This window comes from Vanacampus margaritifer, chromosome 1 (assembly GCF_051991255.1).
Source record: "Vanacampus margaritifer isolate UIUO_Vmar chromosome 1, RoL_Vmar_1.0, whole genome shotgun sequence".
NCBI lineage: Eukaryota > Metazoa > Chordata > Actinopteri > Syngnathiformes > Syngnathidae > Vanacampus > Vanacampus margaritifer.
This window is the reverse complement of record NC_135432.1, coordinates 21418749-21489834: the sequence shown is the minus strand read 5'-3', so window position 1 is coordinate 21489834 and position 71086 is coordinate 21418749. Positions and strand designations below refer to the sequence as shown.

Genomic DNA, 71086 nt, shown 5'->3' with positions numbered 1-71086 from the left:
ATTGCAGCATAATGCTGCATTTTCTGTGACTTGCCTTTGATCGTGTCGTAAAACTGTATAATTCCAACCGCTGCCATGGGAGACCTGGAGGACAATATTAATGCATTGTGGAAAAATTGGAATGCATAAAGAGCTCACAGCGATGCCCACTAGAGCGAGTGCCGAAAGCACTGTGATTACAGCGCTTATCCCATCAGGAATAATTTAGCACAAAGCAAGGTTTTTGTGTAACATGCACTCAAGATGAATCTATTTATAACAAGCTTGTTTTGACATGATCCATCACGGCTCTTAGGAGAGAAGGACTGTGGACAGCGAATTATCAGGATGAATAATGAGTTGAAAGACAAGTTTGAGCTCATGAACGCTTTAGATTTATTCAGTTCACTTGAAGTGGCCAAAATCCCTATTCAGCAATAAAGAATAGGGATAATTACTTATCATGAATTGATCAGGGTGTATGGTGTCAAATCTAATTCAAAATCAAAAGGGGTCTTCCTTTGTCATTGAGCAAAGTTCCCAAAACTTGCAATTCCATCATTAGCGAAATTATGTTAGCCTCCACAATGCTAGGTGTTGATGATAACCCCTTCAGTTAATTCAGCTGTGGGAATTCTTGCTACTTCCTCATTTGTACTGGCTAAAATCTGAGTGTCAAAAGCATAACTTTAATTTTGTTAGCAATTACAAAATAGTTTTTTTTACACAAAGGAGAACTGTCTGTGTTATTTTGCTTATGGCGATGCTCTCAGGTGTATTAAAAATGTTCAATGCTTCTGAGGTATGACAATACTATACTTTAAGTACGAAGTCCTCCCGGACTGTTTGAAACCACCTCTGGCTGTGAGTCTTCACGCATCATTTAAAAATAATATTATTAATAATGAAAGCCGCATAGCAGAGGAACCAAATGATAAAAACATAAAATAAATAGGAATAAAAGATTATGCGCTAGGAAATTGCCTGTAACCCCAAGTTGCAACTGCTTAGTCTCAGGAGGAATTAAATTGTACTGTAAAAGTCATTGTCTAATAATAGTGAGTCACAACACATCAAAGCTATGTTTATTATTGTGGTAAACTACAATTGCAGTTTTACTCAGACTTGCAATGGACATGAAAAATAGAATCCGTAATGTCAGACAGTAGATTAGTTGGTCTCTGCATGTCAGTGTTGTGACTGACAGGTGATCAAGCCAGGATGGATGGCTAGATAGATGGATATGATGCCATGTCTTAGACTGAAGATATTTGTTGTATTCAAGCCAAAGTAGCACACCAGAACCAATGAGAGGCTCAACTTCTTACATGGAGATGTGCCAGTGAACCCAGAAGCAGGGCACAACCACATTTGCATGTTCAGTACTGTATTCATTCACCCTTGACCTCCGAATCCACTAAAAAGAACTTGGATACTAGTTTAAGCCGCACCTTTTCTTTTTACTTGGTCAGACATCTACAGAGGTGGCAAATGTACCCTATTTCCACTACTACTATTTTTTGATACAGGCATCGGTGTATTTTGTAATTTGTTAGGAGACTTAGAAGAGCATCTGTGATAGAATTTGGAAATGTGTGATTATAATAACTGTGTCTAAAAAAGACTGGGTAGTTTGTAGCAGCCAGTCTGATGTTTACCCTCCTCCCATCTTACAATATTAGCCAATATCAACACTGAGCATTTCTATTTAACTCATGAGGTCATCAAAACATTGCATGAACATTTAGCATTTACATTTGGCTTTCATAATTAAATAGCATGTAAAGAATTATAACAGTTTGTGCATCATGATTACCGGTAATTAATTCCGACTAATTCTGGTGTGCATGACTTTAAATGCAGTCATGCAGAAACCAAACAAAGACTTTGACAGCTTCTGTAAATGACTGAGTAATCTACAATACAGTAAAATTAGTCTTTTTTTCTTTTCTTTTTTTTTTCCAGATCTAACCCTACTAACAGTAAGATTTTCTATGACGGCTAAAATCGTCTGAAGTCAGGGTTCTCTAAGTCTAGGTTCTTTGGGCAGGTTGACTGTCACTAAATCCTATAGTCGAATACACCGCACATAAAGAACAGAACAACAATTGTTTGAATTTAGAATGTGTAAATATATTCAAAAGTTTCACTCGCAATCTGCAAATACAAAAAAAAAATACCAGTACCACTGAGATCTCAGGAAAATAAATATTAACACTCAGTCCAAAGTTCAAACTAAAAGTGTAACACCCCCTGAGTGCATTCAAAAACAAAAAAGTACCTACCTCCCCTTTAATACTCAGTGTTCATTCAAGTGAACGGTTGCAGCGTTGTGTAGAGATGAGATAAAGAGAATTGATGATCCAGGCACCAGGGTAAATGTAGAAGGGTTGACGGGATAGAAAGCCTGGGGTACATTTCACAAAACAGCTTTAGTGAGAACACTTAGTCAACAAACCCTGAAATGTGGAATCAGAAAGGGAGGTAACTGAAACTAGAGGAAAAGAGGTAACTCTAACCTGTTTTTGTTTTTGTTTTTTTGGTTTTATGGTTTATGATTTTATTGAACATATAAACATAAAGAAAACACCAAACACATTACAAGTTTAAAATATAAATTGAAGTAAAAAGAAAAAAAAATTAACAGCTCTTTTCTGATGTAAGTAATTTTTTAAAACTTTGCTTTAAAAAAAAAAAAAATTTAAATCAGCAAGTGACTGACATCTTTTCAGGTCAATTCCAAAATCATTCCACAAATTAACACCTTTTACAGAATTACACCGTTGCGTAATATTTGTTCTTGTTTTATTTTTTTGTAGACACTTGTACCCCTTATGTTATAAGGACTGTCTCTAATTTCAAACAGCTTCTGAGTAGTGAGGAGGAGTAGATTGTTGTGTACTTTATACATTATTTGTGCTATTTTAAATTTAACTAAGTCGTAAAATGTCATTGTATTTGATTTAATAAGTAGAGAATGAGTTGGTTCTGTATATTTTGATCGATTTATAATTCTTATGGCTCTTTTTTGACGTTTAAAAACAGGATGGGTATTTGTTTCATATGCCTTTCCCCAGATTTCCACACAATAGGTCAGATTTGGTAATAATAATGAACAATATAATGTGTATAATGATTTCTTATTTAGGACATCTTTAGTTTTAGAGAGTATCCCTATAATTTTTTTACATTTTCCTTTTGACATTATCTATGTGTGACTTCCAACATATTTTTTCATCAATAACTACTTCAATAAATTAATTTGAATACACTCTTTCTATTTCAGTTGAATTTACCATAATTTTGACCTGTTGTGTGGTTTGTCTAGTACCAAAAACTATAAACTTGGTTTTGTTTAAGTTTAATGATAAGTTGTTTAAGTCAAACCATTTTTTTAATGTGTTCAATTCATTCTCCACGGTAGTCAGAAGCTGCTTCAGGTTCTCTCCTGAACAGTAGAGAGTTGTGTCATCGGCAAATAAGACACTATTGAATATTTTTGAGACACAACAGATCTAATTTATATACTGTATAAATAATTCGGGGCCTAGCACAGACCCTTGGGGGACTCCATGAGTAATCTTCAAGTGTTTTGATTGTTAAACTGTAAGTACTGATATCTATTATCCAAATAACTTTTCATCCATTTACAGTATATGCCAAACCTCTTATGCCATATCTTTCTAATTTATTCATTAGTATAGAATGATCTATAGTATCAAACGCTTTTTTTAAATCTATAAAAATTCCAACAGTATTTTTTTTAATTATCTATGTTAGTAGATATTACTTCTACGAATTCCATGACTGCCATTGAGGTGGTCTGTTTATCTCTAAACCCATATTGGTTTTCACTTAAAAGCTTATGTTTTTCAATAGAGTTGTTCAGTCTATATGAAAATATTTTTTCTAGAATTTTTGAGAACTGTGTTTCATAAAAAGAGGTAATTTAAGCTCTTGGTTAGTTACCGTAGTTACAGAGTCCATGAACCTAACTTGGTCGGTAGCAGGTTTATCACAATGAACCTGAAGTTTTTCCCTATAGCCGCCTCCTTTCAGCCACATGGGCGAGTTTTTGCATAAATACGCCTATAATCTTAGTCTCTAGCGTAAAGTCCACTTTTGTCAAGAACATGGCATGTCTTTTTGACATATGAAATCAATTACTAATGTAAAAAAGTAGTAAAGGCTGATGAAGAAAATCGGCTGCTAGAGAAGTGTCAATGAACATGCTGTGAGATGCTGCGAGATTTTTGCCAACACCTACATATGGGAATGGATAGGATTCTCAAACCAATAACTATAAGGCTTAAATAGATCAGCTGAAAATTGTGCTCTTAAAACAGTTTCAGTAATAAGCCTTCAGTAATGGCTATGGAAGAGGGGGTGAACATTTAAAATGGGGTCTTGCCTCACTGCTGAAGTTTTAAAAGCTTCAGTGGACAACAAATAGGCTCTCTTGGCAGCGTTGATTTGTGCGCCTGAATTGATCGCACGCCAGAGTGTGTGCAAGCAGCACAAATGACTAAGATTCACACTTTATCACAGCAGTTCGCCCCAAACCCCACTTTTACCTTTACACTTTACACTACATGACAGCTCCTTTCTGCTAATGGAGACCTCTGAGAGTAAAACCCCCTCAAAAAGAAGGCTTGGCCTTGGAGGCAGCGTTATTACTTGCTGAGTCATGAATAATGGAGCAGGTTGCTGTATAATCCCCATGCAATGAGTAGCTCCATCATCTTGGAAGAAAAGGCTGAAAACAGAACACATTTGTGTTTTAGCATCATGTCTTCAAATAGGCAGTCCAAGCGTCGTAACAAAAAGCAAAGTTTGTACAAGCACTGCTCACAAGGATAAAAAGTAACATTAGCATGTTACCTTTTATCCCAGCCAAGATAATACATAAATAAATTTAAAAAATGTGTTCATTGTGCCAGGTAAAGGACATCTAGGTAAAAACATTTTTAGGGGAAAGTGTAAAGAGAGAGCAAGCAAGCAAGAGAGAGAGAGACTTGTTGACATGTCGGGCTCGCGGCCTGTTTAAAAGAGTTTGCGGACGAAGGGAGGAAATAAGTAGCGACCAATATTTATGGTTTAGGAACTTACTTGTCTTGCTGAAGGACCAATTTATCTTTAACAAAGATAAAAGTTTCACCTGAGAGTCGATCCTGCGGCATGCTACGCTGAACTTCTAGGTAGCTGCCGCTACAACATAATATGAGTTACATCTTCCGAACAAATATCCATCCCACCAATTCACCATACACAATATGGCTAAACTCGTGACTGATAAAAGTTCATTTTGCAGTTAATGTCATGCATGGTCATCCTCATAGGATTATTAGCATATGCGTGCGTGTGGGTGAAATGAGCTAAGTAGAGCTACCATGTGAAATGTTCTATCTATCTAGCTATCCATCTATGTATCTATCTATCTATCTATCTATCTATCTATTTATCTGTCTGTAAGATGCTTTTCAGTGACAGTTCGAAAACAGCATGTGCCCTTCAATCAATCAATCAATCAATCAGTCAATCAACCAATCAACCAATTAATCAATCATTCATTCGCTCAATTAATCAATCAACCAACCAAACAATCAACCTATCTATACTCTACATGCATTTAAATGGTTGCCAATTATACAAGGATTTTTGCTATTTTTAGGCTGCCCGGATCCCTATCACCTTCAAATAGAAGGGGAGCACTGTATAGAAATATAAATTGTAGTGATATTTATTTTTATTTTGACTTCATGAGCATATTTGGTATTGGAGTAATCCTAAAGTAATCCAAAGTAATCAAGTTACATTACTTTAATATCATAGTACTTGGATGACATTGCTAAGTACATTTTTTAGCAGGTAACTTGCAACTGTAACGGAATACATTTTAAAAGTAACCTCCCAACCCTGACTGTATGATAGCCCACTAAAGAAGGTTGTCGAGGATTGCTGTAACAATGGCAGAGAAGCAGTTATACATATTGATGCTTTACTTCCAACGTTAGTGCTGACACACCAAGAGAAATTTGGTCCACCAGTGCTATAAGCCAATAAGGTAGGTGAACCAGAGGTCGCCACAGAAATGCTTTTCTCCTCACAAGGAGAAGAGTCATCCGATGCGGCATCTTATTTTGAAGCTGTAATTTTAAGTAAAGCCGTTATTTATGCATTCTGTTGTTTTAGTGGGATGTAGTTTTACCAAGCAACCGTCTCGCCAAACTGTCACTCCCCCTCCCATCCTCAGCAGCCAGACAACTGCTCCTGCAACATCATCCATCATGACTCCTATGTTCAGGCAACGTGAGCACAAGTTGGGAAGATTGTTAAACAAACAGGGGTTCTTTAATGTGAAAAGGAAGAAAAAAATCATGTGAATACTGCAGATGGTTATCAGTAGCATCTCTTCAGGTAAGTGATTGTATTACACCGGTTGATGGGAATAAAGCACATCTATTATAGAGCAAGATTGTGTCGGAGTGCTTCTGAATATCAAGCAGGTGGATGCACAGCGGAAGGGGCCGAAGGGCAGACCAGCTGCGACTCTATTCGACGGCTAACGGTACTGCATCTCTCTCACCTCCCTTTGGAAAGCCTTTTGAGCAATGAGACATCCTTAAAGTCCATGCAGTAGTACGCTCTTTCCTCTCACGAGTGAAACAATTTAGTGTGTAACTATATATGTAGGATGACTTATAGTAGCTTTTACACTAGCTGTTCCCCGGTTATTCTGCTAGTGCGCTAGCAACTAGAAGGCCAAAGTTGGAACTAGTAGCAAAAAAAAGTTAATTCAATCGACGTTCTACGTGTCACAAAAGGTGTACTTCTTGAGCATTTGTAAAGCATTGGGAAATCACTTATAAAAAAATCGAAACAATCTGTCAGCTGAAATGTGTTGTCAGAATTTTGACTTGTCTACATGAAGCCTGTTTGAAGTTCCTGTAAAGTGAAAATAGACGTTATGAGTTTTAACAAATTGACAAATTTGAATTATTGGGAAAAAAAAGCCAAATACATGAAACGAGTCTTTAGAAATGAAAAATCAAGCAATTCTTTCTGCTCTCAACCACTGTGAACTGGCAACTGTCAAACAAACACCAATATTTCAACCTGGAAAATGTATGCTACTTCATGGAGCATCGTTCTTATATTTATACATAACTACATGTAGAAATGTATTATGCTTAAAGCCCAGTAGTTGGAATAAATCCCACCGGGTCATCATGGAGCTTTTCCATCCTGTGACAATGAGGCACTCTAAAATGACCATTGCAGGTCCACATGCTGGCTGTCACATAAGACTTTTTTTCTCCCACTCATTGCCTTTCTCTTTGTGATGTGCGCACATTCATGGGCCACAACAAGGCACTCTAATGCGGCAATCCCCAGTCTACATGCTCGCTGTCATGTCAGACTTTTTTTTTTTTCATTGATCTTCCATCTTTCCCTTCATGACATGCGCACCCCCTTTGACCGTAAATTTCAAATCTTAGTGAGGGGTGGAGCAAGAGTCTGATTTCCTGTTGAGTTACCCTTTAAATAGTGGAGAAGCGGCAACTCATGCCAGTTTTAGTATATTTTTACTGTGTGTCCTTGTTAACAAGTTAGTCATGGACACAAGATTGTTTTTCAGCACACACGCACACACACATGCACACACACGTACACACGCATATGCAAAATAAAAATAAAAAAAAAAAGAGAGAGAGAGAGAGCAATGATGATGACATGTCGAATCGGTAAAATTACCGAATGAACAATACTGAGCTCTCTCAAAAGAAAGATTGTTTTTCAGCAAACAAAACCTCCATTTTGAAGTGTATTTTTTTATTTATATTTTTTTTTATTAAAGACAAGATGTAAAAGGGCAGAGACAAACAGTGCTAAAGTCAATTTGTTTTGTTAAAATGTTTTATATTGCGTCTGCACTTCACCCTTACACAGACTTGTACATGCAATATTATTATTTCAAGCGCATTTCTTTTTTTAATGTGTATGTTAATGTATATATTCTTTTTATAACAAAGTACAAACAAGCAATATATAGTCAGAAAACAAAGTCGAAGGTCCATTTGTGTTCTCACTGTAAACCAGGGGAGGTCAAACATATGGCCCGTAATAATAATTTGGTATGTATGTGTTTAATGTGTGTCTTTTTTGTTTGCATAGGTTGTGGAGTTACTTAGATATTCATTTTTCAAATGATGTAGACATTTTTGGAACACCCTGTATTGTGTGCTAATCATTTCTGCATAGTGTGCATGCTGTTGTTCAACTATTTATCTGAAAACTATTTGTTTTTTGTTTCATGATGGAAATGAGGGCTGTGAAGAAGGTCATTAAAACAACAAATTGATGCTGTCGTAAGAGCTTTGCAGTGTATTAACTGTACAATGTTGCACAATGTCTTCCAAAAAAGAATGTGTTGTGATGTTTTAGCATCTATTATTATGCTTTCAATAAATTGAATGAAATTGATGTGACATGCTTCAGTAAATTACCTTGAACAGATTACCCAGAGGCATCTGAGAAAACAAGCATACATAAACGGTGAGCGTGCCAGTGCTAAGTGATGTGTTCACTGCACAGCATCAACATCTCAATGAGCTCTCGAAGCTTTATGATGTGATACTGTATAGTATATGCACTTTGGCTTCAAGACCACTCTTAATGAATGCTGCAGCTAATTATTCATGCCTCCAAGCTCAGCATTTCCGGGTCGGCTGTGATCAATGGAATTAGCAGGAGAACATCTTACTCTGACCAGGGGCCCAAACAAGACGCTGGAGCGGTTCAAATGCCCACGGATGTGTCTTGTGCTATTGATCGTTCTTTACATGCCGCACACTGCAGGACTGGCTACGTGCTCCCACACTGTGATTGAACACTAGAATTGAAAACAGAGAGTGCCTAGGGATGTCTGTTTATAACCGTGGCGCATGTTGTTCAAATTAGTAAAGGACATGACGTTTGTCTCTTTAGGGACTTTCCCTGTAGCATGCGGCCATGAAATGTTGTATTGTGCAGTACACTGGAAACAGTACATCTGGCCCCCTTATTGTAAATAGAAGAATTGTAGTATTCATTAGGAAAATACTTTTGTATGTTTTTTTCCCCTAAGATCAACTGAAACCTTGAGTTCTTGTAGGTAAAAAAATCTCCTCCAGAATTTTATTATAGAAGGTTTTGCTGGAAAATAATGCATGCTATGTAGTGATTCAGGAGTTTGTGCAGTTAGTGATTACTGTCATTTGAAATATCAGACCAGGATGTTGTGAGCTTTTTGCAAAATCAGCTGGGATGGACTCACAACTTCCAGCGACCCTGAACGGGATCAGCAGTAGGCTATAGAAAATTATGTGGTGACGTGCGAATAAATGGATGGGTGGTTTGATTGTATGCAAATCCCAAATTTCCCATCTTGATCTGATAAAAATAAATAATCCTTTCACATTTAACTAAAATTGTGACCTACTCAATGCAAAACAGATCATGCCCTCTGCTCTGACCTGAGGTTTTATCCAGCTCAGCCATTATTGCTGTGATATCCTTAATAATCTACATGATTCTTGCTTTGGTATAATTTGAACATGATGGCCTCTATTTTCGTGCCCAGAACAAGTCTAGCACGAGCGCAGTCTAAATCTGCGCGGAGGCAGGCTGGGCTGGGTTTTGGTATTTTTGCAGATGCAGGCATTTTGTGCCACTGTGTGTCTGAACACGGCTAACTTGATTTGCCACCAATCAAAGAGGCTCATCTCATTCCCTTTAAAATCGGTACGTGAGAGCCAGTCTTTGACATGGTGGAGAACCGGACGGATTTGCTCGAGACCACGCAGGAGCTCAAAGCATGTAAAAAAAAAAAAAAATGTTTAGAAGGAACTGCAAGCAGACGTCCATGGTGGATAATGTAAAGTTGGCCAGGGCAAGCACAGATTTTGTGCTGTAAAGTGGATGCAGCCCCAATTGTTTGCGTCAGCGTGCAACCCCCACATTCACCCCACACACCGCGTATAACAATAATGCACTCCATGAAAAGATTTACACAATGATTTATTCACTGCATGCCGTTGTCATATTCTTGAAGGAAATACAATGCCGTCCACCACAATTGTGGCAGCGTAGCTCAGTGGTAGAGTGGTTGTCTAGCAACCCTTAGGTTGTGGGTTTGAGCTCATGCCACTGTGACCATTTCAAGTACTACTTACTTGTCCGCCTATGTCCTGTCCTATGTCCTGTCCTATGTCCTGTCCTATGTCCTGTCCTATGTCCTGTCCTATGTCCTGTCCTATGTCCTGTCCTATGTCCGCCTATATTCTCCATTATTTTATATGTACCAATAGATAGACGGTGGTTCTAACAGACGCAAAGTTGAGATGACTTTCAGGCTCCAAATTGTCAGGTACACCAGGCACATGGCAAACGAAAGTCATATTCCCAGAGGAGAAAATCAAGACAGGCCAGTTTTTACGTTTTTAGCGCAGCTATGCCGTCTATGAATATAGAGCCCCTATGAGAGAAATCAAGACTGATTTTACCACCATACTTAGGCTAGCCTACCTTGTGCCAGTAATTGCTCAATGAGGTTATTGTTTTGACATTATTTTTCTTGGGTTTGCAGGAAGAGCCTTTCGGGTGTACTTTAGTAGAACTAAGTCAAGACGAAAAGATAATACAGGGCTACTGAGATAAAAACAAATCAAGCAGTCTTTTTTTCCTCCAGTTCAAAGAATGATTTTTGACTTATTATTAGAACAAAATATGAATATTTAATCAACATAAAAACCCACAAAGTCCACCAGTTCCAGCGTTTGATAACAAGCAATTATTCTTGACTCCTTTGTTTTTTTTATGTTGAAGAGGAATCCATCCCAAATGAATGCAAAGCTTCTAGTTCAACCGCTTCAAGAATGATCTTTTGAATGTTTAAAAACAACAAAGCACATTAAAAATGATTAAATTTTAACCTTCTAAATCATTTGAATTATACACTGGAGTGAGAAGGATAATTGCATTTCTAGCATTGCCATGGTGACCACAAATCTGCTTTTCCCTCAAACAGATTATAAAGAAACATTGACATTGACTCAATATGAGTGATCTGTGAGTGAATGAAGCTCCCTAAGGCTGGATTTAAAATGCATGGTTCAACTGACGCAATTCAATATTTTTGCTCTCAAGTGCAAGATTTGGATATGCGCTACAGCAGTGTAAAGAAAAAAAGCTGCATTGCTACATCAGTGTACAGTATATCCTCATGTCAGAATCATGTCATTTTCAAATTTGGATAAAAATCTATTCTATGTTGGATATCTGTATATACTGGTCGATATACAGTACACCCGCATCTGCTCAGACAACACAAATAAGCATATTAAAAAACTGAAACTCCACTAAGTAGTACAAACCAGGAAAAGGGTATGTGTTAAACACTCTATACGGTAAATACAGCGGTGCCTTAAAACTGGGTGATGATTAATATTATGGTTTCCTTATATTCATTTTTATGTCTGCTCATCTTTGGACTTGTGAACGCAACAATATTTCAGTGATTTTATATTTTCACTCTGTAGGCTATGACCTTGTGATGACTTTCAAAGCTTTGTGCTTGTGTGAACGGATGCAACGTTTCCACACAAACGGAACTCCTAAGCAGCATATGTGGTTAAATTATGTCCCCTATACTGTATTACTTTTTGTCATCCCAAACTTAATTAGAAGCCTGCTTTGGATAATTGTTCAGATATCTGAAATTGGACTTCTTCATTTCTTTTATCCATGAATTTCATGGATGTCTCCAGCGCGGGTGTCACCCCCGCTCTCTCGCCTTTTCTTCCAGTGAATAACCATCCACTTTATCTCGGGAGTAATTAAATCAGTGTGGCACCACAGCAGCAGTTTGACCTCCGTTAAACTGTTTAGATGACTTCAGAAGCTCCTATATTTATCATTATGCAAAGATTAAAATAATAATAATAATAATAATCCATTTCTTTGTGATATAGAGTAGCTGATTAGGACAATCACACTGAAGTTTTTCATGAGTTTAGCCTTAGAAACTTTAATGAGTTGAAATATGTAGTAATGTATAAGGTTGCTGTTAATTTAAAAATGAACAATTATGTGTGCTGTTATTATCTGGTCTAACGAAGCAGGACAGGATTATATTGCAATGAGCTAGTAGACAGTAGTTAGTTATTATTTTCTGTTAAGATATTTACACTTTTACCCAAATATCGCTTTTAGGTATTGCACTTAAAAGAAGAAAGGCCGTCATTGACCTAACCATAATCCGCAGATTTATTTTTTTGTAATACAGTACAGTATAATTATTTTTGCCATGAGTAATTAAAAGTTTATTTTGAAAAAAATACCCGGAATTACAATTGTTTCCGGTGTCATTGTTGCGCTGAACGATGCCGACATGACAGTCTCTCGTACGTATGCGTTATTTGATTATATTGAATTTTAACTAGTCGTCAGTTAAAGAAACGAGTTTACTAATGGCGCCCGTTGTTGAAAAGTAACTAACCTCTTGTGGGTTTAACTAAACGTTTCGCTTCCTTGCGTACATAATTGTGTAACTAATATGTATTCGTTTAGGAATGACTACGGTGAATCTCTCCTTCGCTGCTTGTGGTTTTTTGGGCATCTACCACCTGGGAGCTGTGGGGGCTTTTCTACGTCATGGGGACAAGCTGCTTGCCTCGCTCAAGTCCTGTGCAGGGTCCTCAGCTGGGGCTCTTGTTGCTGCCGTCATGCTTACTGCTCCGGATAAGGTCAAGGTAGACAGTTATCTTTGTATACAGTGGGCGCCAGGGTACTTCCGGGTGGCGAAGAATTAAGTGTCTGTCATTGGCCTCAATTGAAAACGATGATAACAAGTTGAAAGTTGTTGTGTTTGGGGTTGTGCTGTCAGATATAACCGTAAAGGTTTATGGGTTTTTTATTTTAGATCCTGCAGAACCTGCGGCTATAGAAAAAATGTCTAGAGGAATTGAGTGGCATTGGAATCATAATTACCATGTACGTCCTCATTCTTGTCAAATGACATACTGTGTGATGGCACTTAAGGGTAGTAGTTAGTTAGCCAGAACTGCCCCTGACCAAATTGTGTCCCGAAGCAAGATTTCATTTTGGGGCCTCCCAATGGCTGTATTTCATGCCATGAAAAAAAAAATGCTGTTGACAGACTAACGATGTGTTCATTATTTAATATTTTGTTAACATATTGATGCTCTGTTCTTCATCTTTCAGGACTGCAAAGAATTTACTTACAATTTTGCTGAGAATGTAAGGCAACAGAGATTTGGAGCAGTCACACCTGGATATAATCTCATGTCCAAACTGCGGTAACTTCACAACAGACATTGCGTAGAAGCAACTGAAGCAGGGAAAATAAAAATCGCATTTGACTCAAGCATCTGCCACTTTGCAGAGAAGGAATTGAGGAGATGCTGCCTGTTGATGCACACATTTTGGCATCTGACCACCTCCATGTCTCGTTGACACACTCCAGAAGTGGCAAGAACCTCATCGTGTCCCGGTTTAACTCTAGAGAGGAGCTCATACAGGTGCGCACACATGAACACACACCCATGAACAATGTGCATTTTAGTTTAAAGCCGTGAGATATTTTTTTCTGTCCAATTTGGACACAAATATTTACTTCCAGGGCCAATGTTAACACTAACACCCCGAAAAGAACAAATGTTAATGACTATGCTCAACACCATGCTTTCTCTCAGGTACCCACAGATAATTCTGTATTCTCTGAGAGTTCCAATTGCCACTTTTAAGCATGACTAATCAATTATGAGTACTCAAAAGGCTCAACAGGTGGAGAACGGCGCAATGACAACAAGCATTTTTAATAATAACATTCAGACATGTTTTTAATCATTTTAAACCGACGATATACTACAAACTATCATTTCTTTAATTGAGAATAGTTCGATTTCTGAATAGTGAAGCACAAATATGTGGGAGATTACTCTATCATCATTGTTGGAACTTCATGATATACTGGTATCAAACCCGAGCACAGACATAGCTTTTTTTGTTGTTACCCATTTGTCACTGCTAGTTGTTAGACTCCTACCAGCATTACTGTGGGCATTACAATAGCACAAATGGGGGGGACATAAAGCAAAGCACAAATATGAAGAGGATCAAAGTGATGGCAGCGAACTTTGTATGCACAAATTGTACACCGTGGGCCATCAGAATTTTTAATTAACTAATTATCTTCATTTCAGTCCAAAATATAACCATTACCAGCACCTTCAATCCAATTAAAACACACAAATAAGTACACACAAGAACAATAAAACAAATTACAGCTATGTAGATTTTGAATATTATCCAAAACAAGATGACCCAGTTAATTGAAACTTGCACACAGTATTACTGAAACTCTTTGAAGCAGTTATGTACAAATATTCATGATTATTTGCCCTTGACCATGACCTATACACATGGATCTTTTTTTAATTTATTATAACATTTTTGTTGCTCCCCCAACTAGGCACTCCTGGCCAGCAGCTTTGTGCCAGTCTATGCTGGGCTTCAACCGGTGAAATTCCGAGGGGAGGTACTTGGCCTTGTCACAATTATTTATTTTTTATTTTTTTATGTTCACTGTAGCTGCATGTGTACCATTCATGTTTTTCAGTAGAAATGGATTGATGGAGGCTTCACTGACAGCCTGCCAATCATGCCTGTTGGTCGAACCATCACAGTGTCGCCATTCGCAGGCCAGCAGGATGTGAGTCCGTTGCACAAAAGTCATGCGGTCAAGACCCAACTCAGGCTGGCCAATATGAACATAACGGTATGTATGATCATTTTTGTTCTGTAAATATGTACTATATCTAAGTGTTTTACCAGCATGCATATATGGAAGTATTTAGATGACCCTGGTTAAGTCAGGACACTGTATTAAATGCTGCCAAAACAAAGCTACGTTTCAAACTTTTTGAGTTAAAAAAAAAAAAAAACGCACTTAACTACACTCGGTGCCGTCTTATTTTTAGACTCTCAACAGCTGTTGATAACTTCATTGTCAAAGTTGAAGAAAGAATGTCATGTTGAGATCTCAAATACTGTTACAAACACAAAATTTCAAAGCGATCTAAATTTAACAGGAGTTGGTAAACCCAGGCAGGCCTCAGGGAGTTTCAAGGCATGCCAAAGTTTGTCTACAATGAAGCCTTGAGGATCTCTTTGTGGCATTTATAGCTCACAACCGTGTTAATAGTGTGTGTTGGGTGTAGGGCGTCTTATCTAAATTGCAACAGAATGGATGTTACCGGTGTTTAGGAACGTAACATTTGTAGGTGAGGTGCAAGACTAAACAAAGCATTCACATGAGCACCAACATGTTTGTTGTTTTTCACCAGTCATTTCACATTTTAGTTCGGGGTTTGTAGCCAACATCTTGGCCACTCTCTTTTCAGCAACTTTTAAATTAGATCTATAATAAATTTTCATTCGTTCAGTGGTTTCTGAAGTGGGTTAGGTACACACATACTGATAATCAAGCTAAATTTGATCATTTTCCTTCCCTTGCGATCAGAGTCGGCAAAGATATGATTGTCATATTTCTCTGAAATATTATCCTGAGCGGCTACCCTGTGGTGTAGGTTGTATTAAGAGGTTGTTGTTGTTGTTGTTTTTTCTCCCCAATCAACTCACAAGGCTGATGTGGCCAGCAAACGCAAATGTTAAACCTCTTGTATATTTATTCTAATCCTTACAGTATTTGTATGGTCAACAACACCAAGTTTGGACAAGACACAGGCTCAGTGATTGTGACTTGAAACAGAATGATAGCCAATTAGGAATTGATGTAAATCTGTTACCGGATGCAAATAGAGGAGCAAATTATTGTGTTGAGTGCTTGTATAATGTATTTCACAATTCATTCTCATTAGAGAAAAAAAAAGGAAACTAGTTTGCGACCACAGTGTAGTTGCCAGCTAACCGTAAGCTTAAGCTATTTCTTTAATGTAATTTCCAGCAGTCTTGATGTCCTGTGGCACCACGCTGCCATCCACAGGCCAGTCTTGGTAGTACAACAGACATTATGTGTGCGGCGTACTGTTGTCGTCATCTTGAGTGCGCCACAACCATAAGTGTAGAAAGCGCACTGTCATTGTCTTGTTTTGTTAAAGAATTCGATAAAATCAATAAAAACAATCAATAGGCAAGCTGGCTTTTTCTTTAAGTGTCATTGTTTACAAAGTGTACTTTGTTGAAACTGACACAATTTTGACTGTAATCATATGGGGGGTCAGATTTGATAAAATAGAGTTACACTAAACAATCCCTCGGTGGCTGTGCAGCCTCACTCTGACCGCCTCTCTCACTCCTGGATGCCCGCACATTCCATTGTGCATGTGTGTGAATTGGATCTGTGTATAATTAATAAGACTGGGAATCTTTGAATGTCTCACGATTCGATTGAGATTTTCGTAATGATCTACTCCAGTCTGACTCGCTTATGCTAATTAGTGCTCTACTCACGGCACTTTTATCACTCAAAAGCACGGGTCCACGCTAAAAAAAAAAACTTTTATAGGAATAACTTGATCGTGACTTTTTCCTTCTACTCTCTAATGTGGCTACAACTTAACAGTGTATCAGACTGTGTGGAACCACACTTCCCCTAAGTGGCCAAATTGGGTACAACATGAACAGCGCTCCCAATAAAGGCACACACAAACAAAGGGAAGACAGTATAAAATAATTTCAATAAAATTGATTTTGGGGAATTCAAATTCGATTCTCAATCGTACTAAATGAGAATTGCGATTCTTATGAGAAAAAATTTTTGGGCACACCCCTAATAATTAACTCTTTGACTGCCAGACGTTTTCAGAAAAGGGATGCCGTCAGTGCCAGCCGAGAAAATTTTGTGTTTGGACTATGGAAACACACATACTACCAAATAAAAGATTGAACTCTCATCAGAAAAAAAAGTTTGTGTCTACCTTATTCCGTTTTTCAGTAATCAACAATAGAAAATGGTTAGTTTCAACCAAATGCTCTGTTTTGAAACAAAATACGGAGAAATCAAGCTTTTTGTGAAACGATATTTCATGCACTCTAGTGAATTTGACCTTTTTTTTCCATAAATGATGCCACAAACACCTAAACAGTGCTTTACTTCTGTAAAACACTACCACCAACAATGAAAAAGTGTTTTTTGATAGCAAAATACGTTTATTTACATTCAACAGTGTAACAATTTGACAAAACAATTTGGCAAACTATTTACAAATGTGTGCAACCGTGGTACTATTTACAATTGTGTGGATGTTTCAAATACAGTTTTTCTTTTTGTAACGCTCTCCTGCGTGCAAGGAGACGCAGCAGGATTTGCACAACAGATTAGTTTCACTGCGATGGCCCCTTAGCGTGCAGACGCTACACTTTCTTGCTGTTTTTTTTTTCCGGGGAATAGCAAGTATATACTGCAGTGTGTGTTTGGCCATGTTGCCATCAAGTCTACTCTCAGGATCATGATACGGTGACGTTACGGTAGTGTTACGTCTGGCTTCCTCATTTCCTTCTGTTCCTATACCGGGTGGTAGATGTTCTGATCCATCGTATCCACTCCATTCATGGTGGCATCGTAGTCCAGAACCAGTGTCTTCTCCGTGATCAGACTGTACCCACTCCTCCGATGAATATGCATTGGACTCGTCGTCCGATTGAACGTCCGCCTGAGCGTGCTCGGTTGTGCTCCGCGTTTTCCGGCGTTAGCATCGCTAGCCGGTGAGGCTTTATGACGTGATCATAGCCGCCGCGTCAACGCTTCCAACTTCGGCGTCAACCTCGGAGTCACCATCATCATCATCGTCGTCATCAATGTGCTCTTTAGCATTGGTCGATGCTTTTCGTCTTTAAAAAAAAATGCTTAAGCGTGAGCTGCTTGCAACCGGTCGCCATTATGGCTTCCTCAGCCATTGTCCCCTCAACACTCTAGATCTGCTTGATACTTTCAGCACAGCTGGCCAAGGCTTTCCTCCACCCGTTTCCCAAAAAAAAAAATAATAACTTGGTGAACGTCTTTTAACGTCTTTGGCGCTCCTCCGTAGGTTTTTACTAAACGTCATTTAACGTTTTTGGCAGTAAAAGAGTTAATGTAATGAAAATATGCTATTCAACTCATTTTCACAAAAATCAAGATAGAGTATCAAGGCTGTCTGAAAGGCTGGCGTGTGGTTTTCAATTTGGGCTATGTTGTGGTCTCCACAGTTCTCCATGGAAAACATCAGAAGACTGAACCAGGCTTTATTCCCACCTCCTACCAACAGAATGCAGTTCCTCTGTCAGGAAGGTTTTGATGACGCCATGAGGTTCCTGAAGACGGAAGGCTGGATGAGCTAGAGCAGGGGTGGGCAAACTTTTTGACTTGCGGGCCACAATGGGTTTGAAATTTTGACAGATGGGCCGGACCAGGAGCATTTGGACCTCATAGCACACTAAACACACACAGATAAATGTACAACCCGATTTACTTATAGTGTGCACTAAGGACTGCGTTTTTCAAATGTGCAAAATCCACTTATTTAAAACAGCTTTTCCAATAGCTTCATTTTTATTGTTTTAGCTCAACTTTTGCTGTGTTTTTATGCTTTATAAAGTGACCTTGGGTGTTCTGAAAGGTGCTGTTTTTAAATGAAATGTATTATTATTATTATGATTATTATAAAATAGCCCTAATCCAGGTAGTACGTTTGCCTCAATGAATATGCAAGATGCGGCATTTACACACTATTTGGCAAAGTGGGAGGAGAAATGTAAATAGATTATAATAGCACATACACTGTGATCTGTCAAACCTGGTGATTGCATCTATTTTTAATAGATTTCAATTCAAGGCGTAAAGTTAAAGAAATCAAGATTTATTGAAAAAAGATGATCACTTTCAACATTCAAAACATATTATTACCCAACGAAATACTCAATGTCAATCATTTCTGCTCCACTGCTGTGCATAAAGGCACACTCAATTAAAAGACGCACTTTCCAACTTTTTTTTCATAACAGAACATAAGTAGAAAAACTCACAAATTTCAGTGGGAACAGTGTTGTTGGGGATGTCTTCACCAATATGAACAGTCTCCTGCATGCGCGCTCCTCACCTCACCCATGACAACATGTAGAAAGACTATCTTCAGCTGTCAAAAGGATCAAAACACGCAACAGTGCCACAATGTTGACTGATAGACTGAACTCTTTGTCCCTGCTTTCTTTCAAAAAATAATTGACCGATTCTCTGGACTATCAGGATATTATTGCTGTGTTCAAAACAAAACCCTGCTGTAAATGTCCAAATCCAGGAAGAATTGTATTTTATGAATCAGTTATCTTGAGTTAAGCTTACTGCCATTGCCATCAAAACGTTGTTATGAATGTGCCCTGCGTATCTTTCTGTCCCGTTTCTGTGCGTAAAAGAGCTTATCAGTGAGACCCCGACCCAGTGATCATATTTTCCGGGTGTGTAGAAGTTACACAGCAGTGACTCTGGTGTAAAACATAATCTGCACAGGAGTCTGAGGGAAGTGGATCCCAACACCAGTCATCCACTGCTCGTACTGGTGCAGCTGGAGAGCGCGTTCTCCAGCTGCACCCGTCACTCACAGCAGTCCTTTACTTTACGTGAGACCGCGCTAGCGATTTTATTTTCTGCGCCCTCGTAATTAAAGAAGCGAAATAACGCCATAAAAAGTGTGTGTTAAGAGCGGCAACTTAATCGCTGTCCTTGGTACCCGCGGTAAAGCACTATTAGGGACGTGAAGGGATTTTTTTTTTTTTTGCATATTTTCTCTGGCCTACCCATTTTTCCTCAGGCCCACCCCCAATAAAAATCCTGGCGCCACCTATTGGTGAAACGCGGGCATTGCAGGGACAAAATTAAATTAATGATTTAGAATTTTTTTCTAGCCTTATTGGACAAGTTCAGCGGGCCGGATTGAAAAGCATAACGGGCCGTATTTGGCCCGCGGGCCGGGGTTTGCCAATGTCTGAGCTAGAGGAATGGGAGTCACAAATGACTGTGGAGGTTCCAGATCATAAGCAGGTTCTGCATTGGTTTAAGGTGCAGTAAGCGAAAGCAATGACTTTCCCTCAGGGCAGTATGTGATCTTCTTACTCCACACATTCTGATATATTTCAGGAAGAAGGCAAACGAATTAGGCATTGATCTGTGAAACCTGTGGGGATTTTTTCTCAGAATTGGTTGCCCCACTTCAGTGAGAAATCCCACAGTGCATTCGATTTTGTGGAGTCAACATTTCTTTTTGTAAGATGTTGACTTGCAGCCATGCTTCGAATACTTGATTTTCTCCGTTATGTAATTGTAAGCCTACCTGCTGCTTCTGATAATGAGACTTAATTATGACTTCTCTTAAATGAAGACTTTGCGTCGGAGGCAAACTGTTCCCCAGTTCAACATGTAATATTTCATCATATTGTGCTGCAAAATTTACTCCCACTAATGAAGCAGTTAAAGGAATCCCCAAAGAAACCCTCTTGAGAAGCTGATGCACTTCTTCCTCCTGGGAGTGCAGTGTTAGTGAGATTGCTTTTATCATCATATCTTTTATACCCAAGTAGTTAGTTTTGCTCGCTCTCAAGACACATTTTCAATAAATGAAAATTAACTATTCAGTTTTTGTCTGTATGCATGTGCACGTTTTCCTTTCTAGATGGACAAAAACATTTTTGACATTTTTGTTGCCACTTCCACTTTAAGATTAATGTCAAAACTAAATGTGCAACAAAAAGAATGACATTTTGTGCATTTAAATCAACAACTTAAGTTTGTGTTAGTCTGCTAACTTAGATAGGTAGATGAGCTAGCATCAGTGTCAGTGTTATGACCATTCAATAAATGGATATTTAGAGACATGTAGAAAGAAAAAATGACAATCTTCAATGCATATATTTATCCTCTATGACGAATGGCCAATATTACTGTAATTTACTGAGCAGCTGAGACAACTATCTTCACGCATCCATTTGTATTTTTTTTTTATTTATTTTTTTTTTACTGCTCACGGGTGGCCCAGGTGCATACATTAGAAGTAGAAGCACAATGGAAATTGGGTTGAAGCAAAAAGGTTCATTACAATATTGTAGATATTTTATTTTGTTATGAAAAGGGGAAAGATTTGTGACTATTGTTTTGGGTTGCGAAAGTGGTCACGGAATGAATTAAATGTGTATCTCAAGGTATTTGTGTATTCAAATGATCACTGTGAAACCGAAAGATCCACATAAACACCATCATACTCAGCAGTGTTCCGAGTATGTTTGTCATTGGCATACGTGAACAAGTGTGAGTTATCATGTTAAAAATACAGAACAGTTGTAACGCTTGAATTCGAGTCTTAAATGTGATCTTTTTCCTCTCAAAGTTAAAGTCAACATAGTTGTTGTTGCACTCAGATAAATGGATATTGATCATAAGGACACAGGCACTTAATGATCTGCAGTTTGTCTGATGGTTTGGCAGGCTACTTATCGAGCTTATTGTCCCTTCGGTATCCTTGCTGGGGCCTTGCTCATCTCATGTTATTGTGATAGATAGCCCCTTAAATGCCTTCCCTACACTCTCTGAGCTTCTTTCCATTTTTAATTAATTCAATTTGCACTTTTGAAACTTCACCCAATGTTCCTACAGGCAGTAACAGGACGCATGTTACAGCACGGCCAAATCGTGCTGCCTCAACAAAACGTTTTGGATATAATTTTAATTTTCAATTATGTGTTTTCCTAGTGTGAAGCTGCATCTTATCAAGCCTTCGCCTTTTTTTTCTTCTTTTTTTTTTTTTTTTTTTTTACAAAACAGACACAAAGTACTTCAACAAAAGATTTCCTTATTTTACAGAGTGAGATTAAGTCATGAAGAGAAAAGAAAACACTCTTTTTAAACAAAACAAACTTGTTAAAAATTTCAACATTATTTTTCAGATTTCAGCTTCCATCAAAACTTGGCATCAATGAGCAATCCAATAAATGTATTATTATATCCTATTTCTATTTTGATTGAATGTTGCCCAGACAGTTGACCAGCATGTCTACAAAGAGATCATGTGGCGAGAATAGGCACGAGATGTGGCAGATAAGTGTGTACTCACAATTCCCTGAGCATCCAACAGTTCCTGTCCAAAAAGAACACTAGTTCAGGGGTGGCCAAGTTGGGTCCTCGAGAGCCACTATCCAGCCTGTTTTCCACCTTTCTCTCCACTAACACATCGGATTCATGATCAGGATCGTTATCAGGCTTCTGCAAAGCTTGCGTGTGATTTTTTTTTTCTTCTTCCCCAAGCTCAAGGCAGTCGTAAAAATGACCCACTTGATAGACATGGATGTCATCAAGATGGCCGTGATGACGGAACTGCGGAGCATCCGGAAGAAACTCTCCATTAGTGCATAAAGGCTTGGAAGGAAAGGCTGGGAGAATGTTAGAATCCTTAGGGATCGCTTCAAAGGGAGAAACTATTCATCTGGGTTGGAAATAGATCCTTTGGGACACCTGGAACTTTTCTGACACGTCGTTTACGAGTTACAAGACAGGCATATAGCGGTAATGACAAACTCTTGCTTGTCAGTGCAGATTTTGTCAAACATTTTCCCAACAGTTTTTGATCATTTGACCCCCTGCAAATTAGTATTATCCGTAAACTTGCATTACTTTTGTGATGCTCTTCAAAGCATTCACACGCAAGTTTTAGGGAATTACTACCTTTAGTTTAGCATGCTCGTATAGATCTCACTGTTGCTGTGTTAACTTCAGTCTGCTTTTTAGGAGTGGTATTTGTCTCGTAATGTTTTGACCTAACCTTTAAAACGGGTAAAGTAAATTGTCTTGCACTCAAGCCACAACTACCCTTTACCAAATTTGATCAATCCCTGAGAAGCTTTATCTGATCTCCTCCGCTAACAGATCATTGAAACATTCCCCAGGCCATAGCCACAAATGAGATTCATAGCCTGCAGCAGGAGAGGGAGCTCATGAATGCAGCCCCAAGATGAGGAGGGGAGAAAGTGCAAGTGATGGAGGTGGGTCTGCATGCATGCACCAACATCCGACTCCCAGCCCCTCGGCTTTGCTGGCAGCAGGCGAGACAAGGAAATGAAAGCTAAGGGAAAGAATTGAACTGAGCACTAGTCTAAGTGTAACTATATCCACTGGTGGGAAGTAATAAAGTACTCTTTTTTTTATTTTACTCCCTACATTTGAAAACATCTGGACTTTTTACTCCTTACTCTATGTCAAAACATGCATGTTCTTTTTTTTTTTATACCCTTTGCTTTTTAACCTTCTAAACTTACATTAAACAGCTACATTCCTTAATTAAATTACATTTTCTTTATTTGATGTATGTAACAAATTTGGTTGTCAAAAATACTACTGTATTTTTAGTTAGACTGTTATTTACTTTTTATTAGTTCAATCGGTTCTTTTACCAGCCACTTTTAAAAAACAAGTACAGTATCTGTATTTCTTCACAAATACAGAGTGTGATTTCTTCTGCCACCTCTGATTAACAGTGAAGAAAAGTGGAAGTGCCTAGCAATAATCGAGGCAAAATACATTTGCCATCAACCCCAGCTAGTGCAAGCAAATTGAATATGATATCATTTAAAGTATTTAAGATCACTGTAACAACAATCTCTGAATGTTGTAGGCATAAAGGTAAACGAGGTGGAGCGTTGAAAATGAGCATATCTTCACCTCCGGCACTTGGTCTATCTTCTGTCAGGTAATTTAAACTCACTTTGAAATAGTAATCCCCAAAGATTTGAAGCGCATACATTGGAAACTGTGATTGGCATAGCCCTGAAAAGGAAGTATACTGTGTGTGTGTGTGTTTCTGTAATTTAACCTAAACTACCTCTGACATAATGTGTCACTCAAAAACACCGTAGGGATTATCCTCTGGCAGGTAGGTGACAGAGGCCTTAATTGTATTTTCGTGTTAAAGCTTCATATGGATAGATATAGATACGCTCAGTAAGGTTTTTTTTTTGGTTTTTTTTCTTGATGCATGTGTGTTTTCCATGAAAGGACGCGATGGTCTTGCACCTTTTAAAAGGGGCATTTGTTTTAAAGTGATTGATTTCAGCATAAACCTCCTTTGTGGGTGATCTTTCTATTTTAGTGCTGGAGAGTTGAGACTGCACATCCCACAGGTGCAGGATCAGCCTTGGAACACAAATCACCAGTAAGGAGGAAAAAGTGCCAGGAAGCACTGCAAAGATGTCACGCTTTGGATGTAAAGTGATGGGGGGGGGGGGGGGGTATTGTGCCCATCTCACTAGCGTAATGCCGAGATGAACATAAAATACATAGAAGTAAATAGTATATGGTAGTCAATATTTATTTTCTGTTATTATTTATTATTTACTGCAGCTTGTGCCAAACATCCCCCCCCCCCCCCACACACACACAGGCACTCAACACTTTATAATGTGCAACCTTGAGGCTAAAATCCTGCTCGTACCAACCAGTCTTTAGTCCATTGAAACATTACAGTACAAATATCCACAGACCTCCAAGGCCAAATAATCCTTATTTGGTTTAGCAACAAATACATTTCCTCTGCCCACTGTATAATGCCGCAGTTGTGTCATTCAGATTAATGCATCATTTATATAAAGATGAGGGGACATTAATATTTTACAGGCTATTCTCAAGATCCTCCCCTCTGCAACATTTGTGAAATTTAATCCTGCTGGCGTGGCATAAAATGTACTTTAAACGAAAAGCTTCCCTATAGCCATGCTGAGTGCTAGGAATATGATTATATGAAGAATTTAAAGGGAACATATTATGCTTCTTTTTTTTATCATTTAAAAAAACTTCTAATATCTCTAACAAGCTTTTGCCAGAATACCCCAAAAGTCAATAGATATACTACACTTTACACATGCTATTTTTGTCTTACTGAAATTACATTTGTCTCATAAGCAAGCCAATCCTTATCCTGCCCTATATACTGCCAGGCCAATGGCGAGCGTGGATTAACCATGACTACTTGGTGATGAGGTGCACTTAGAGACCCAAACATAAAAAAGCGACCACGAACTGTGAAGACAGCATTGATTCTACTCGTCTCGTCATGAGCAGAGAAAATTGCTTAAATTAGCCAGACTGCTACAGTACATAACAGTGGGCTGGAATATATATAATATATACAGTGCTGCTCAAAAGTTTGTGAACTCTGCAGGCATGGTCAGATTTTTTGTATAAAATATTAAAATAACCTTATTAAATGTTTATTCATAGCCCAATCTACAATGCTGACATTGAAAATAATGGACTTGGTCACTACCCACTTGCTGATGTCCGCTGAGATTTCTCTTCCTCTCAGCATGACTGACCTGTATGGGTTCACCTGGGTAAGACTAAAGTGATGTGATTTTCTCTCTGTTTCAGTCAGTGATGCACAATTTCTTTGCTAAACCTCTCTCATTTCATTGGTCCATTTCAGTGGTTAGTTTAGCTACCAATTTGTCCTACCTGATCCTACTTGACTGCTTGTTTTAAGCAATGCAGCTCAGGGTTCACTTACTTTTTTGCACCTACATAAATTGACCAAAAACTCTTTTTAATTTAGTTTTGACTACACAATTGATTTTTAAAAAAGAACAATGCTAAACCTACACCTGTTATTTCATATAAAATGTAATGGTTCAGATTGAACGACAAAATCAGGTTGAAACAATTGTAAAAACACTTTTGAGCATATGTATATATATATGTGTGTATATATATATATATATATATATATATATATTAGGGCAAAAATAATAAGGAAAAATGGCAAATCCAAGAGAACATGCACTACAAGGTGGGCATAGGATCAATGTAGTTCTATATTGAATCTTTGTACAATAGCTCTCCTTATTAGGTTTAGTACATACAGCTACGCAGAAAATATAACACAACTGCTATAGACATTATATACATAATTTACACTAACTAACATAAACTATCATTCCAACATTATACAACCTTTTTTTGTAAATACACTCCAAGGTGACACTCATTGACAATGAAGGCAAACAACATATGGGTTTTCAGCCGCAAATTAAATAGGTTCTCAAACTTGGAACAATGAAAGGAAGAAGTTATTTAATTAGTTACATAATTTCTATGTTAGGAGTTGCTTTGTCAGTAGCTGAGGCTTAACGCCTCCTTGAATTTAGCAAGACTAGGTTGTGCATTCTGATTGGCTGACAGGTCAGTGCCTCTGACTGACTGGCTAATTGTAGCGATGTTCCTCATCTTGTTTGATTATTAGTCATATTTCCGATGCCTTGAGACATGTTGGAGTCCTGGAGTCTGGAAGGTTCTGCTGATGGCTGGACCATCACAGTTTGCAGTGATGGTTCGGATCTCAAACGTGTAGACACTGGCAGGGTGTAGGTCAGAAACTGCCAGAATGTTAATGTCCTGTGATGGGAAACACAGTAAGAGAGGGAGGTGTGTGTGTGGAGAATAGCACAGCAAAGCAAAATTTTGCATATGGGTCATTCCAGAATTGGGGGACAATTTGGGCACCAACTTTTTTGAAAATCTGACCATTTATTTATTGTATGTTTTCAAGAAAACCAGGTGATAAAACATCACATACTGTAATTCGATTCATCCAGATCACCCATGAACAGTACAATTTTAGAGATGTATTATTTGTCGTATAATTTTTGCTGCAAGACCCTGTACAGGCACTTGAAAGCATATATTTAAAAGTATTGTTAAATGAATATTTTACAATTAAGTACATAAAATACAATTGTATTTGAATACTATTTTTATTACTAACTCTAATTACTTAAACAGGGTTGTAAATCAATGTTAATGTTTGGTTTTGCTCAAGAGTACATGTTAGCTTTGTTAGCTACTAAGCTAACTTGTCAAGAAACATGGCGAAGTAGTTAAAAAAAAAAATGCCGAATAAAAACACTACAAATAATTCAATAGAATTAGATTTTATTTGAACCCAACATTTATTTTAATAATACCTTCATTAGATAAGCAGGGATGTAAATCAATGTTAGTTTTTGCTTAAAAATACATGCTAGCTGTGATAGCTAAGTAGTTCAAAAATGTTGGAGAATCCATACGCTACAACTAATTAAATAGAATTAGGTTTTATTTGAAACCTAAATTAATTTTTAATATTACCCTAAATACATAAGCACAGATGTAAATCAATGTTGATGTTGAAGTTTTAATTTAAAAATAGATGCTAACCGTGTTAGCCTCTATGCTAACTGCTTAAAGACATATTTGCCTAATGTCTTTCTGTTTAACACATACAACAGGGTTGCGTTGGATTGAGTGACACAATCCATTACGACTTAAATATTTGAAAATATGAACAGGAGTTTTAGAAAAGTAGATGATCTCATTTCTGCTGAGACTTTTTTGGAATAGTGTTTACACCAGATGCCCTTTCTGACAACATTTTTAAATTTGGGGCTTGGGAACAGCAATGACAATAGGGAGCTGGCCAAGAATTGAACACCCTCTGCAAGAAAGGCAGCAGCATGTACCACTAGACTACCAGTACAAAATTTGATTTGACATTTTTGACATAAATTCACCAACAAGAGGGAGGGAAAAGTATTTTTTTTTTTTTTATGAATTCATGCGCTGTTTTGTATTTTAAATTGTTATTATTTAAAATTTCATGGAGGTGCAGAAAAAGTCCTCCAATTTTGAAATAACCCATGTGCTTGTGGTTTTGTACTGACTGGGGTTAAGATCTGGGATTGGGAGATGTTGTCATCATTGAATCGACTGGTTGACGTGACCTCCACCAGGGTCACCTGGTAGCCAGTTAGGTGAGGCCGAGATGGTCCAGCAGACACATCCCAGTTAAAGATTCCAGTCAGGTTACCGCCATGTAGCTTGAAGGAAACTGTCAGGTTGGTTGGCTTGATCTGAGTCTTCCGAGGAGTCACTGTAAGAATAAATTCATGTTGTAATCAACTCTGAATGTGTGATTCATTATGCATACTGGTTTGGGGTGTACAATACAATATTACAATATAATACAGAATTATGTTCGCACAATAGGCGCTGAAGTGTGTAGACCACAGGGGGTGTACAGCGCACTACTAACACACTACAGGGGTTCTCAGACGGGGGTCTGGAAGAGGTAGCTTGGGGGTCTGCAAAAATGATTAGCAATAACTTGTCGGATTATTTTAGAAAAAAAACTTCCAAGCATACATTTGATTTGATAATAAGACGATTCTAATATACGAATTACTTCAAGCAATGATATAACTGTGATGTATCAGCAACATTCCTACTTGAATAAAGTTGTTTTTATTACTTTCACTCCTTGTTAAACTATATATTAACATTCCAAATTTTCCTTGCAAAAATCCATTTTTATTCTTGAGAATGTTCATCATCTCTACAAAATAAAACTTTTCTTCTCTAAAAAAATAAATAAATCTAAATTTGATATCTAAACTTCACAGGCACATTTTGAATTTGTATGGCATTTACACATGATAGTCGTGCTGAAACGATTAAAGGAGTAACTCATAATTGGACTACAAAAAAGGTTAACACAAACTGGCTAATGTTACTTTATACACACGCATTATCCCATGTAGAACAGAATTCATCCACTATGTGACTTAATGCTGTTAATGATACAGAAGTATTACATGTTGTTAAAATATTAAAAAATAAAAAGTCCACTGACTCCTTCAGCATTGATGTGACATTAGTGAAAAGTGTTGTAGAATATGTTGTGCAAAATTTCACATATGTATGTAATTTGTCGTTTTTTCATCAAAAATGAAAATAGCAAGTTATTCCTATTCAGAAAAATGGAAAAATACATATATTCACTAATTATAGACCAATATCACTGCTGCGACAGTTCTCAAAAATTCTAGGAAAATTATTTTCATATAGACTGAACAACTTTATTGAAAAACATAAGCTTTTAAGTGAAAACCAATATGGGTTTAGAGATAAACAGACCAACTCAATGGCAGTCATGGAACTCGTAGAAGCAATATCTACTAACATAGATAATTTAAAAAAAATACTGTTGGAATTTTTATAGATTTAAAAAAAGCGTTTGATACTATAGATCATTCTATACTAATTAATAAATTAGAAAAATATGGCATAAGAGGTTTGGCATATAAATGGATGAAAAGTTATTTGGATAATAGATATCAGTACTTACAGTTTAACAATATACAATCAAAACACTTGAAGATTACTCATGGAGTCCCCCAAGGGTCTGTGCTAGGCCCCAAATTATTTATATTGTATATAAATGATATCTGTTGTGTCTCAAAAATATTCAAAAGTGTCTTATTCGCCGATGACACAACTCTCTACTGTTCAGGAGAGAACCTGAAGCAGCTTCTGACTACTGTAGAGTATGAATTAAACACATTGAGAAAATGGTTTGATATGAACAAATTATCACTAAAATTTAATAAAACCAAGTTTACAGTTTTTGGTATTAGACAAACCACACAGCAGGTCAGAATTATGGTAAATTTGGTATGGTAAAAGAGTTTATGAAAATAAAATAAAAATTCTTGATGAAAAATTATGTTGGAAGTCACACATAGATAATGTCAAAAGGAAAATGTCAAAAATTATAGGGATAATCTCTAAAACTAAAGATGTCCTAAATAAGAAATCATTATACACATTATATTGTTTATTATTATTACCATGTCTGACCTATTGTGTGGAAATCTGGGGAAAGGCATATAAAACAAATACCGATCCTGTTTTTAAACAGCAAAAAAGAGCCATAAGAATTATGAATTGATCGAAATATACAGAACCAAATCGTTCTCTATTTATTAAATCAAATACAATGACATTTTACGACTTAGTTAAATTTAAAATAGCGCAAATAATGTATAAAGTACACAATCTACTCTGCCACAGTAGTCAGAAGCTGTTTGAAATTAGAGAGAGTCCTCACAAGGGGTACAAGTGTCTACAAAAAAAAAAAACAAGAACAAATATTAAGCAAAGGTGTAATTCTGTAAAAGGTGTTAATTTGTGGAATGATTTTGGAACTGACCTGAAAAGATGTCAGTCACTTGCTGAATTAAAAAAAAATGTTTAAAAGCAAAGTTTTAAAAAATTACATCAGACATGAGCTGTTAAAATTGTATATATGCTGTAATTTCTTTGGATGTATCGGTATGAGTGTAATGAAAATTGTATATGTGAGAATGAGGATATGATTCATAAATGTATTATGGTATATGCCTATGAATTTCATGTAAATGTGTTGCTGGCAAATGTGCGTATGTTAAAGTGCACTTGTATATATGACTAGTTTTATACATTTCCTTTTGTTGAAATACATTAATCTTATCATTTTATCAACATAAAACAATTAAGGGGTAGGACTAGATCAGTTTTTAACTTCCTCCTACCCCTTTTTAACAAATAAACCGTTTTCTTTCTTCCTATTCTTGTTTTTCTTTTTTCTTTTTTACATCAACCTATATTTTAAACTTGTAATGTGGTTTTCTTTATGTTTATATGTTCAATAAAACCATAAACCAAAGAAGTAAATTGGTGCAATGGTGGCAAGCCAAGAGGAAACATTCCATAAAAGACAGACAATGTCCAAGGTTTCGGATTATTTCATACTTCCAAAAAAGAAGGATGATAAAAATACTGTATGTGAACTGGTTAACACATAGTTCCCTTACATGTTTCTCCATTACAGGCTATGGGTTTTGGACTCTTGGCTTGGATGGCAGAACAGGAAGGCGTAATGAAGCAGATGCTCTTGGCTGGCGGGCGACTGGTCCGGCTGACAGGCTGCAGTAGGACTTTGTACTTACAGGAGAAGAGCAAACCCTGCAGGCTGGTGAAGGTCTCCTGGGGTCAAGCCAACACACAACATTCACTTACGGATATTAGCTATGCATTTTCCTAACCCGACGGGGCTCAAAAGTTAATTTTCCATTGTGATTCTCATCCATGAATCAACATTAAAATGCTCACGAAAAAAACTAATCAGGTTGTTCTACGTAACATTTAGCAACTTTTAAGAATGATGAATGAGCAACCTGTGTGCTGGTCTTCTCTCTGCGTGCGCTTTGTTTGTGCTCGCAATACTCTGGTACCCACTGGATTCGGTAGTATTCAACTGAAGGGTCTACACAAAGAAAAACTTCGGAAATTAATGAGTTTCTCACTCTTAACAGAAAAAAAAACAAATATTTCCTAAGTACTAAAGTACAATACAGACGCTCCCCACCTTACGAACGAGTTACGTTCCGGACGATCGTTCGTAAGGTGAATTTGTTCGTAAGTTGCTTCAGTGCTATATTTTGTATTATAATTTATGTTTAAAGCCTATATAAGTATATTGAAGGTTTATATAAGTATGTTTAAGGCTTGTACAAGTAACCTGCATTGGTTTGTACTGAAAAAAACTTTTAATAAAATGGAGAGAATACGTACAGTACTGTACTGTACTACGTATGTTAGAGAGAGAGAGCGAAAGACACACACACAGTATGTACATGTACGTAATAAGATAAATAAAATGAAGTTTAACTTACTTTTGGAAGATGTACTCGATGCTTAAGGAGATGATGGAGGAGGAGGAAGAGGAGGATTTTATATCATGAGAGATTCTTCGTCGTCGCTGGAATCGGCTTCAAAAGTTATTTCCTGCTTCATGGGGACCGGCGTTTCTTCCTCCTCCTCCTCGCCACGTTGCTCAGCCTCCAATGAGCTCTCACAGCGCCAATCGTCGGTATTAGCGGCGGAAAGAAGCACTACGCGCAATACAAAATCGAACTTACAGCATTTCTTTCCAAACATTTTTCGACATAGTGTACGCGCAGAAATGTTCGTATGCACCGTTGTTCGTAACTCGAATGTTCGTAAGTAGGGGAGCGTCTGTATACATTAATCCCATGTTCATCACGCAAGTTATCCGCATTAGCCTTAAAATACAGTATGTCAACGATACATTTTTAAATTTATTAAAACACACTTCCTAAGGAGTTAAATTTATGTGAGCACAAAAATTATTTTGGAAGCATAAAATGTGAAGAAAGTGCCTAATTTAAAATAAAAAATATATATATATTTTTTTTTATAGTTTAAGCCTTAAGATACGCATTATCCTACACACTTTTTAACACACTGTAAACATTTAACACACACACAAAAAAAAAAAAAAAAGGTTTTAACTGAAAATACTGCAATATTGTAAGGGGTTACAGTACAGTATACTGTATTTACAACTGGAAAATTTAAGAGAACAGTGCAATAATTCTTAATTTTGCTATTAACACTGTAGGCAGTTTTGAGTAAACTAAACATTTTTGTTTTATTATAAACTATTGTCAACATATCTCCCAGATTCCAAATGCAAACACTGGCATTTGGAACAATTTGTAGAATCAAAAATGATCCAAATGCCAAAAAAAGAGAACATTTTTTGTTTTGATCTCTCAAATTTGTCCAAAGCTATATATTTTCCCCTTCATAAAATACAGTAATGGTGTAAGTAACACCAAAAAATTGAACCAAATGCTCAATATATCCTATTCATTGATAATTAATGATTTTGCAGGATCTGTTCAAATGAGGTTGTAAGCAATTTTAGCAAAGGTGCCCTTAATCATCTTGAGACGATTAAGGCAAAAAAACTAAATTAACAGGTTGTTACTTTAGCAAGGTCACAATTATGCACTAAAAAAGTATGGCGGCACAATTTAAAATGCTCTCTACGACACATTACAATCTTATTTATTTATAAAGTTTTGCACATTTGCACCTATTAAATGAAGCATGCGCTCATACGCACCCGTGCTGCTCTGCCAGTAAACGTGAACCCGAAGCTGTCCATTTTGGTAGAATGGTGTCCCCACATGCAAGCTGTCAGCCGTGGAGGATTTTAGTGTGGCGCTCGAGTCTATAAAATAGATAGAACGTAAAATATCCTTCAAAGGCGATGCATTAGCATGCAATGGCAAAGTACATACTGAGCTGAGTGCTGAAGCGTACGATGGCCCGGGGTCCTTTCAGCTGGGTTTGTTTCCAGTAGGACACAGCCTGGACTTCCACACTACATGTGCAGTCGGACCGCATGCCGTCTAAAACCACCTGCTTCTGTATAGAAGATTCCACATGAACTTGTGACGTTTTGTGTCCATTTCCACAATTAAAGTGGTCATAACAGCCCTTACCTCACTTGCTAGCTTCCTCCTCTTGGCCAAGGAGGAAACAGCAGGTTGGCCAATAAAAGTCCAAGTCCAGCTGACCTTGTAGTGATGAACAGGGACATCGAGGTCTTCGGGCATGCGCCACTTTAGTTGGACCCGCACCAACTGGCCTGAGGCTAATGTAATGTTGGTCACTCTCAGCTCAGACGGTGCGGGAGGGTGAGCAGGGTCTGAGGATGGAGTTGTCGAGTCACAAGACTTTAAGTACTCTTTTAAGTGAACTAGAGTTTCTTGTTTCTAATTACATTATACATGTTTAAAGATCATTTCTGAATGTGGTGTTAGCTAGGTAGCTGTTAGCTAGCTAATTCGAATTTTGTAGGGTTATCAACATATTGTCTTTGCTGTATCAATTTCAGAAGACATTTATTTTGTTTACAGGGAGCTTACAAACGTTCCAAAGTTTGCTGACCTCTGCTGGATTGAATGTGTCGACTAGGAGAGGTGAAACCTCGGGTTCCGTGAGCATTGACAGCCGCAACTCTGAACTGGTACCAGCGGCCCGGTCGGATGTCGTACAATCGGGCTCTCTGCTCTGTGGTCTAGCAAGTATCAAGTGTGGTATTCGGTTTAGAAAAAAAAAAAAATCGTAGTACACAACATAAATTCTCACGTCGGTAAGCGGCCCACTAACCTGTGCAACCACATGCCAAGAAACGGCAGCAGCGTCGCTGGGCTGAATGCCAAAGTTCCACCTTGTCTGCAGGATGTAGACCACAGGCTCGGCGGAGATATTGAACCTGGAGGACCAGTGCACCTCCAGATGGCCAGGGGGAACCTCCTCAAAGCTCAGTTCCTTCCTTGGTTTTAGTGGAGCCCCTGGGAGATTAATGGGAGTCATCAAACAACAATAAAATAAAATGTAAAGTGAAAATAAATGTCCAACCGTGCCTTGAATGATTACAAAATTGGCACGTATGTGAAATGACTAATGAGGCTTCAAAATTCATAAATAAATAAATGCATAAATTTAAAAAAAAAAAATGTGGGTGTGTCAGCTGAAAATGTTAAAACACGCACCATGCAATTGTCAATCATATACCACTTATATGACCCGGAAACATGGATGCTACATTATCTCGCATCATTCTCATGCCAACATATAACTACACATTTGAGCCATCAAAATATAACCATTTCATTTTTCTCGTGGCTGGAATATTTTCCAGGCCATGACAACAAGGTGCTGTAAAGATTCCATGCCGGTGCCATCATCACACTTCCATCTTTCTACTGTGATGTGTGATGTGCACATGCACACCGCTGACAATGAGGCGATCCAGAGCGGCCACACCCTGCGAATGAATGCTCTCACGGTTTTTATATAGTGGGGGACGCAGCGCCGTCTTAACTGGGCCCAAAAAGTCAGAAATGGTAAAAAAAAAAAAAACAGTTCACGGTATATTGTATCTCCACAATTGCTACTACACCGTCGATCTCAGGATTTCCACATGTAATAAGGAAGTTGTTAACAATTCTCAGAAATAACTTCAAAACGTCTTAAACATATTTGCTCCCACCAATATTCACAGTTTTATGGGAGGAACCTATCCTCTCCTTACCTGTACTGTGGTTCTTGTGTGTAGGCCAAAGCGATGTCATAAAAAATGCTTTGACGCCATCTGGTGGCAGCCTGGTGCCAAGTACTAATGTTGCGCTGAGGAGCGAGCTTTATAGTCAGACCAAGACGCGTACGTAGCTCATTTTGGGGGGTGAAAAAAGTGAACAATAGCACCCCGAAAATCTTGGAGTATATACTGTGTGTGTGTGTGTGTGTGTGTGTGTATATATATATATATATATATATATATATATATATATATATATATATATATATATATATATATATATATATATATATATACATATATATATATATTGTACTGTGTGTTATTTTTAACAAGCTAGAAACTTATAGCTATAATATATATAAACCATAGAGTTTAAAAGTAATATTTAAACAACAAAATTACAGTAAGAAACAAAAAAACAAAAAAGTGTTTTTACCACAATGTATTGTTAGAAATTATTATTGCATTGCATAATTCCTAAAGCATGATCACAGAAGGTCAACAGCCTATTGGGGCTGAACACTGCCACCAAGCGTTGGTTGTTCAGTGGTAGAAGTTTGTCTTGCCATGCGAGAGGCCCGGGTTCGATTCCCAGTCAATGCACTTTACCTTTACAGAGGCAGCAGCTCAACAACAACAAAAACAGTATCATTATGGAAACTCTGCCGCGCGGATAATTCTAGATAACTAGCAAGTCCCTTGAAAATGTTTTGCCTATTGGGCAGCCATCACAGAGCATTGGTGGTTCAATGGTAGAATTCTCGCTTGCCATGCGAGGGGCCCGGGTTCGATTCCCGGCCAATGCACTGCCACAAAGTCTTGGGTTTGGCTGGGGAGAAAGAAGTTAGGCTTCCCTTCTCATGCTGCTACCCTCATCACCTGACCCCGAGTAAGTTGTAATACTATAGATAGAGAAATGTAGTGTGATTGTTATTTGTATGGATCATTGGATAGTTCCAAATTCTTATCGCAGAGTCTTACTTTATAATTTGATGATAGCATTATATATGTTGCTATAACACATTCCAACAAGTCCCTTGAAATTTCTCTGGGGGAGGTCTACACCCTATTTGTCAGCCAGCACCAACCATTGGTAGTTCAGTGGTAGAATTCTCGCTTCCCATGTGAGAGGCCTGGGTTCAATTTCCAGCCAATGAACTTTACTTTTACAGAGACAACAGCTGATTCTCTAATTTGCTATCGACAGTTATATTTGAACTCGTATCGTAATGTAGCATTACTGCTATGAATTGTTATCTCAATGTATACATATTTATGGTTATCGGCAAGTGTTGATATCTCAAAGTGTTGTTAAAATTGCTATTGCATTGGATATTTCCAAAATCCTTATCGCAGAGTCTTGTTATTTTATAATTTGATGATAGCAATATATATGTTGCTATAATGACACATTCCAAGAACACAGAATACAGCGTCCCTTGAAATTGCCTTGAGGGAGGACTACAGCCCACTGGGTAAATAGCAGCAAGCATTGGTAGTTCAGCGGTAGAATTCTCGCTTCCCATGTGAGAGGCCTGGGTTCGATTCCCAGCCAATGCACTTTACCGTTACAGAGGCAGCAGCTCATTCTCTAATTTGCTATCGACAGTTATAATCAAACTCGTATTTTAATGTAGCATTACTGCTATGAATTGTTATCTCAATATATAGTTATTTATGGTTATCTCAAAGTGTTGTTAAAATTGCTATCACATTGAATATATCCAAATTCCTTATCGCAGAGTGTTGTTTTTGCAAAGTATCGTCATCAAAATAGTAATATATGTTGCTATGATACATTCCGACAGTGATACGTCCCTTGATAATGTTTTGCTTTGTTGGAGGTCTACACGGTATTCAAAAACTAGCATCGGTAGTTCAGTGGTACAATTGTTGCTTGCCATGCCAGAGGTCTGGTTTCGATTCCTGCCCAATGCACTTTCACAGAAGCGGCTTACTCTCAAATTGTTCAAATTTTTTGGCGCAATGTAAAAGTCTTGGGATTTCCCCAGAGGAGCTTGACGAAGTGGCTGGGGAGAAAGAAGTTAGGCTTCCCTGCTCGTGCTGCTGCCCCCATGACCCGACCCCGAATAAGTTGTAGATGGATAGAGAAATGTAGTATAATTGTTATTTGTATGGATCATTGGATAGTTCCAAATTTTTTATCGCAGAGTCTTGTTATTTTATAATTTGATGATAGCATTATATATGTTGCTATAACACATTCCAAGAACAAGTCCCTTGAAATTTCTCTGAGGGAGGTCTACACCCTATTTGTTAGCCAGCACAGTGCATTGTTAGTTCAGTGGTACAACGCTAGCTTCATATGTGAGAGGCCTGGGTTCGATTCCCAGCCAATGCACTTTATCTTTACAGAGGCAACAGCTGATTCTCAAATTTGCTATCGACAGTTATTATTGAACTCGTATCGTAATGTAGCATTACTGCTATGAATTATCATCTCAATGTATACATATTTATGGTTATCGGCAAGTGTTGATATCTCAAAGTGTTGTTAAAATTGCTATTGCATTGGATATTTCCAAAATCGTTATTGCAGAGTGTTGTTATTGCAAAGTATCGTTATCAGAATAGTAATATATGTTGCTATGATACATTCCAAAAGCGATACGTCCCTTGATAATGTTATCCTTTGTTGGAGGTCTACACGGTATTCAAAAAACTAGCATTGGTAGTTCAGTGTTACAATTGTTGCTTGCCATGTGAGAGGTCTGAGTTCAAATCCAGGCCAATGCAATTTATTTTTTACTGAGACAGCAGCAGCTTATGTTGAGATTTGTTTGAGCAATGTATCGTAATCTACTGTTATCATTATTGATCGTGATCCCGATGTGTAGTTATTTACCATCAAGTCTTCATGATGCTGCTGGTGGTGGCCACTTTGAGCATTTGTAAAACATTCAAGAAAAAGCTGAAGGCATGTACAGCATGTGTCTAAGGTAGAGTTTTCTATTGTTTTTCGTTTATTAACCCCTTATCGGATTAACTCCTGTAATATTGCAATTACTCTACATTCCAAAAACGGCACATTAACAGCCATATCCACAAATACTTTACCTTCGTTGAGGTCTTTAGCCTAATCATGAAGCAGAATAAGCAAGCATTGGTAGTTTAGTAGTAGAATTCTCGCTTGCCATGTGAGAGGCCTGGGTTTGATTACCAGCCAATGCAAATTACCTTCTCAGATGCAGCAGCAGAGTCTCAAATCTGTTCTCACAATTTATTGAAATTGTGATGCGTGGTTAGCATTAAGTGTTGGTAATGTATAAGAGTCAGCAGCAGCTTAGTCTTAAAATGTTCTAATATGTTTCCTCAATGCGATATTATCAACTGCAAAATCAGCAAGTTTTGTTACCGCAATTGAGCATCATCTCACTGTGTTGTTTTCGTAACAAAAAACAACAAAAACAAAACAGTATCATTATGGCAACTCTGCCGTGAGGGTAATTCTAGATAACTAGCGAGTCCCTTGAAAATGTTTTGCCTATTGGCCAGCCATCACAGAGCATTGGTGGTTCAATGGTAGAATTCTCGCTTGCCATGCGAGGGACCCGGGTTCGATTCCCGGCCAATGCACTTTCACAGACGTGTCAATGTAAAAGTCTTGGGTTTACCCCAGAAGAGCTTGATGAAGTGGCTAGGGAGGAAGAAGTTAAGCTTCCCTGCTCATGCCGCTCCTCCAATGACCCAACCCTGAGTAAGTTGTAGTAGATGGATAGAGAAATGTAGTATAATTGTTATTTGTATGGATCATTTGATAGTTCCAAATTGTTATGGCAGAGTCTTGTTATTTTAATGTATCATTATGAAGATAGCAATATATATGTTGCTGTAACGATACAGTCCAAGAGCGATACAATAACAAGACATAGCGAGTCCCTTGGGGGGGGGGGGGGCGGATTGCCTTGAGGGAGTTCTACAGTCCATTGGGAACATAACACCAAGCATTGGTAGTTTATCCCAAACCCCCCGCTCTTTGCAAGCACCCAAGCACCACCAAATGTCTTAATAGCACCCCTAATTCTCTGACCCTAGAGTCGCCTCTGGTCAGACCACAACTTTGTTTTAAGAATAACAGTGGTTTGTCGCTGTCTTGTGGCATTTATAGGCAATTGCAGACCTTTGTTTGGCGTCACTTATCAAATAAACATATTAAATTTGTAATTGTACTCTTACAGTATATGGGAGTATAATTAACAGATAATAAATTCAGTGCTATGTTTTTTATGGGTTTTATATATATATATATATATAAGTTGTCGTTTTATGAAGTTCAGCCCATTTACTTCATTAGTTTAGGAGCTGATCTGCCACATCCAACATGGCGGCCGCACCAACATATGTGTATGCGTTGAGCCCTTAATTAGTCTTTAATTAGTCAAACTATCGTCTGGCAGACAAACTTCTTTTTCCCCCAAGTTGCCCCACTCACCCTTGTAAAGGTCTTGTGGCGTCTGGCATGTGTGACCGCAGTCATTGGAGCAGCACTTCTTCTGAGCTGGACATTCTGCGTCGTGATCACAGCTGTCGACGCAGGCGGCCGCGAAGCCACTGGCCCTTTTCGGAGGCGGACAGCCGCCTTGCTTCACCTCCAGTAGAGTCTGAAGGAACTCGCAGCTGGCCACACATTCCCAGTGATTCACGGGAAACAATTTCTGAATACATATATGGGATGTTACAAACACTTCATAATCTACCCTTTCCGCGTAAAAGACAATATTATGATGCATATACCTCACATGACAATTTGCAATTGCTTTTCCTATTTGTGGACCAGGAGCCTTTACAAGGATACAGGCACTGTTGAGGAAATGGGAGTGAGAGAATGAATGTAGATTGTGATTTAGCCATTGGGAGCAGTATAATATAGACATATGAAAATAATGTACACGGAGCCCAGCTCCTCAGTATGTATCTATTTTCCATTACAAATCCTATTTTCGGGTACAGAATTGGTGTCAGGGGTGTAGAATCATGATGGAGCGCAGCCTCAGATCTGTCTTGGTCATGTTGATGTGAAAGACTGTAGTGAAAGTGCTCTTATTCAAGGATTTTGAAGGTCTTATATTGAAAGTGGCGTACACCACTTTATCTATCACCATGGGACAATTTAAAAGGCACATGGATAAAAGGGTTTTCTACAAAAGTACATATTTCCATTAATCAATGTCACTGATAAGTGCATTAGTGCCAGTTAGTGCTGCTTTCCCATTGATTAGAAAAGGAGAAAACGGTGGGAAATGCTTGTTAACTAGAAAAAGAATTGTGACTCTCTCCATGTAATTTCCTTCCTGAAATATTTCAGCCAACTAGATCTCACATGTGCTGCAGTTATTAAAGATTATAACCAAATACTGCACCAACTCACAAGGAACTGTAATATGTTCTATCTATTTCAGGTAGTATTGTTTACTGGTTCTTGCATATTTTTCAATATGATGACAATCCACCTTTTTTTTTTTTTTAAATGCTTTTTGCTTTCATTCTTTGCTTGTTTTTTGTTGTTGTTGTTGTTGTTTTTTTCTTGTATTTGTTCTATTGTATGGGGGGGAATATATATATATATATATATAAAGAATGTCATTCCCATACCGGGAGTCAAACCCGGGCCGTGAAAACCAGGAATCCTAACCGCTAAGCCTGTCGCCAGGTTTGATTAGCGATAAACCATTTCAACATACGTCATCCATATGTTATTCTGTTTTTTACATCTGCAAAAAGTGACGGTTGTAGGTTGATTTTAAAATGTACGGACGTGATTATTGATATTATGACATGATAGGTTAAGTTTGTTTGGGACGGGGGAAATTGGATTTAAAAAAATGTAGACGCTCTTTGGACAATGTTTTTGTAATATCTATTGCTCTTGCTCTCTATGGGTTTGTATAATTTTTTAAATAAAATGTTTTAAATGATAGAAAACCACACCTACCGAGCATTTAGGTATTTCTATGACGTGCATTTCCTTTATTGCGTGTGTGGTCTTGAAAAAAAGAATATATATTTTGACTATTACATTTTTCTTTAATTTTTTAAATGTCTTCATGGACAGCTACCACTGCTTCAAAACCAAGATTCCAACTAGTAAACAGCACTCGCCTGAGTACACAACTACTGTACTCAAATATCTTTCAAATGCACTATTTTGACGCAAGAAATTTACGCACTGGGGTCTTTCACCCAAGAGCACACAACATGAGTCGTGTGAATCCTCTCGCCCTGGCTAGGGCTAACGTGCAAAGTTCTCTATTTTTGCTATTCAACTAGACTAACGTCAAAAGTGTGAGCGGCCCTCGAGCTCGGCCAAAAAGTTTTTCCTTTCACTCGCGGGACAGCGAGAACAAAGTGAATGATTTCATCTGGAAATGGGGCAGAAAAGGAAGCATCGCTGGGATTTGCAAAGCAGCGACGGCACAAGAAGTGGCATTGTCACTCTGTATTAGCGAGGCGATTTCTTTTCGAGGCCCGCAAGGGAAGATGAGAGATGACAGACCAAGCGTCGCGTTGTCAAATGGCCAGTGTGCTCTGTGCATGTACACAACTAGCTCCAACTGTAATAAAAACAGTTGTGAATTTAAGCGGCTCTCAAACTTTTTACGCCGCCTCAAAAAAAAATTGTACGTTGTATGCTTTATGAATGAAACCAGAGACAATATTATGTCCTAATTATAATACATTTTCATTCTTCTTTCAGTTACACACCATCTCAAACTAAATAAATGTGCCACCATCTAATGGGCAAAAGTGGAATTACACCCAACTTAACCTAGAGTTGGACTAAAATAGTGTTATTAACTGTAGAAAAATAATAGATGGATCATCATCTACATTGTAGGTCATCAATTGACAATCCAAAGCCATGACACTACTACTTTGGCATTTTTTATTTGTATTTATTAAATGTTTTATAAGTCCCCCTAATTCACTGTGAAATTTAAAAATAAATACTGCATTTCCAGAATATGATTTTTTAAATGTAATTTAAACGCTCATACAACAGCAAGCTACAATTGAATTGTTTTTTCTGAATAAGCTCATGTGCTTAAATCTGAAATGGCATTGACTGCCTCCTTAATTCTTCAAAGAAGTTTTGGTGAATAAAAGTACTGCACGAAAATGACCTACCTTTACACACTCTTTATGACTACGGCACCAGGATAGCAATCCATTCTTCTGAAAGGAGACAAAAAGAGAGAATTACTAATGAAGAAGAAACGTCGTGACCCCGACTCTGTTGCAGCGCCATAAGCACTAACAGAAAAAAAAGCGTTTGAACGACGACAGAATTTGTAAACTCTTTCAGCACTTCCACAATAATAGTGCTAACTGAGAGAAAATGAGGGTTTTATTATAAGTCACAAGTGATGCTTTACAGCTACAGGTTTTCTTTGTTCCATCCTTTTTTTGTTGTTGCTCTTATCAAAAATGATCACCAGACTGTGACACTTTTTGTACTCAGAGTCCTTTATTAAACTTCAATGAGCCTCATGTGACTAATAAAAGCCTGTTCTGCCATTATGCCGGTGAAACATGGAAGAATGAAAGGAAAATGAGTAGAAATTAGAGCTAACTAATTATTCAAAATCGAAAGGGTTTTTAAATTAACATAGATTTTTTTTTTTAATCCTTGATAAGAAGAATTATTCAAAATTGGATAGGATTATTGAACACATTTCACATCAGATTATCAAATACGTACAGTATGTCCACACATACTGTAAAATATCATAATCAAAAATGTCAAACTATACAGTCATAGCACATGCATATTCAATCAATCAATCAATTTATTTCATTCATTTTTAAAATAAAAATCAATATTCAAATTCAAAGTAAAGCAAAAGAATGAAAGGGGACAGAAAGAAGTCAAACTTGTTTTGTCGGCCCCTGATCAACTAAAACAACAAAAACGCACAAAAACATTAACATCACAAATTTAATGACAACGAGCGGTCAAGACGCTTTCAGTGTTACAAGATAATTCAAAATAATTCAACTGTGTGTCCTTGTGCTATATATATATATTTGCAGTAATTGTGCTTTTATGCTTATGCTATAACACATTTTTAATTCATTTTTTTTTAAAGACAATATAAAGGAATATTCAAATTCAGAGTAAAGCATATTAATGGCATTAAACAATAATTAAGACAATAATTTTAAAAAAGAGCACCAAAGCATGTTGTCAATTGCATTTGAACATGAATAATACATCTGAACATGACACCAGTAGTAATGTTAGCAGGGCTGATTTATGTGTAGTTGAAAAATTGAGTTTACTGTACCTGCATTGTACTGTGCAAAGTCAAACAACGGGACATGCAACGCGCCTTCGGGAAAGTCTCCCCATCCTTGCCATCATCATCATCATCCTCATCATCACTGTGGTTGGAGCCTTGGAGAAGCTTTTTGGTGCAAGCACCAGAAACCAAGAGGAGCACGAGCAGAACAATTCTTTGTGGCATGGCAGCCTGCATTCTTGTCCTGGTTGTGAGAGAGCGGCGAGAGAGTTGTTTGATAGAAACTAGCTTCAAGCACAAATTTATAGCTGGGGGAGGAGTGCCATACATGCGGGAGGTGTGGACATATCACCAAGGCATTGTGAGTCAAAGTATCTGAATCCATTTACACACTATTATGTGGGCCGGATGCATTTTTGTCAACCTATAGTACGTTGTTGTTGTTGTTTTTTTCAGTTTTCTAAATATCCATCACACTCCTCCAATGTAGTAAAATGTACGCAATCCATTGCAAGCGTCTTGAAACAGGATGTGTTCTTGACAAACGCCTCTGCAGAGGGCCTGCTGCTACTCCCACTGTTGAAAAACACCAAACTCCTCGAGCGAGCGTTTTGGCAAAGCCAGGGAAAGTTCATCTGGGGGCTGCACTGGAACTCAGCATCAACATAACGTTGATTCCGCGGATGCTTCGGAGAGCGATAAAAGTCGAGGCTGCAGGTAGCTCAAAGGCTTCAAATTGAGGATTATGATGCTCCGCAACGTGAAGCGTAAATTGTATTACGTTTTGGACCGGCGTGACAGCCATGCAGTCATACTGGGCAGAAAATCTTCCAGCCAGGTGGCAATTTTGTAACGCCGCTCCAATGGGCAAGGGAGTGATATGTTTAGAGAAACTGCAAAGGCTCAGCTGTCAAACGATGATGGACTCACCTCCCGTCACGTCCATCCGGATGACACCTTCGTCGAAATGGAAAAAAGAAGTGACTTTTGGGACACACTGCGTTATCTTCTTATAAGAATGGGGGTTTTGTTGAACACAGTGACAGGTATGGCACCAGTTATTTTTTTTGTGTAAAATATACCACCCCTCCCCTAAAAAAAAAAATTTTTTGCTCATCAAGAACCTTTTAAGTCTGTAATGTTTTTTAACCTTTATCTCATTTGAGGATGAGAAAATTCCTATAGTTGCTGTACGTTTGGATTTTTATTTTATTTTTTTTAAAGAATGTTACATTCAATTTTATACTTCAACAAACAAAACTAATCCAAAATGGCAACCAATAAGTTCAGCTCTTCAGCCTGCACACATCCAACCTTGAACCCAACCTACTGGGTCAAAACCAAAGTAACCCAATCTGCCACCAATTCATATCTACCCAACGAGTGGGTTAGGAAAACAACCCAGCGTTTATTTTGTGAAAACAACATGGAAAGGTCTACTGTAGATGAGTGAAGAACTTTGTGGAAGTTCTGACATGTTTCCAGTAGTTGTTTGCAGCTGCAGCAGATCTGTTGTTGAGGAGCGGAAACCTTATCGCACCTCATTATGTTGTGTTAAAGAGCAGGATGTGTTGGGTAGAGTTACTGTTGTAAAACACACAGGTGAAACTTTTTTCCTCCACAACGCAGCCAATTTTACATTCTGTGGCCATTTTGCAGGGAATCCCTTCTGTAATTTTTCCTTTAAGCTGCCAAATATCTCATTAATGGATTCCACCTATTAATTGCAAACATATTAGCCACTAGCAAAAAAGGTAGCACCAGTTTCCTCACCCAGAGGCAAGAAGGAAAATAATGCATTGGAAAATGTGAGGAAATCCTCTGCAGGTTCGGGGCCCGCTTGGACGTCCCACTGTGCTTATGAGGAGCCAGCATTGCTTCGCTTTTCCAAACCTGCAAACTCATGCTGGGGTTCCACTCACACAATTTTACAGCATTGTTTTTGGCTTAATGAGGGGGATACATGAACAGTGTCATAATAAAGTTTTTGCTCATTAGAGTGTAGTCTGAAACTTAAAACTGTGATGTGACAAAAACAGGCAATTTTGTTTTACTTTTGGCCCTACCTACAAAGAATACGTTATTCTACACATATAGATAGATAACATAACAACACTAACAAGCATATATTCTTTATGGTCTGCAAAGAAAAACTATTACTGAAGAGTTTTGACCAGCTCCAGGCATCTGTGTTACATTGCCCTCAGGTGACCAAGGAACACACACCACAGGGATCAATACACTGTGCAGAGAAATCCAATAAAATACAGTATGTGGCAAGGATTGTGTAATTATTTACATTTCAACACCGTTGTATGTTTTATTTAATAAAGTAAAATACTATTGAGTGCTAATTTTATTATCAAAGACACATTATACAATTTTTGGGGTGGTTTGGACAGATTAATGGCGTTTACATTCATTTCAATGGGTAAAGATGATTTGAGATACAATAAAAGAGTTTTGAGTTATGTGCATGGTCACAGAACAAATTAAACTGAAATATCAAGACACAACTGTAGTTTGTTTTTAAATGGCAACTGAGATGGTTAAGTGCAAAGGCGTTTCAAATCCCATCTGGATCCTTCTTTTGAAGTCCTTAAAAGTGAAGTTGGATGGGAAGTTATTGACATCTGGTCACGCTATGACGCTATGAAAGTAGATTTGTACTTCCAAAATTGAAATCTATCTTCTATCTGTTATTCTTCGATTATGTGGGCCTCTAATATTTTAGACAAAGACCACAAAGCTCACATTTTTAATGGATAATGCGTTTAAAGCTTTTATCGTGAATTTAATGATTCATTTGTTAATATTGTATCCCACTATGCACATAATATACAGACTGTAAACGTTGGTGGAATCCCAGCAATTGGTGTGGGGTCCTTCAGGCTACGGATGATTGTTTCCACTTTCCACAATGTTTGCTGGGGTCCCGCCACTGAAGGGGAAGCTCCAGTGAGTGTGGCTTACTTCGTAAAACAAGGAGGAGGGGGTCCCCGTGCAGTTTATTGGAGTGCGTAGTACTCGCACTGTATTTCCATCACCAAATGTCACGTAATGTTTGTAATGTTTCTTTGGCTTCGTATGGAGCAAGTCAAAGATTTCAGACCTTTTTGGTGACGTTTTTGTGTAGTTGTGGAACTGGTGTGGGGAAAATTCAACCAATATACTAATGGTAATATGTTTCAGGAAATTAATATTTATTGTTACATAGGATCTCAGTTTTGAGGTGTTTCAGTGACAATTGTGGGTTTTTTTTTCCTTTACAGAAGGGTTTACAATTTACTTTAATTTTGGGTTGAGTTGTTTGAATTGTTTATGGTATAGTTGGGAAAAGTGGGGGGAAAGTTCTAACAAAATTAATATAGGTGTAATTTTTTTGTATCACAAAAATCTGGCTTTTCAACAGGGGTGTGTTGACTTTTTATATCCACTGTAAATGTCAAATCTCTACACTGCTGAAAGTCCTTAGGCGTAAGGCGGGAAATTACATTATGGGACTATACTCTCCTTTTTGTCTGATATCCAAAACATTTTTAATAATCTGAGTAGTTGGAACAAAAGATATATTGTTCCCATTTAGAGAAAGAGGGATTTGCATGAGTGACAAGAGCAAAAAGCAAACAGCATTGACAAAAAGGGTGCCGGTGTACATAGTAAAGCCGCTCAGTTGCAGAGGTCCGTGCTGCAGCAAGTGGCGAACGCGCCGGGCGTTTTGATGAAGCCCTGACACACAGCCATGTTCATGCATTGACGGAAAGATTGGCCTGCAAATCAATTTAAAAAAAAATGTTTCAGATAAACAACAAATTATTCAATAAAAGTCATTTTGACAATATGGTCAATTAACTCATTCACTGCCATTGATGCCTATAGACGTCAAAAATTCATTTAGACTAATTAATTTAAAAAAAATCCACTTTTGTTAATGGTTAAAGTATGAAAACCTAGAGAAAAAAATATTGCACATACGGAACAATTTGTTAATAATCGTGAGGTAACTAGTAAAGTCATGCAATTAATTACGATTTAAAAAATGTAATCACCTGACGCCCCTAATTTTTAATAATCTTTTTTTTAATCGTGAGTTAAATAGTGAAGGCATGCGATTAATTACAATTAAAAAATGTAATCACCTGACGCCCCTCATTTTTAATAATCTTTTCTTCTTAAAAAGAAAGATTTAAAAAAAGAACAGATTATTAAGAATTAGGGGTGTCAGGCGATTAAAATTTGTCATTGTAATTAATCGCATGACTTCACTAGTTAACCCACGATTTTATATCTGTTCTAAATATCCCCCAAAAATTCTAGGTTTTCATACTCTTGTTAACAAAAGTGGAAAAAAATGTTAAACTAATAGAAATAGTTAAAATGAATTTTTGACGTCTATAGCCGTCAATGGCAGTGAATGAGTTAGGGACAAACACAGAGTAACAATTATGTGAATACTGACATACAAGAAGCATTAATGCGAATGTTTATTGTGTGTCAATATCTTTTGTCAGTGCATTGACATGAAAACAAAAAAACTGGATTAAACCACTGATACAATTAAGCGTATAAAGTCCTGATTGCAGGGTTTGAAAAAACATTTGAAAGTTATAACCCTCCCACACTTTAAGAACGTTTAAACTTATTAAAACTCACTTGATTTAACTAGCTTAATGCAAACATGATGTGAAATGCAATAGACTAGCTAATAGAAATTAGCACCGATAGCATATGGTAACTATAAACCATCAAACTCCTACTTTAACAGACACATAGCAGCAACACATTATTTCTGTTCTGTGGGAAAAACGAGTATTATTCAAGTTTTGTTGGAGACCTTTTCTGCCCCTCTCCCAGCTATGGCTTTTCATACAGTATATGTTAGCATTAAGCTAGCACACTTTTGTCATGTTATGGTTTAGTTGAACAATTCAATGTTTAATTCTCTTATGTTTTAGGTGTCTGTCTTATTTTTTTTTTAATATCCTAGGTTATAATTTGTTTTGAAATACTGACCTATTCACAATTTTTGGGATAAAGCCAAAGGGATAAAAATATGACATTGGAGTCACATTGTGGCATCTTTGTGACAAGCAACAATGTAGAATTGAAACGATGAGTTTTATTTAGACAAATGTAGTGCTTTGCTGCCATCTTATGGCATCTATCTGCAGCTATAAACCTTCGGAGGAATGTGAATTATTTGCAGATGTTCAGTATTCACAGCGAGGCTTTGCAAATAGCAGGGGAACACTTATTTGCTCGTCCCAACAGGGGTCGCCATAAACAATAGCCGAAGTCAGGCGCTTCTGCAACTAAACAATTCATTTCTTATTTTGCTATTCTGTGAGAGCATCTCAGCAATCACACACCATTTCTGACCACACAAAAATTTGCATTACCACCTACAAAACTGAACTTACTCAGAGGGCCTTGAAGGATAACTGAAGCGCAGGCATTAGCAGATCCGGTACAGGTCTGGGTGCTGGTCGGATTACACAGATCGCTGCCCTTTGAGAAGCAGTAGTTGCACTTCAGTGCCTTAACTAGAAAAAAAAGAAAGAAAAAAAAGACGTGACTTGATGATGATGTGATGACTTGATTTATGCTTGATGGAACGCATCTAATGGCCACTGTCGTTCGTGTGTTGGAACACGCATACCGTACCTTGAGCTAAAGCCAGCAAGAGGAGAACGGCACACGCTGCGGCCTTCATTGTTACACCTGACGGTGCAAATGTAAAACATTAAAAGGGCACATGCCAGCATATTGTATCTCATCACGTATTCGCCAATTGCTCATGAAAGGGCTGCTCTTAAGGATTTAGGGCCTAATGTAGTACAGATAGGCCTACTTGTGCTAAAAAATAATAATAAAATAATAAACTAAAATAAAGACTGGTAAAAGTAGGACTCCCAATTCACCTCCTGCACTATTACTCAGAATATCACATAACTGTTTTTGGGTTTTTTTTGGACACGACTTCCCCTTTAGATGCAGCAAAAATTGTGTCCCATTGTTCTTTGTGGCTGGACCTTATTTCACTTCCTTTTTCTGATGTCTGCTGTCTTTTTTTTTACTTTTGTATTTTGTTTTGTTGAATTGAGGGAAAGGTATAATTAAAATAAAATTAAAATAAATATAAAAAATGACATTTTAATGTAGTTTTTATTAAGTAAAACATTTTAACATTTATTTAACAATTAATTATTTCATTGAAAAAAAAAAAGCATCAATCCCAACAAAAAAAACTGGCCAATGTTTTCACCAACTTCCAAGCCTAGCCTTTGCATGTTTTTTTTTACTCTTTTTTTTTTTTGCTACAGCCTTTAACAGCTTTTTTTTTAGTCAGCATTATGCCAAATCATATACCCCTCAACTATATTTAAGCTGCCTGCCTGTACAGTAGTTGTGGTTTAATGCCAATGTTGTCACACTGACACCGTACGTGCATGCAAGATACCACAATATGTAACTTACTGCATGTGCAATTAAAAAACACAACTTTGAACAACAATGTGTTCTACATAGATTATCTCAAAAAACAACATTCATAAATAACTAAGACTTGACGAATGCAAAAGATATATGAAGAATAAATACCTTTGTGAGACCCAATGTGCAATGTTGCTTCTAGTTGCTTCCGCCCTCTTCTCACTTCTTTTTATACCGGCGCTCGCCAGTCACATAAAATTCCAGTTACTCAACACCAGGAAACTTGCAACATACACTATCTGGGACTCCAGCAATGCAGAAAAAATGGAAATCCCTCTCATGTAACCGCCCCCCCTTCTTTCTTCATGTCTGATCTTGTTTTCCCCCTTTGTTGTTAAACAGCAATACCGTTTTTGTCAAGTACTGGAATGTCCCAGGAAGTTAAATATGAATCTGATCGATAAAAACGGCTTTTCAAATCTCAATCATAAAAAATATTGAACACTACTCAACCATTGCACCTCTTTTAGGTACTGGAATACCCTTTAGTGGTACCCAGGAAAAAAATGAAATGATTTTGGGACTTCTATTACTATTAGGCTAGCGCCTCATTTGCTAATGGATGGTCACGGATGCAGCGGTGCAACCTCCGCCTATACACACAGTATGCGACGGCTTTCCGGCGCACGCTGCGCAGGCATCAAGGTTTTCTGTTTCATGATCAGAAGGCAACTCCGGACTTTGGGACGCCTTATAACCATCCCATCTATTAAGTACAATTCAGACGTTTGTTCTTGAATTCTTGGCAATCCATTTTAATGGACTTGTGATTGGAGTCAGCAGAGAGCGCAATAGCAAATGTGTCCACAAGATGGAGCCATGCGATTTTTCTCTGGGAAATCAAACCTGGTGTCTTGCGGTCACGGGCCGCATTTTTTTTTACCGCTTAACAATGCTGAACAAGCGACAGGAGGTGATGGTGAAGAAATATGCAAAAGTCTCGCCTTCACTTGTGGAACACCACCAGAAAATCACACTGACTTGTAAAAATGACTGTTTGTCCAAGGAGTTTGGTGCAGTTTTCCATCTTGAGCGTTTTGCTACATTGACTTGTGTGTCCTTTCAAAATGACACTTTTCTTCTTTTTGCATTTTGCATTTTGCATTTACCTTCTTTCTGGACTTTCCCTGAATTGTCCACTTTGAACACCTGCAGATAAATGACACATCACAATTGAGGAATGAATATTTTCCCTTTGTGAATTTCATTTCATTTTTCATTAGCCAGATAAGGTTTTTTCTTTGTTTTTAAGCATGAGCACATTTATTTTATTTTATTTTTACTCAGTAAAGGGTCTGTTAAAATATTTCTCTATAGTTCTATTTTCTGAATGTATTTCTTTTGATTATTTTATTAATATTTCATTATTCAACTCTTTTTTTTAACTCTTTTTTGTTAACTTTTTTTTGCACAAAGTTATTAAAATTATTATTTTTTATTTCTTATATTGATGTTTAGCTTTTATTTACTTTTTGTTTTTTTTTTATACGTAGTTTTCTTCGTGGTTATCAATGCAACCCAAAAGTGATTCAAATTATGATGAACCCCGTCATTTTGGGGAAGGAGGCACCAAAAGCAGACCGAGTTTGGAAGCAAGTCACCTGCGGTCAGAGACAGTAGTTTGACCGGAAGTGACGTCATGTGACCATATGCAATGTGCATCATCATTTTCCCATTCATTCCATTTTGATTCTTTCTCTCTCAGATATTTATACATGCATTGATTTAAGACGCGAAAAGGCTAAACCAACACGCGTGCGCTGCCACCTTCGACCCTGCAAAGCTTTTGTCAGCTGTGTGTTCCTGGATGTTATTTTGTATTTGTTCTTATTAATTTGCCCCCTTGCCAAGTATTAGTCTTAGTTCATGTTTGTTTTCACGAACTATCGTTGTTGAAGAAGTCTAAGTCTCCCATGACTCAACTTATTTGCGTAATTGCCACCTTGTTCTTGCCACATAGCAACGCTTTGAAGCAAAGATGTGCCAAATAAGCTTGAAAGACCTTAAAGATTAGAACTTCGCAAGAGCACTTGGAAACATGCAACAAAGTTGTCAATAGAAGCAGAGATGACCCTCCTGCCGCAGCAAGAATGATACTGCTTGATAAGAGACTTCATTTGATGTATTTATTTATTGCTGAATTTTAAAAGTATGGGTCTTTCAATATGTGCAACGTGTTTTTTTGCCACAAAATGGATGGTGAGCATGGAGGTAAAAGTTGCCTACGTTTTAGAGGAGAATCTGGGCTTCACAGATGCGTTGTTTGTATTCTTCGGATTATGTGTCTATGTTTTTAACATAGAGAAGCAGGTTCTGATTTGGTTCTGAGATTTACAGAAACATATATGACTTGGTCAAATTGTACATTTTTTCTTCTAGAGTCAATTTTTTAACTGATTTGCTCGCAATGAAAGTTACAGCAGCTGCTTATTCGTTCACAGGAACAAAAGCAAAAGTTTGTATTCATCAAATTAATGTTTTCAATGTTATCTGTCTGTCTGTGTACATCATAGGACAAATTGCTGATTGGCTTTGCCAGCAACACAATTGGTTGACACCAAGACACCAACAACACAACCGTTAACACACACACAGATTATCTTTAGCAATGTGGTACTGAGCCACAGCAAATTTGTTTTTCGGGGGTTTGAACAAGAAAAGACAAAGAAATAATATTGACAAAATGCTTAAATTAAATGAATTTCAATGCTGGTAAATTAATTCAAATGACTAAATTATTGTTTTGAATAATTGTACATGCTGTAAATTTTATAAACAAATAAAATTTTAAAAATTTCAGATTAAAATTTGTGTCTGGCCTGCATTTAAAAAAAGGAAAAAAAGAGGTTACAGTATACTGTACTGTAAAATTAGGTAATTTACAGTTAAAAAACACATTCCATCTTTACAGTAGCTCTTTACTACTGTAAATGTGAAATACAGTTCTGATACTGTAATTTAAAATGACAGTAAATTACTGGCAACAGTGTCGCCGGTAAATTGCTGTAAAAAAAAAAAACACTTAAAATGTCTGACAGTGTATGAGGACATAACTGCTGAGCAATGTCATCAACAATGAATGGAGCGTCTTCATGATTAGCTTCAGTTTGGAAAAGACTGAAACAATATACACAATCTATAGGATATATTGAACAATGGCAGAAAAAGGGTTGCATGTTGATATCGATTTCCTAAGTACGGTGAAAAATCTTTCACATGATCCGTGTCTTCACTTAAACGAATATGATGATACATGATAGGCTACTCAGTAACAAAAAATCCTGACATTATGAAAAACAATTACAGCAAATGCAATATTTCATAGCTTTGTATCAAAGTGGCAACATGAATCACTCCCCAAGAATTTGCTCTCAGCTTCCAAAAGTTCAGTAAGCCCTGCTGTGAACTCATCTCTATTTCTTGATATAGGCTGACTTGAACAAATAGATTGGCTGAAAATGATCTATAACCACTTTAGGTCATACTTTGCACAATCAAAGTCAATCAAAGTAAACAAAGCGTCTGCGGTCACCAGGCCAGGTATGTCCAGCAACCGGGGAAAAACATCCAAAACTGTTGTTGAAGAGTCTTGCTGGTCATGAACCAGTGTCTGGCGGTATTGAAATGTTGCCCTCGTCTTCTCTTTGATGACAGATACATCAGTTGAATGCTTCAGTAAAGAGATTGCTTCAGAACATTCATCTCCATTCAGTTGCTCATCAATCAGGACCAATTCCCTCTTGGCACTTGGAGCACAAGTGCTGGTTGAGCATCTCTGGGACTGGGCAGTATTGCGCTGGACAGTCTTTATTCTCCAGGCCAAATAGCCAGATTCACTCTGCGCATCATAGTAGTGTTCCTGTGAAAACCCAACATGAGAAACATGAAATAGCAGCACAGAAGACAAACTGATGATAAGGAGATGATTAACCAAAAAAATTGCATAATTGTAATAAGAAAACTTACATATCCATTTTTTGAGAATGGATCTTTGAGGTTGGGAAATAAAGTGGTGATGCCAAGTGCATACTTTGTTCGTACATAGGCTGGTGGGATCCTCCTTAAAAAACAGAAAATATATTTTATGAGCTCTTAAATAATTTGTTTAAAATTTGGTACATTTTTCAAACCCATCAGCTTATGTTGGTTAGAGAACGATATAGGCCGGGCCAATTATCAGTGCCAATATTCAGCATTTTGAAGAATATTTGCATTAAACTTTTTTTATTTTTTATTATTAAATCAGAGGACTGATTCAAAACAAACTGAATTTAAAACTGTGTTACTTCAGGTAAATATTTCTAAGAGATGCTGCTGATCCTGGGAACTCTCTGCACCTTCTGTTTTTGTTTGAAATTAAAACTAAGAAAAGTGAGGGGAAAATGTAAGATATTTTACCTTTTTTACCTTTTACTGTAGAAAAATAGGAGTTATTATCACTTCAGTAAATTTCTAAAGGTGATTTTTATCATCAATATTTTAGGATACTTTAAAGACCAATTAAACGTTTGAGAAAGAAAATGAGTCAGATAACGGTTTTTTTTTTTTCAAAAGTAATTAAGAGATTTACTTGTGTGTTTTGTTTAACAGAACAACAAATTTACCCTTCCAAAAAACAGTTTCACTAGTTTACTGTATAGGCACACACTCAGTAACTGTTTATAGAAAGGACATTTAGTACATCCCTTCAGAGTCTGTGTTTTACCCCAAAAACCAGAAAGGAGAACTTTAATGCTTACCCATGAACCTCAATCATGCTGGCCACTAGTAAGTTCACCATCTGTCGCCGAGTACCATCTACCAATGTTTTCAGTCTCTCATATTCCTGCAAGATCTTTCCTCCCCCAGCCTTGGTATGTAGAACATCTCCAACCATCTAGAAGATACAATAAAATCAGAATCATAGTCAAGTCTGAAATTAAATTAGACAGATAAGTAACAAATCTGATAACACAATGGTTGGCCCTTAAGTATGTGATAGACTGATTAGGAATACATACATACATTTGATAGTTAGCTACACAGACAAGTCCCTGTTTAAATCTCTTTTGTGTGTATTTGTGAATATTGAAACCAGTCAAACTCAATATATATGGTAATTTAAACACAAAAAAGTCCTAAACCTCTTTAGCTGAATCCTGATCACAGTGGGCTCTTTTTAGTCCTCTGTCGCTCGTTTCCGTCACCATTACATCCGGTGAATCAGACACCATGGATGATGAGTCTGATGTACACGTCTCAGATGAAGTGAAAGAAAGATCCTGATGAAGGACAGCTTCGGGATAGTAAGGAAAACGTAAATAAAAAGTTAAAAAATAAATATGATTTAAGAGCAATTATATGAAACTTTTTTGCGGGCTTGAAAACAAAACATATAATGAGAGAAGGCTGGCCTAAAAAAATAAATAAATAAAGTAACCCTTCTTTTAGTCCTCTCCATTATATGCAGTCTTCTATCATCAACATTTTCCCAGGCAAGACCAAACCTTACCTTTAGATTTTTCTTTGCACACATTGATTGTTAGGTTCCCTGCTTGCAAAAGCTCCTCAAACACATCTGCATCCACTTCTGTCCCTGAATCATCTGTCAAGTGTAGCTCTGAGTGCAGGGGAAGCTCTAACTTTTCTATGACTGAGAGAATAAGAGATTTTGGGAAGAAAAAAATTTTTGTATCTCTTAATATATTAAAAAATGTCATTTTAGCAAAATCATTCTGAACACACCAGTGTCTGTCAGCAGTGTTTTTGCCAAATATTTTTTTTGGGGATACAGAACATTTTTATTTGGATAAATCAACATTATTTCACTAAAGCCAAGAGAAATAGAACTTGGTGGATGGGCCAACATTGTAAACTAACTAAAACTCAGTTTGCTTATAGAATTGATCCGTTTTCTAAAACAGAACTGTGTTTAAAGTGTTATCCTCACCTTTTTGTAGAAATATACTGAAGTCCTCGTATCCATTTTCTGCCTGGGCGACTTTAACATATTTCTGGCTTTCACCAAACTTCACCTTCACCAGCATATATAACTGCAAAAGAAAGAAATACACTAAAAAACCCGTATGACTCTGAAATACAGTTCTGATACTGTAATTTAAAATGACAGTAAATTACTGGCAACAGTGTCGCCGGTAAATTGCTGTAAAAAAAAAAACCTTAAAATGTCTGACAGTGTATGAGGACATAACTGCTGAGCAATGTCATCAACAATGAATGGAGCGTCTTCATGATTAGCTTCAGTTTGGAAAAGACTGAAACAATATACACAATCTATAGGATATATTGAACAATGGCAGAAAAAGGGTTGCATGTTGATATCGATTTCCTAATTATGGTGAAAAATCTCACATGATCCGTGTCTTCACATAAACATGCATGAATCCCTCCCCAAGAATTTGCTCTCATCTTCCAAAAGTTCAGTAAGCCCTGCTGTGAACTCATCTCTATTACTTGATATAGGCTGACTTGAACAAATAGATGGCCTGAAAATGATCTATAACCGCTTTAGGTCATACTTTGCACAATCAAAGTCAATCAAAGTAAACAAAGCGTCTGCCGTCAAGTCGCGCTTGGGCGTGGCCGAGGGCGGATCCCAGCATAGCTCAGTCTGAACACTCACAGGCAGTGGACTGGTCACTTGTCGCCTGCACACAGCATGGTCCGAACCTGTACAGACTGTCTCGAGCTGATGCATCTGCGCAACAAGAACACGACGAACAAGATGAGGAAGCCTTCTGCTTGGACGCTCGTCATCACCTTTGGGCTGAGCTTGACCTTGGCATGTCAGTAAATATCCTACTTAATTTGCATGAAAATGTCTTGTCACCGCGCCATTAAGTTTGTCTTCAAGTCAGTTCATCTCGTTCAAACGTATCATTGACCCGTGGCTTGGCAAGAAGCTCCATATCGCGTTTGTTGGAATCATGTAGAAGGTTTCGCATGTTTTTTCATAGCAAATTAATTGGCTAGAATAAAGCGCGTTATCGAAATAAAAGTGATTTGGAATGTTTAGAACAATAATGGAAGAAAAAAAGAACGCTGTCTTTCATGATCGAAACGCGACACGTCACATGCCTCGTATAGTGACAGTTTTCAAAGTTTTCCTTTGATATCTTGTCATCGCGTTTGCTTATAAAGGCACGTTTTGGGTGGCGTTGAATGAAACAATGACTTCGAAAGGCCTATTCATTAGAACACCTGCAAATCGCTGGCAATTACAATTCAAAGCGTTCTTGTCATAATAATGCGCATGACGTCCCATATCGATAAAGGGCTAAGTGCAAAAAGAGCAAGATGCCTTTGTACACTCTTACAACTGCTTGGGTCAATTTGACCGTCAGATCCGTAACTTCGGGACAAGGATTGGCTCTAAGAAGGGCTGGGTCGGTCGGGCTGGGGTGCGAAGCGGGGCTAATGCGCGCGCCGCGGCTGGGGGACCAACTTTGAGAATTGTATAAAACAACACAGAAGGTTAACTCAAGTTACCGGGTCGGTACATTTTTATTATTTTTTTAAATCCATATTGGGTCGTTTTTGACCCAACAGTTCTAAACAAAATTCACGACGAGAAAATGCGATTTATTGTTGCCTTTTTGGTGAAAGTGAGTGTGCGCGTTTGGAAGTGCAACGACTTGCGTTTGAGGTGGCCTTTTAAGTTGCCCTGCAGCGCCTCCCTGAGAGCAGCACTTGAAATGCACCTACCAACTTTTTCCCACCTAAAAATAAAAAAAAACTACTTGGCTTTCGAAGTCACCATTATTATTATTATTATTATTCGTTTTTATTCTATGGCTTTTTGACTCAAAATGAAGCTCAGCATGCTAACTGACCCATTTATGACGTGTTAATTTTTGTTCTGTCTTTATTGCATGATAAAGAAATATGAGAGCAGAGCGTTTCGATTGATATTTCATTCTATTAATATATTTTGTATTTCTGCATATATAAATAGTAGTTTTATATTTTTAGCGTATTAATTTATACTTGTATTTATTTATTAATGTATATTTGTTTATTTCTGTACATTATAATTTTTTTATTATATTTGTATTGATTTTTGACTTTTTTTATTTTGGCAGTTTTGGTCCTCTATTTGTGGTATAATCAGGACCCTGCTGCTGCTCAACATCCGCCAGGTGGGCGTCGCACACTGCAACCTACATGTTGTCTCCTGTCGTAACACACGCGACTTTGCTCATTCTCAATCACCATCTTGCATCCTGCTGGCAGGCGAGAGTGCCAAATGCGGCTGGTGGCTGGACAACCCGTCGAACGACTTCTGCTACCTGCTTGACCGTAAGGCCACCAAGACATGGGAGGAGGCACAAGACCACTGCGTCCTCCTCGGAGGGAACCTTCTCAGCATCAATGACTCGAACGAACAAACCTTCGTGCATGGTAGGCTCAGCTGGCCCGTCGTCTTCAATCTGAACATAAACAGGCCAATGTGCTGTTTGCCAATTCAATGTAAATAAACAACTAAGAATGAAGTATGCAAATTACGCATCAACATGTGTAAATTAACTTATGTCACATAAGTCTGCATTAAAAGACACGCAACTCTTATTACACAACAGGAGAAGACAATTCACAATCACCTTGACGTGAAATGTTGTAATTAGTGATCAGCGACACCTTGAGAAGGCTTGAACTATAAACAAATGCAGCTTTGCATGCTGGAAAAGTCCTTGTTAATTTTAAAAGCTCTTCCCTTCTGGGAAATATTTGTCAACCCAATGGAAAGCACCAAATTAATCTTTGTTGATTCGCGGCTTGCCATATTTCAACTCTATTCACACATTTCAACTGAATCCCTTTTCATAGTTTATTGTACAGTAAACTCATTACATTTGGAAAAATGTAATCAAATAGATGACAATACTTAAAAACAAACTGTCATGATTGGCTTTTTTTTTGAGCGAGCGTTTCCATTTCTAACTCCATGTTTTCCTCGGTTCCAAAGGTCTGGCCGCTCTTGAGCCAACCTTCGCTACATCTCTGTGGTTGGGCGCCAACGCCTCCATCGGCGACGACGGCGCCAAGTGGTGCGACGGATCCCCCATCACTTACGTCCACTTGGACGCAGGTCGGTCTCAAACGTTTGTCAGCTGCAGTGCGGAGAAACGGAGGAGCGCTGAGCATGTCGCCTGCTTGCAGGTAACCCCGATGACGACTATCCTGGACGCTGTCTTTCCTTCATCACTCCCAGCGGCTACTGGAGAGTCGACGCGTGCCACAACAAGAGAAGCTTCATCTGCAAGAAAAGAGGAACCGGTAAGAAGGATGTGATTCAGAGGTGATTGTCCGGCCGTTACATGAACTGCCCAAATAAGTGTTTGTCATCATTTGAATATTTTTTTAATGTGAATAGTAAGCGTTTTTATTTCACATTAACACACATGATCACATTCACTACTGGTAAGTACGTCAGTCAATGAGCACAATACAGAAAATACCATTTAAAATGTCAATTAAAACATAGCTTACTCAATCAAAATGTTCAAACTAGAAAGTTCTTAACTTTTCGAAATTGTTCTGTACAAAAAAAAAAGCATGGCATCTCAGTAGCAATGTAAACTAGCCCCCCTTCATTATTTGCCAGGTCAAAAAATGGAATGCACTTTGACAATGTGATCAGCACTATACTGTAGTGAGCCACTAGATGGCGCCCAAGCTCCTGTCGTGACTTTCCTAACGGATGTGACAGTCCGCTTCCCAAAGCCAGAACAAATCTTGAGTCATCAGGATTGCGCTCATGTTTTGATACAGAACGAGGCTCGCTTGGTTACACCTCTCTCTCCTCTCGGCTCATAACATATGCAGTACACTAAACACCTCAGTATGAAACTAAAATACAAAAGTAGTAATAATCCACAAAACTATTTAGTATATTGCAAGTAAATAAAAATACACATTTCCTAAATAAATACAAATACACATTTCCAAACAACGTGTCACAAAACTATATTACACAAAATCCACTTTCAAGAAGACGCTATTGTGTCAAAGTCAACTACAATCCTCAAATGACTGACCGTCCTTCTTCTGTATGGACAGCAAGACCGAAACACACATTTCATATGAACTGTCTGATAGTAATTGACAAGGATGTAAATGAAGGAGATTGTAGCTATTATTTTAGTTTTCTAAACATAAGATGCAGTTTCAGTTTTCATTTCTTAAAGGAAATTAAATTTTTGTGATTTCAATTTTAGATTGACTTTTTTCTTCTTTCCTTCACACAACAGTGACGTCTCCCATTCTCGAGCCGGAACATCTGCCAATCCCAAGCTTTCAGAGGCAGGAAATGCCCAAGGTTGACGTGCCGTCTGACGAAGCAAACCTGGAATGGAAGTGGTGGACTGGCTCTGTCCCAGATCACGCCGTGTCCATCTACAACTCGTATATGAGCCGCAAAGAGTACATCTGCAAAGTGGACTGCCACGCAGGCTACTACGTCCCCAAGACAGACTGGGATGTTTGCGTCTACACTTCCGACAGAGCGGCGTACACCAAAACGAAGTTCGAGTTGCTGGTCAACATTGCCAACGTCGAGGTTCTGGAGTGGAAAAACAACAAAGACGGTTCAGTATCTCCATATTCTATTAAGACCTGCAACAACAAAGACTATTACGTTGGGATGAATCGTTACGGACTGGGGGAAGTGGATGTTAGCCAAAAGGTGTTCAACCTTCCCTGGGGGCGGAGCGTTTGGACGTACCCGGAGTACCAGGTCCTGGTGACGAACAAAGACGTCGAGGAGGAGCACCTGATGGACGTCACGTACGAAACAGCGGGCGTCACCCCTCTCAAGTACATCCCTCAGGAGGTTGACCGGCACTCAATTCCAAACTGGAGCTGCGATCTATTCAACAAGGCGGCCACCTTCCATGGTTCCTTCACGTCAACCCGAAAGTGGGAGATCAACTTCGGGGTCTTGGTGAAAGTCGGCGTCACTATCACGGCCGGAATCCCCTTCCTCAGAAAAGAGAAGATTGACTTCAAGCCCGTCTCCACCTTCAAGTTGTCCCCAGGGACCCCCATTACCGAGACCACCAGTCAGGCCGTTACGGCGCACATCCAGGTGCCCCCCCGTCTTTCGTGCGACATCAGACTGCTGAGCAGGTCGACCACCTTGAAGATCCCGTTCACGGCCCGTCTCAAGCGCACCTATGGCAACCGGGAGACCAAGTGGGTCAGAGTCACCGGGACCTTCCATTCCGAAGAGTTGAGTGAGTTCAAAGCTGAAATCGAAGTCTGTCACCCTCTGCCTGATACTAAACCTTGTTAAGATGATGCGTTATGGGCAGGGACTCAACGGAAAACCGCTTTCCCCTTTTACGCTTGCTTGCACCCTGTGCGTCCCTGGACAGTCAATCACAAGGGCACGCAGAGACAAGTAAGCGTTCAAACAGACTCTGCTGCGAGGTCTGCCACAACACAGGTTGGCACTCTGCAGTGCCTAGAGAAGCTGACCAAATGCTTCATGAACATCCTGCTATCTTAATTGACCTACAAAAGCCATATGCGAGATGGGCATGGGCTAGCTATACACACACACACACACACACACAGTTACAAAAACAGGATATTTATGGCGGGTATATGCATTGATATTTATTGATGTCTATATTCAAAATGGAGCAGTACCTCTAAATTGTGAGCCGGTCTCTTTGGGTAAAATGGAGGAAAATAATAACTAAAAAGCACTGCATCTGCCCCAAAAGATGCCGGCCCACCGGGCATCTGCCCTGTATGACTGATGGCCAGTCCAGCCCTGGTGTACTGTGTACACTCCGCTTCAATACAGATGTACATCTTCAAATAAGTGCAAGAATGAGGCTTTGTAAAGCACTTTGGACGCCGCAATGTTGGTGGACAAAGTGCTACATACTGTAAGTGCACGTTAACATTTGGATCAAATTGGATTTTTCATTTGTTGGACTAGGAAGCGATTTTTTTGGGAAAAGTACAGTAACCGATTCGAGTTTATTTGGTATTAGCTCATTAAAGTGAACTGTAAACACCAATAGCGAACATAGATTTTTGGCTGCGGATCTTGTTGCGAATTCTCCAAATCTTCCAAATAAATGCCTACGTTTTTTTTTTTTTTTGCCTAATCATCTCATGATGCAAATGGTTCCACTTTTTGTGTTTCCTGAAAAATCTGAAAAAATGACTTAGGCGATTAGGCTTCAAAGTAAGGAAAAGTGCACTTGCTTCAAGTCTAAAACGCTCCAAGCTGTGTATTTGTCACTCCCAGTTGAGATGGACTATGAACCTGTCATAAAACAAAAGCATGTGAAATAGGTAATTCAACCAAACCATGTCATTTGGTCAAACAAATGTCTGTTAGCTCAATGTTAACATCATGTAAAGTAATGCAAAATGCCTTTGACAGGCAAAAATATGCTAATACTTGCTGTATGCTAATTATAAATCTTTAAACAACTGCTGGTGTACCACACATAGAGAAGCATCACATATAACAAAATAATTAAAGCTACTGGACGCAGAAAATTGAATTTAGAATCGCTACTACCACCTGTGGCCGAAAAATGAAACTGCATTTTCCCTTCTACCACATATACAACTAAACATGACATCACATCCGCTGACAGACGGCTGGAAAGCCCTGGTGTACAGTGTACACACCGCTTCAATACAGATATACATCTTCAAATAAGTGCAGGAATAAGGCTTTGTAAAGCACTTTGGACACCGCAATGTTGGTGGGGAAACTACATATTGTAAGTGCACTTTAACATTTGGATCAAATTGGATTTTTCATTTGTTGGGACTAGGACGTGATTTTTCGGGAAAAGTACACTAGCCGATTTGAGTTCATTTGGTATTGGCTCATTAAAGTGAACTGTAAACACCAATAGCGAAGGTCGATTTTTGGCCGCGGATCTTGTTGCGAATTCTCCAAATCTTCCAAATAAATGCCTATGTTTTTTCTGTTAAAGTATTTCTCTGTAGTTCTATTTCCTGGATGTATTTCTTTTGATTCTTTTATTAATATTCCATTATTAAACTCTTTTTTTTACTCTTTTTGGTTGACATTTTTTTTAGCACAAAGTTATCAAAATTATTATTTTTTATTTCTTATATTGATGTTTAGTACGGAAGCCTATTGCATTCATTTGAAAAAAAAGTCCTGTTTTTCTGACAATTTTTTGGGGGTTGTTTTTTTTTTTTTTTAGTATTGAGTATTTTTTTTTCTTTCTGTTTTTCTAAATAGTTTTACTGAATTTTTTGGGGGGGGTCAAAAAAAATATTCAGAAAAACAGGCTGAAAAAAAATATTCAGAAAAACAGGAGAAAAAAATATTCAGAAAAACAGGGGGGAACAAATTTGTAAAAAAAAAAAAACAGGAAAAAGATTATTTAAAAAAAACAAGGAAAAAAAAATATTCCGAAAAACAGAGCTGGTGTTCTGTTTTTTGGAGTATTTTTTTTTTTTTTACCTCTGAACTCCAATTGACTTGTTGCAGACTCGCTAATAGCGGAAGCGGACACTTTCCCGCATACCTCCAACGTATCTTCTGGCTCAGTTAAGGTAAGGCATGTATCTTAATTGGTAACTCACTCACTATTATTAATGTCTTAGTGTAAGGTAGGTATATCATTGTATGTTATGGAGCATGCAAGTACACGTACATATCATTCGATCGGCATGATTTTAGTAAGGTAACTTAAACAATGCCCAGCGGGATTCAGGAGGGATTCCCGCTGGGCATTGATCATCCTTCACTTGACAAAAGTAGAACGAGCCATTCGTCATAACGTCGTTTATATGCAAGTACAGTATGCACTACTACGCTCCCGTACCTTAGGTAGAACGAGCCGTATGTAGGCTACGTCGTAACGTTATATGCTAAATATACGCAAACACTATGCTTAATGAGATAACGTCGTTAGGGTGACTATATTCCCATTTCCACAAAAAGAGGACACTCGCCCCGGCCTTGAAATTGTGGTACCAGTCGCAGCTACACAGTGTACTTCACCTCCTATAAGTCACGTAATGCCAACCGGACATTTTCATGAATTTATGAAAGGACTTATAAAATGATCTTGTCGTCCCAAAAAGGACGCATTTGGTCACCCTAGATAACGTTAATTATTATTATGGCTCAAATGAGAGTCGTAACCTATTGTTTAGCACGGGACACCTGTTTTAAGCATGTAACGATGAGGAAGGACGTTGCAAAGCCCTGATCTTGATGAACTATTTTCTAATTGATCATTAATAATAACAAAAGTAAGACTACTACTAAAACCCTACTCTGACATGTTGGCTTTAGTCTAATGTACTATTAGTATAATATTATTGTTAATGAATAAACTTTGGCACACAAAAGGACACACAACACAAACCAGTTTGATTGGTAATTTGAGTGAGCACAATATTTACTGTGCGGTTGACTTTGAAATGATTATTCATATAGATTTGGCCTTTTCCTGTATTTTTTGTAGTGCTAGCTGCAATGGCTGCATCATCAACCCCTGGCCTCCCACAAGATGTTGGTCTGTGGGCATTTTTACGCAACAGAGGTGTTCCTGAGGAGCGCATTCAGAAAATGCAGCAGGATCATGTAAGTCACAGGAAATTTGTTCCTGCAAAGCTACATGTAGTATATTGTCTCAACTATATTTTAATATTTAACAGAATTTCATTTTTTTTTATACACCTATACATATAGCTGACCACATGTGACTCCAGAGGTTCGAATATTTATATTTATCAATTGTCCCTTCCAACAATGCAGCTTGATGTAGACATCACTGCTATACAAATATACAAACTATTTGCTTTTTTTATTTTATTTATTTTACAGGATTGGTTTTAAATATCACGTTTAAAAAATCTTTTATGACATATTTTCAGAACAAATATACAGTATGTGAAGTGTTCAGTACTGTCAAAGTAAGACTAAGGGTCATCATTGCATTTTTCCAGTATAGGAATGTGCAACAAATGAATCACGCTTGATAACTTAGAGATGCACTGTAGACGTCATGGTCATGCAAATTACTTACATGGTGTAAGAACAGTTAGAACAACACGTTCACTATCATGCTAAAGTAACTACAGGCGCAACAATTAGTTGATGGGTTATCACTTATCAATTTAAACAGTTATTATGATTATATTATTATAAGTTTTTTTTTTAACTTAAAATGGTCCAAATCTTGTTATTTCAACAGTTAATAATCAATGATTTCTAATAGTCTTCCATGAACGCAGACTGATTGTCTTTGCGCTTAATCAAAGTACTCTCACACATCTGTCAGCACGTCAGCCATGCCCCACCATTCGCACGCACGCACTCACACAAATGACGAAGACAACCCAAAGGGGACAACAATATTACAGCACATTTTTTGTTTTCATGAACAAAAGCAATTGTTAGGTCTAGTTAACTGGCCTGTCATTTATGTTAGGTATCATTTTCTATTATAGTTTGATAATGCAAAAATCAATTAATCGAGACGATAATCAGAAGAGAAATAAATTTTCAAAAGCAAACCATAGCCGCAGCCCCAAAATTAACACATTTTACCTTAGGAAAAGACTTGCATCCACAGCTTTGAGTAGATTCAGGAGCTGATGGGTACTGCACTGTTACAGGATTATAAGATATGCATTTGCAAAACAAAATGTACTTCTGTAAACTGGTGTAGACTTTACACTTAATTGGGAACAGCACTTTTCACATGTAGCGTCATCAGGTTCTCTCAGTTATGGTCTGCGTATTCTCTATTACTTGTATAAAAATTGTTCTAAACGTATATGTCAGATGTTATATCAGCAGATTCAGCACACTACATTATTGCCAGCTTCATAAGTTTTTGTATTGTTTCATACTGTCTATTGTGTTATCATCTGCACTGATGATTGGTTGTCTTTCCTATAAGTAAATAGTCTTGGACATAAAGTTTCAGATTTTCATGTCTAATGTATATATTTTTGGTTTTTATTGTGGATTGACAGCTCAATAATTGGAGAAATGAATGATGCTGCTTTGGCGTCTTACATTCCAGTCTATGGTGACAGGATTGACACAAGACGTTTCTCTATGGAAAAATGAAGAAGAGGTGAAGATGATACAAGAAGACTTTCCCTGTTCAAAAAACTTACTAAAAAAATGGGCACAATGAGCAACAAATTTGGTGATTTTAAAATGTTTCACAAATTTTATATTATTGGTTAGTCCCCAGGTATTTTAACAATTGATTGACCAATCTAAATTGTTGCGTGCTGCTTTTAGCCCCTGGGCGTTATTTGTCCATTTTCTGTCTTTTTTCTGTTTTTCATCAAAGAAAAAGCATTTGAAAAAAATACACTAGGGACCTGACATTTTACCAGGATTGTTTAAAAATGTAGAAGTTCAAATTGGCGCCATTCTGTAATTTATAATTATTACCAAACAGGAGGGAGAGATTCACATGAAGTTGTTGTAATAATGCCCGATTTTGGCTCATTGACTCCCATTATAAATCACAGTTTTTGATATGCTGTAAACCTGATGTGTTATAATGCATTTTCCGTGATTACTGATGCAATTGTTTCTTTGACGAGTCATAAACATGAAACTAGAGGAATTTGTGTGTTTAGAGTGTTAACACAAAAATCCACTAGGTGGCGCCAAAGGCTAATAAATGAATACAAAATGCATGCATAAAAAAATTCTATTGTTATGACTTATGGACTTGTTTGAGCCTCTAACTATGTCATATGAAATATTCAAATTATTCTTTTATTTTATATATATATACAGCATAGTTTGTCTTGCTATTAGCATAATACTGCTACTGTTGTCCATAGGGGGCATTAAAAAAAATAATAATAATAAAAACTATATATGTGTATATAGGTCTGATGCCACTGAACATTTTGAGTGGTTGAAAGTGAAAAAATATTCATAAATGACTAAGTTATCACACTTCAAAGGAAATGCCAGATTTTGGCACAAATTACAAGAACTTAATCAAACTATAATAACGCCCAGGGGCTAAGAATGCAATGACAATGGCTCAACAAACTTTTTTTTTTTTGGGGGGGGGGGGGGGGGGGGATTCCTGGAAAGTAATAGTTTTGGAGTTGTGGGGATTCCACCCGATACCAGCAAAATATGACTACCTGTGGGGCTGTGTGATAAGCAAGCCTTGGTTAGTTGACTTATTATTTTGGATACTTTATCAGCACGCAATAACACACTTTTGTTTTCAGTCTAGGATGAGAATGAAAAATACCTCTGTTATATTTTCCACTGTTAAATAATGCAAGTTGAAACACTACCTCATATCAGATGTTAATATTGACAGCATATGTGGATCTGTTAAATTAAAAGGTACTTTTGATTGATTTTTTAATTGTTTTTTCGTGTCTTTATTGTTGAGTCATGTAGTTCAGAAATCATACTTTCTGAGACATGTTTATGTATGTACTACAGTGTGAACATTGGTCATGTTTCTTTTGGTGCTTTTTTTGCAAAAGGTTACATGTATCAAATGTATGCAAACTCAGGTCAAGATGCTTGCACTAATAAAAGTTATTCATACAGTATTCTTCATTTGCTGAAAGTTTAATGGCAACTCCTTTTTAACAAATGTATACAGCGACATTGCATTCAAATACATATGAATGTCTGATCTGTTTATGATAGATGACATGAAAATCCAATACAATTACCAAATTGTATTACATGTGCTACAAATTTCACCTGAAATCTCTTCAAGAGTTACAAAAATTAGGAAGGTACAGTATACTTCCTTAGTGGTATAATGCACAACAACAAAATATCAAAAGAGGAAAAAAATATTTCACTTTTGTATTAATAGATATTCTGTTTGTAAGAGCTACATTTGACATTAAGCATACACACGTGGATAGGATACTGTATTATATAGTGTTATATTGATAATTTTTTATTTTCGTTTTGCTTGACTGCTCTTTTTATAATGAAACCAAGGTCTTCCATTTTTTTCATTCAACTAATTAACTGTCAAAACCGATTTCCTCAATAATGAATAGACAGAAGATATAGAGAAGCACAAAGTGGAGCTGTTCATTAGTATAAAATTCACCATTGTTTACAGCTGTAAGTAAATACCCTTTACAGGTACAATTCGGAAGCTTACATCATGTCATTTGATCCAAAAAGCACATTGCGTTCATACAATCTGAGCTCGCATGTAAGCACGTAAGAACATATAAAGTTCAATGGCTTCCTCTGGAGAGGTGGGTGGATGAAGATTATTTTCTGCCATGACAAGGCAGCAAATGTCAAACACTGTATCATCGCAGGGGTACGGTCCCCTCTGAAGGCATTCCTCTCTGCAGGCTTCAATCTTTTGTTGGGATAGCTTTTTCAGGTGCTCTCTAGCACCAAAAAGTTGGGGTAAGGTGTACATCATCACTGGGCGCCCACCTGGAGACACAGCATTCCTGCTTGGGCGAATTCTGTGAGTGTTCCAGAGGTGAACAACTTCCTGTAGTTCTTTCTAAATAAGTATAAATAAAGAAAGTGATATACATCGGCTCACACATTTTTTGCAGTACAGTACATGATGCAAACTAGACAGTAATTTAGTACAAATCTGCTCTCAACATCTGCAATAAGCTTAACTAACTGCACCATGTAATTAAGAACAAACGCTAACGGGAACATTTTGCTTAATTTTCACACTTTTTAAGTACTGGTCATTTGAATATAGGCTGCAGTATACTGCTGATAATACTGGCCTCTTCCTTTAATGTGTGGAATCCTATAACCTAAAGACAGTGAACATTTTTCCACTATCTAAGCACATTACATGAATAGCACACCCAAACTGACCCACAGTGTGGCATTTTACTACGATTGAAGTAAAACATCTTAAGCAGGTGCACTATGAGGGGAAAATTTGTAGTTATTTCAGTTCTTACCTCTATTATTTCAAGATATGTGAACTGAATGATACTTTCATCCAGGAAGTCACCAGAAAAGGAATCCGAGTCTTTTAAGTCTTGGAACAGGTTCATCCAAAACTGTGCGTGTTGCCTCCTTAAAAAGCTCCACCAGTTCTCTATTCTTTGGTTGTGATTGCTTGATCCATACAGATAGCAGCTGTGCGAAAAGTTGTCCTGATGGCCGTGCCTCAAGAACACCTGCATTTGTTCAATATAACAGTTCTCAGTGCCAAGGTCCGAACGAATTCGGGCACAAGTTCCATTCCTTGATGACACCTGAAGGATTTTATAAGTTTTGTAATCTTTTGCGTGTTCAAATAAATCAAAGATGAGATTCTTGTGAAAAGGGTCCTTGCAAGGAGAATTTATTACAGAGATCTCTGGTCACACAATTGCATATCACCCAAGCAGTGTCATCCAAGAATGTGTGTCCCTCCCCCCAGGAGACACAGCCCTTTTATTACAATCAGAGTTTGTACAGAAAAACGCCTCTCTCCTCCCATCAAATACGAAAATCAGATTACATTCTCACAGTATGCTAGGTTGTTGATCTTTCACATTTAGACAAAACAGAATCTCAGTATGCTAGATTGAACTTGAATTTTCACAAACAGGACAAAATAGGGAATTTAGACAAAACAAGATAACAGATAGGTTAAGGTCGAGTTATATTGAGTTTGACATTATTACACCTGTGTAGATGTGCATCTAATCATCTATAACTAAATTCAAAATGGTTAAAATATAAAATAAAGAATTAAAAATGTTAACAATGTTAACACACCTCATCAATAAAGTATCCAGCGATTATCTTCGGATCACTGTTTGTAGAATAAGCATGTAGCCATATCACCATTCGTGAAAACCCATCTATTGCACCATTGATGCAGATTCCGTACGGTTTGAGTTTGTCATAAGAGTCTACATGCCACAAAAAGTTTGGGCCTGGATTCTGGTAGATACGGCGCCGAAGGCGATTCCTGCGCCTCAGTTGCACACCATGCGGATCCAGTATTTTCATCAGTATCCTGATCGTTTCTTGAGTCACCACAAAGCCAGCCTGAATGCATTTCAAATGCATCATTTTGTAGCCATGGAGCATGCCATATCTATCCAACTGATCCTGGACAAACATTGCTATATCTAGCAGATCTGAATGGGCTTTCCTCCTGAACAAATGCAAAGTCTTCAGGTGCCTGCGTAAAGTCGACAAACTAATAATAATACCGTCTATATAACTCAAAGACAGGACTATCTCCCAGTGCCTTAAACCCATATCAAAATAAAACTTGATTAAACTAAATAAGATGGTCATGTTTACTTACTGGCTCTCAATAAAGGAATGAATGTGTATACTGTTTTGTGGTTTGTTCTCTAATCTCTGAGGGAAAACCCCTTAAAAAAAATCAGAAAAACAGAAAGAAAGAAAAAATAAAAAAAACTGAGAAATAATTATTTTATAAAACAGGGAAAAATTACTCTGAAAAACAGAAAAAAAATTATTCAGAAAAACAGAGGAAAAAATTATTCAGAAAAACAGAGGAATTTTTTTTTTTTTAAAAAAACAGGGAAAAAAATATTTAAAAAAACAGGGGGAAAAAATATTCAAAAAAACAACACTCCCCCCAAAAAATTAGTCAGGAAAACAGGACTTTTTTTTTTTTTTTCAAGGGAATGCAATACGCTTCCGTATTAAACAAACATGTATTAAAATGTAAAAATAACGACCAGGACATGTAGACAGCATTTGTAGACACCAGTTTATACAGTTTATCAGCCCAAAAAAAGTTGATTAAGTGTTGAGTTATGCTTTAACCAGTGGATTAAAGGCTAAGATATGTTATTTTACGTGTAATTCTCCTAGTTTAATGTTTAGTTTGAAAGTAACCTTCGACTGGGAGGGGCAATGAACGGCACATAGCAATTTATTTTATTTATTTTTAAAGAATTGGTCTCTATTTGCTGCTTATTGTGATTGAATTGTGTGACTGCCACCATATACAGCTCTCAGATCTCAAATTTGTTTAGTTCTTGTTTTAGTAATCTTCCATTAGGAGTGACAAATAAACAGCTTAAAGCAAATCTGCCTTATTTGGACAACCATGTGAGTCCAAATGTCAACGACCTCCCTCCAGTGATGGGGAAAGTTCACCTGCAGTGACGATTTGGAATTGCTTGTAGTTAAATATTTACGCGATGGAATTTGAAGTAAGTAAATGATTTATTCTTTCATTCACAATCACACATTTCTGACGACACTGATTATAAAGCGCAGTGATAAATTGTGTCATAACAATAATTGCGAGTAGATTAGGTCAGTGTATCAATAATGTGATGGGAAGTTTTTTCCGCTAACATTCCCGCCCTATGGGCATTATATCCTGGTGTGTTCTTGAATATGCGCTTCTCCACCCGGTGGCATTTGGTTCTGGTTTCGATAGATTCAGACTTGGACAGACCAAGGTCGGAAGGTCCCAGGTTCTGCAGGGGGACACTGACACACAAAAATCCACTGCTACTGAT

General features: G+C 37.7%; 6 protein-coding genes, 1 long non-coding RNA gene and 4 other non-coding genes across 14 annotated transcripts in view; 7 read left to right on the top strand and 4 right to left on the bottom strand.

Moving 5' to 3' along the window:
* Positions 1–12394: 12394 nt before the first annotated feature.
* Positions 12395–21294, top strand: pnpla4 (patatin-like phospholipase domain containing 4). 3 transcript variants are annotated; one of them, XM_077553848.1, is made up of 7 exons: positions 12395–12422; positions 12589–12764; positions 13243–13337; positions 13424–13559; positions 14513–14578; positions 14663–14818; positions 18250–21294. In XM_077553848.1, exons 1-7 carry the CDS (start codon positions 12410–12412, stop codon positions 18379–18381), a joined length of 774 nt encoding a protein of 257 aa, XP_077409974.1. In that variant the 5' UTR covers positions 12395–12409; the 3' UTR covers positions 18382–21294. The 3 variants fall into 3 exon arrangements, with proteins under 3 accessions (XP_077409974.1, XP_077409971.1, XP_077409982.1); XM_077553845.1 differs by having other exon boundaries at positions 12589–12770; XM_077553856.1 differs by lacking the exon at positions 18250–21294 and having other exon boundaries at positions 12589–12770; positions 14660–14802.
* Positions 21295–24485: 3191 nt separating this feature from the next.
* LOC144056424 (anosmin-1-like) lies at positions 24486–43366 on the bottom strand. Of its 2 annotated transcripts, none has more exons than XM_077573242.1 (13): positions 43154–43366; positions 41994–42041; positions 39603–39668; positions 39301–39523; positions 33911–34095; positions 33689–33818; positions 33241–33446; positions 33037–33163; positions 32859–32966; positions 31102–31190; positions 30739–30910; positions 27769–27977; positions 24486–26464 (listed from the first exon to the last, which is right to left on the bottom strand). In XM_077573242.1, exons 1-13 carry the CDS (start codon positions 43343–43345, stop codon positions 26309–26311), a joined length of 1911 nt encoding a protein of 636 aa, XP_077429368.1. In that variant the 5' UTR covers positions 43346–43366; the 3' UTR covers positions 24486–26308. The 2 variants fall into 2 exon arrangements, with proteins under 2 accessions (XP_077429368.1, XP_077429377.1); XM_077573251.1 differs by having other exon boundaries at positions 41994–42038.
* trnag-gcc (transfer RNA glycine (anticodon GCC)) lies at positions 35583–35653 on the top strand. Its single transcript has one exon. It is a non-coding gene; the product is annotated as a tRNA-Gly (tRNA).
* Positions 35935–36005, top strand: trnag-ccc (transfer RNA glycine (anticodon CCC)). The gene has a single exon. It is a non-coding gene; the product is annotated as a tRNA-Gly (tRNA).
* trnag-ccc (transfer RNA glycine (anticodon CCC)) lies at positions 36337–36407 on the top strand. The gene has a single exon. It is a non-coding gene; the product is annotated as a tRNA-Gly (tRNA).
* On the top strand, positions 38374–38444 carry trnag-gcc (transfer RNA glycine (anticodon GCC)). The gene has a single exon. It is a non-coding gene; the product is annotated as a tRNA-Gly (tRNA).
* A 2085-nt stretch (positions 43367–45451) lies between the features above and the next one.
* On the bottom strand, positions 45452–52859 carry LOC144062006 (uncharacterized). The gene is made up of 5 exons (XM_077582996.1): positions 52817–52859; positions 50710–50749; positions 48773–48829; positions 48529–48651; positions 45452–46878 (listed from the first exon to the last, which is right to left on the bottom strand). The coding sequence occupies exons 1-5, from the start codon at positions 52853–52855 to the stop codon at positions 46778–46780; spliced, it is 360 nt and encodes a 119-aa protein (XP_077439122.1). The 5' UTR covers positions 52856–52859; the 3' UTR covers positions 45452–46777.
* A 204-nt stretch (positions 52860–53063) lies between these two features.
* On the bottom strand, positions 53064–56191 carry LOC144062000 (uncharacterized). The gene is made up of 7 exons (XM_077582982.1): positions 55952–56191; positions 55530–55632; positions 55092–55232; positions 54724–54875; positions 54340–54476; positions 53567–53660; positions 53064–53459 (listed from the first exon to the last, which is right to left on the bottom strand). Exons 1-7 carry the CDS (start codon positions 56042–56044, stop codon positions 53064–53066), a joined length of 1116 nt encoding a protein of 371 aa, XP_077439108.1. The 5' UTR covers positions 56045–56191.
* Positions 56192–56217: 26 nt separating this feature from the next.
* On the top strand, positions 56218–62656 carry LOC144061991 (natterin-1-like). Its single transcript, XM_077582970.1, has 6 exons — positions 56218–56385; positions 57682–57738; positions 57833–58000; positions 58566–58688; positions 58760–58876; positions 59851–62656. Exons 1-6 carry the CDS (start codon positions 56259–56261, stop codon positions 60891–60893), a joined length of 1635 nt encoding a protein of 544 aa, XP_077439096.1. The 5' UTR covers positions 56218–56258; the 3' UTR covers positions 60894–62656.
* Positions 62657–63057: 401 nt separating this feature from the next.
* LOC144057654 (uncharacterized) lies at positions 63058–66653 on the top strand. The gene is made up of 3 exons (XR_013295304.1): positions 63058–63163; positions 64084–64202; positions 65603–66653. It is a non-coding gene; the product is annotated as an uncharacterized LOC144057654 (long non-coding RNA).
* A 2259-nt stretch (positions 66654–68912) lies between these two features.
* xdh (xanthine dehydrogenase) overlaps positions 68913–71086 on the bottom strand; it is a 27443-nt gene continuing 25269 nt past the window's right edge. Inside the window, exon 35 of the mRNA XM_077582919.1 lies at positions 68913–71057. Coding sequence (XP_077439045.1) covers positions 71007–71057 — 51 coding nt within the window. The 3' untranslated portion in view covers positions 68913–71006. The remainder of the gene's footprint in view (positions 71058–71086) is intronic.

Coding starts and splice junctions, on each gene's coding strand:
- LOC144062000 (XM_077582982.1), bottom strand. CDS start 56,044: ATGAGTTCACAGCAGGGCTTACTGAACTTTTGGAAGATGAGAGCAAAT. Junction 55,233..55,529: donor CAGTATATTTCTACAAAAAG/GTGAGGATAACA, acceptor TTATTCTCTCAG/TCATAGAAAAGTTAGAGCTT. Junction 54,477..54,723: donor ATCAGGATTCAGCTAAAGAG/GTTTAGGACTTT, acceptor TGTATCTTCTAG/ATGGTTGGAGATGTTCTACA.
- LOC144056424 (XM_077573242.1), bottom strand. CDS start 43,345: ATGCAGGCTGCCATGCCACAAAGAATTGTTCTGCTCGTGCTCCTCTTG. Junction 33,819..33,910: donor CTTGGCATGTGGTTGCACAG/GTTAGTGGGCCG, acceptor GATACTTGCTAG/ACCACAGAGCAGAGAGCCCG. Junction 26,465..27,768: donor AATCCCAGATCTTAACCCCA/GTCAGTACAAAA, acceptor TTCCCATCACAG/GACATTAACATTCTGGCAGT.
- pnpla4 (XM_077553845.1), top strand. Junction 13,338..13,423: donor AATCTCATGTCCAAACTGCG/GTAACTTCACAA, acceptor GCCACTTTGCAG/AGAAGGAATTGAGGAGATGC. Junction 14,579..14,662: donor CGGTGAAATTCCGAGGGGAG/GTACTTGGCCTT, acceptor GTTTTTCAGTAG/AAATGGATTGATGGAGGCTT.
- LOC144061991 (XM_077582970.1), top strand. CDS start 56,259: ATGGTCCGAACCTGTACAGACTGTCTCGAGCTGATGCATCTGCGCAAC. Junction 58,001..58,565: donor CGAACAAACCTTCGTGCATG/GTAGGCTCAGCT, acceptor TCGGTTCCAAAG/GTCTGGCCGCTCTTGAGCCA. Junction 58,877..59,850: donor CTGCAAGAAAAGAGGAACCG/GTAAGAAGGATG, acceptor TTCACACAACAG/TGACGTCTCCCATTCTCGAG.
- LOC144062006 (XM_077582996.1), bottom strand. CDS start 52,855: ATGTATCATCATATTCGTTTAAGTGAAGACACGGATCAT. Junction 48,652..48,772: donor CTTGCTGGCTTTAGCTCAAG/GTACGGTATGCG, acceptor TTTTTTTTCTAG/TTAAGGCACTGAAGTGCAAC. Junction 46,879..48,528: donor TATCCTTCAAGGCCCTCTGA/GTAAGTTCAGTT, acceptor ATTGATTTGCAG/GCCAATCTTTCCGTCAATGC.